The sequence below is a fragment of the Lolium perenne genome, chromosome 4, assembly GCF_019359855.2.
Source record: "Lolium perenne isolate Kyuss_39 chromosome 4, Kyuss_2.0, whole genome shotgun sequence".
Taxonomy (NCBI): Eukaryota; Viridiplantae; Streptophyta; class Magnoliopsida; order Poales; family Poaceae; genus Lolium; species Lolium perenne.
Window position 1 is genome coordinate 68,343,775 of NC_067247.2, and position 72,089 is coordinate 68,415,863.

At 41.7% G+C, this 72,089-nt stretch overlaps 3 protein-coding genes and 1 long non-coding RNA gene across 4 annotated transcripts; 1 reads left to right on the plus strand and 3 right to left on the minus strand.

Moving 5' to 3' along the window:
* Positions 1–18,183: 18,183 nt before the first annotated feature.
* Positions 18,184–20,107, minus strand: LOC127346863 (F-box/FBD/LRR-repeat protein At2g04230). The gene is made up of 3 exons (XM_051373113.1): positions 19,193–20,107; positions 18,961–19,089; positions 18,184–18,810 (listed from the first exon to the last, which is right to left on the minus strand). Exons 1-3 carry the CDS (start codon positions 20,105–20,107, stop codon positions 18,385–18,387), a joined length of 1,470 nt encoding a protein of 489 aa, XP_051229073.1. The 3' UTR covers positions 18,184–18,384.
* Positions 20,108–20,337: 230 nt separating this feature from the next.
* LOC127292869 (uncharacterized) lies at positions 20,338–59,534 on the plus strand. The gene is made up of 11 exons (XM_051322384.2): positions 20,338–20,364; positions 55,674–55,810; positions 56,128–56,292; positions 56,573–56,753; positions 56,949–57,005; positions 57,288–57,358; positions 57,536–57,611; positions 57,701–57,760; positions 57,852–57,955; positions 58,038–58,098; positions 59,000–59,534. The coding sequence occupies exons 2-11, from the start codon at positions 55,677–55,679 to the stop codon at positions 59,393–59,395; spliced, it is 1,305 nt and encodes a 434-aa protein (XP_051178344.1). The 5' UTR covers positions 20,338–20,364; positions 55,674–55,676; the 3' UTR covers positions 59,396–59,534.
* On the minus strand, positions 24,303–25,296 carry LOC127346864 (FBD-associated F-box protein At4g13985-like). The gene is made up of 2 exons (XM_071829004.1): positions 24,412–25,296; positions 24,303–24,370 (listed from the first exon to the last, which is right to left on the minus strand). The coding sequence occupies exons 1-2, from the start codon at positions 25,223–25,225 to the stop codon at positions 24,303–24,305; spliced, it is 882 nt and encodes a 293-aa protein (XP_071685105.1). The 5' UTR covers positions 25,226–25,296.
* LOC139830853 (uncharacterized) lies at positions 26,586–27,112 on the minus strand. The gene is made up of 3 exons (XR_011744349.1): positions 26,939–27,112; positions 26,766–26,838; positions 26,586–26,672 (listed from the first exon to the last, which is right to left on the minus strand). It is a non-coding gene; the product is annotated as an uncharacterized lncRNA (long non-coding RNA).
* Positions 59,535–72,089: the final 12,555 nt, after the last annotated feature.

Sequence of the window (72,089 nt, forward strand, 5' to 3'; positions counted from 1 at the left end):
CCCTTTTGCATTCGAGCATCTTCGATCTGCATAACATAGCGCACAAAAGATTATAATTTGCAGATAATGAAGGAGCTTAGCTAAAGACTTCTCAAATTATATAAATAAATCACTTACAGACAATAGCAACTGATGATAGATTTGTCGAGGGCCCGAAGATTGTATAACTGGAAAAGGTCGCAGAAGTCAACGCTCACAGAGTATTCTTGGAAGTAGTGCTCTTCCTTAACTCGCACCATGATAGTCTCGATCCCTCCCTTTGTGGCAACTTGGTACCACGTATGCAAGTTACGCATTCTTGTTGGTAGCTTCCTGAGATTCTCGACCAAATCTTTCCCTTGAACATATTTATATTGTACTTCAGCTGAGGGGTAATCGGTGTATTGTCGAGAACTTTGAACGGCTTTCTCGTCATACACCACGAGATGGGGGGCCGATTGAACGGGTTGTTGTCCGAGCTGGTAGACTTGGTGTATCCCTTTTAACTCCTTGACACCCGATTGAACGGGTTTTGTCGCCTCGATCATGCTGTCATACGACCTTTCAATAGAACGCCTATAGTCAGATGGCGGCGATGGTACAGGGTCATATAGATTCTCAGCAGTACGCACAACTTTCATCGGATCTAGTGTCTTCTCGAAAGGTATCTCTGGCACTTTCGGTGCAAAAATTTTTCACCTCGGCTTGAACGGCTGCCTGGTTTTCCTCGGGAGTTTTTTCCCAAGGTAACTTCTCAATAGGCGGCAGTGGTTTCTCCTTTCTAGCTTTCTTCCTAGGCGGCGTACCGTTCCGCTTAACGGGCGCTGTCTTACACAGAGGATCTCGAGGTGGTGGACTCACGCTGGGGTCCCTCTCAGGTAGGTCTGGACTTGGCTGCTCATGTGTCCTCTCATGTGTAGGAGTCGATGGCATTTGCTGCTCATGTGTAGGAGTCGGTGGCCTTTGTAAAAGGACGACGTACTTCTTCGGCCATAGGGCGAAACCGTGCTTGACATCGGCCAGTGTCCTCTCATCTTCACCTCTAGGAATATCAAGCTCAAATTTTTCAAAACCCGAAACAACTTCATCCACCCCGACACGAACACAACCAGGTGGAATGGGCATATGATGGTGCATTGCTCCATCTTCACTTGGGTACACATAGCCGACCGCCACCTTAACGGACGCGGTCCTGATTAACATATGTAGCTCGCAATCTGTCTTCTCCGTGACATAATCAACGGGGTAGCTTCCTCCACATCCGTCAAGATGCGAGGAACCGACACTGCTTCTTCGCTGAGATGGGGCAGCACCGGCTTGTGGATCCTGTAGAAACAGCGGCTGATCAGGTGCCCTCTGATTTTTCTCAAGCGCCTCCACCCTATTTAACAATTCTGTTAACATGTCGGCGTCCTTCTTCTTCTTCCGCGAACGGCTTCTATAAGTGTCAGCGGACTCCGGGAATGCTTCCTTCATGGTGAGACCTGGGCGAGCTCGTACCCGTCCAACGTGTTCAGGATTCCCCAGAGCGAGTGTAAGCTCGTCATTCTCTCTATCGGGAATGTACTCTCCCTTTCTGACCTTATCAATTGCATCTATAAGCTTCGGTACGATTGCCTCAATCTTTTCCTTCCATTTTCCCTTCGCAACGATCAACCCTGTATTTGGGTCCAACCCTGCCCCATGCGCGAACAACCAGAACTTGGACCGTTCGGGCCAGTCCCATGTCTGTGGAGTGATTCCTGCGTCCATCAGTTTATTCTCAAACGCTGTCCACTTCGGAATGGCAGTCTTGTAGCCACCTGACCCCAAATGATGCCAAAGTTTCTTCTTTGCAGCATTTTTCGTATTTGTCTCCGATCGGGACACAAAAGTAGACGATTGCTTATACTCCTTAAATGCGGGCCAGTGATCTTTTATCTTCACTAGAGTATCATCGAAAACTGGATCTTCATTCTTATATTTATCCCATAAATTTTTCTTCCAGGTCTGGAATTGTATGGCCATCTTCTTCCATGTCCATTCCCTGACTTTATTCTTCTGGCCTTCCGTCATGTCTTCCGGTAGGCTGAATCGTGTCAGTAGAGTGTCCCAAAGAAAAGTTTTCATCGTGTCGTTGACATAACTAGCTCCAGTCCCCGCTTTCTTCGGCTTATTCCACTCTTGAATGCTGATCGGTACATGGTCCCTAACAAGAACTCCGGCTTGATTTGTAAATTTGCGGCAGAACTCTTTGGGATGCTCCGGTTCACCATTAGCCTTAAATGCCGTGAGGGCTAACCTGCCCTCGCCCTTTAACACTCTCGTCGGGCCTCGTTTTGTTTTAATAGACTTGCTCGATGATGCGGAAGGCTAAAAGAAAAAATTATTCGTTAATAGGTGCAATACAAATAAATGAATGCACCTAGGGATCGATGAACACAGACTAATTGATACATAGATATACACCTCGCCGGAGTTTGTGATGGACACTTCATTGTCTTTTCTAACTTGTTCAGACTCAAGTCCCTCGCCGAAATCATTCAGAAAGTCTTGGTACTCGTTGTCATCTCCATCGTCGGGTTCCGGACCACGGGCACTCTCATAGATCAATTGCTGCACCGCTTCTTCCCCCTCCTCATCTCGGACGAAGGTGCCGTCCTCCATACCTCAATGTCACTGCAAAATGAAGAAAGCAATTAATAGCATAATCATGTGAAATACAAACACATATGCCCTCCTTTTGAAATGAATATGCCAAACAAAAACACAAGCATGCCCTTAAGAAATCTTGCAGTTCATTTGCAGAGACAAAATCAACTTCGAAATTCACTGCTCAAATAATGTAGAATGGATGCGTTTTGGCAATATATGAACATTATGGATAACAACGAACACAACACTGGCGAGCTAATCCCGAAGTCTTTGCGAGTTCACATGTAACTACGAACACACAAATGGCACCCAAGTTCAGAGTTGAGCTACATACTAGTTGACCTCACCGACGACCTGCGCCTCTTCCGTGCCAAGCTCTCCCCCGGACGCCTCCTCAACCTATCCCCTCCCCCACCGGCGCCTCCTCCAGCACGCGAGACCTCTCCCATTGACCCATTGACCCAAGGTAGTCATCCTACTCAATACCCATTGACCCATTAGTCTTCATGGAAACGAAACAAGAGGAGGGCCGCGTGACGCTGCAGGTGGCCCCTCAGAAAACTCATCGTCTCGCTGACAAGATTCTTGCAGAGGACGACGCGTCGCTCGTGGCCACGGGTTCGTGTTTATAGGCAACCAACACTGAAGCCAAATCTCTTACTATCTCTGCCATACGTGCTATGCTCTCTGCTGCGCCCAGTGCACACTCCACACCACCTCGCTAGCTTGCTACCTCACCATCGCACAGCCATGGCAGCACCACCCCTCGCGTCACACCTGCTCGCTGTCGTCGTGTTCCTTGCGTGCTCCGTCGCCGGCCACACGGTACACGGTGCTCCCGAGCCTGCTGCCACCACGGCGGACTGCCACGCGCTGCTGTCCTTCAGGTCGCTCATCATGGGCGACCCCTCACGGGCCCTGGCGTCCTGGACAAGCACCACCACCACCGCAACCAACATCTCGTCCGCGCCACCACCGTGCCAATGGCGGGGCGTGTCGTGCGACATGAGGGGGAGCCGCCACGGCCGCAGACACCGGCAAGGCGACGTCTGACGCCGTGCTCGCGCTCGCCTGGCGCTCCGCGCCTGCCACCGAGGCCTGCCACTGGGTCGACGTCGTGCTCGCGCTCGCCTGGCCATTCCGTCGAGCACCTTGTGTGCGGCGTCGACCGGTGGTGTGCGGCGGCGTGGCGCGACGGCGGCGGCCTCCAGCGGTACTCCTTCACGGCGGCGTGGCTCGTAGCGGCGGCGGCCACGGTCTCGCGCGGTGGCGGCGCATCGGCGGCGGCCAATGGCGCCGAGAAGGGAGGGAGGCGACGGGGCGGGGCCAAGACATACTGCAGAGGCGCGGCGTGGCGACGGCGTGGTGCGCGACGGCGTGGACGACGGCGACGGCGTGGCGCGGCAGCGGCGAAGGCGTGGCGCGGCGGCGCGAGCGTGGTGCGCGACGGCGGCAAAAGGCGTGGCGCGGCGGCGCGGTCTCGTGTGCGTGTCGACGATGTGTTGGTTTGGGGGATTTTCCTGCGCGGCTAAGTGTAATTGAGGCGAACCCCTTTGGTACCGGTTGGTACCACCAACCGTCTGAAAGACCTTTCGTACCGGTTGGTGGTACCAACCGGTACCAAAGGTTTTTTTTGTGTTGTTTTTTCTTTTCTTGTTTTCTTTTCTTTTGATGTTTCTTTTCTATTTCTTTTTCTATTATGTTTCTTCTTTCTTTTTCTGTTTTTTCTGTTCTTTTTTCTTTTCTTGTATGTTTCTTTTCTGTTTCTTTTCTTTTTCTTTCTCGTTTCTTTTCTTTTTCTATTTTTTATTTTCTATTTCTTATTCTTTGTTTCTTTTTCTTTTCTTTTCTTTTTTCCTTTATGTTCATTTTTCTATTTCTTATTCTTGTTTCTTTTTTTCTTTTTCTTTTTCTTTTCTGTTTCTTTTTCTTTTCTTTTTCTTTTCTATTTCTTATTTTCTATTTCTTTTTCTATTTCTTATTTTCTATTTCTATTTCTTATTTTCTTTTTCTGTTTCTTTTTCTTTCGTTTCTTTTTCTTTTCTGTTTCTTTTTCTTTTCTGTTTCTTTTTCTTTTCTATTTCTTATTTTCTATTTCTTTTTCTATTTCTTATTTTCTATTTCTATTTCTTATTTTCTGTTTCTTTTTCTTTTTCTTTTCTGTTTCTTTTTCTTTTTCCTTTATGTTCATTTTCGCGTGGGAAAATTTCCCGCCACGATGCCGCGCGTGGGAGAAAAAAGGCGGGAAAGAAAGGGCCGGAATAAATTTTTATTACGATTGAACTCGAATTAAAAGTACATAGCTTAACTGAAAATTAAAGATACAGCCAGATTCTACTGTTGGAGTCATTCAGTCATACTCGTGCCTAGCCCTGTAGTAGTCGCCACTGTAGTCGTCGTAGTCACCGTCATCATCGTCGCTGGCATCGGGGTCGCGGTACTCAAACATCGGCGGGTGAGCACGCGTGGGCTGGGACTGAGGGTAGCGCAGGCGGGGGCCACGGTAGGCCATGACGCCCTGGAGAGTCCGGTCGCGCCACCACAGCCGACGGCCGGCCTCGTTGAAGTTCGAAGGAGGCGGGCCGCCCTCCTCGTGCCTGGCAAGCGCCCTCTCACGCCGATTGATGAAGAAGCTTTCCCAAGTCGGGCTGTAGTCGGGATGCCATCGGGGATTCCTCCGCTGCTCGGCGTGAGCTCGAAGTAGTAGTGGTTCGTGATGGCCATCTCGCGCGCCACACCTAGAGGGACTGGAGGGACCGGTACGCCTCCGACGCTTAGCAACCAGCCGGTCGGGACGCGGTAGCCCGGCGGACAGGGGTAGTTCGAGGCGCAAAGCGCCTCCGCCTCCCGGGGGGTGAGAGATACGATGGAAGCCATGGGAGAGAATGATGAGGTTTGCAGATATGAGTCTAGATGTGATATGTAAATGGTGGCCAAGTCTACATATATATAGTGAAAAAATGGCGGGAAGACAGAGGCGGGAACCGGTGGAAAGCGCGGGAAGAAAATAGGCGGGAAGACAGAGGCAAACCTTTAGTACCGGTTGGTGGGTGCAACCGGTACTAAAGCTGTCGGCAGGATAAGGACGCCCTGCTCGATGAGATAAAGTATGTAGCGCACGACGCCCTGTCGGTGGGATAAGGACGCGTGGGAAACATTTAGTACCGGCTGGTGGGTGCAACCGGTACTAAAGCTGTCGGCAGGATAAGGACGCCCTGCTCGAACCGGTGCTAAAGATGGGGGCTAAATCGAGGGGAGGCTTATCTGGTGTTTGCCTTATCGGGGGGGGTTTCATCGGGGGGGCGGGGCGCTATATATAGCCCCTCCGGTGAGAGTAGAGAGAACAAAGAGAGAAGATGCAACGACCAAGAAGGAAAGAGCCTCTCCGGCGGAGTTTCTCGAAGATGTCTTAGATGGACGGCCATCTTAGACATCTTCGGAAGCTCCGCCCGAGTAACTCTTCCCGCAAGCAAGTTAGGAGTCCCGCTCGCAAGCTGCTAGTATACACCCAACAAACAGAAGCTCTAGGGAGCTGGTATATAACCCGACGATGGCGACCTCGAAGGAAACAGCCTCTCCGGCGGAGTTTCTCGAAGATGTCTTAGATGGACGGCCGTCTTAGACAACTTCGGAAGCTCCGCCCGAGTAACTCTTCCCGCAAGCAAGCTAGGAGTCCCGCTCGCAAGCTGCTAGTATACACCCAACAAACAGAAGCTCTAGGGAGCTGGTATATAACCCGACGAGTTATGATCCTCGGGGAGCTGGTAAAAGTGATTTCCATATTGAGATACACAAGTTATGATCCCTATATCTAGCTAGTCTTCCGAGTTTTCTTCGTCTGTTTCCCTTTCTTCTGACTGCGACGCAACCATGGACAATCTTCATTATTTAAGATGATGCTTGGGTCAATTTTTACCTTGAAGGGTGGAATATCATCAAACTTATTATAATCTTCTGACATGTCTGTCTTGTCCTCTACTCCCACGATGTTTCTTTTTCCTGAAAGAACTATGTGCCACTTTGGCTCAACGTATGATGTGTCCTCTTGCCTTTCTTTTCTTTTTTTCGGTTTGCTAGACATGTCCTTCACATAAAAAACCTGAGCCACCTCACTGGCTAGGACGAATGGTTCGGTGTCGTACCCTAGATTCTTGAGATCCACTGTAGTCATTCCGTACCGCGGGTCTACCTGTACTCCGTCTTTCAGGTTGAACCATTTGCACCGGAACAAAGGGACCTTGAAATTAGGTCCATAGTCAAGTTCCCATATCTCCTCTATGTACCCATAATATGTGACCTTGTTCCCATTGTCATCTTTTGCATCAAAGCGGACACCACTGTTTTGGTTGGTGCTCTTTTTGTCTTGGGCGAACGTGTAAAATGTGTTCCCATTAATCTCGTACCCTTGAAAAGTCGATATAGTCGAAGATGGTTGCTTGGCCAACAAGTACAGCTGCTCGTCATCAGTGACATTCATGAGACGTGTTTGCAACCAACCGCCGAAAGTCTTCATGTGTTCTCCAGCAATCCAATCTTCACGTTGCTCCGGGTATTTAGAGCATAAGATATCCTTGTGTTCCTCTTTGTACGGAGCCACCAAGATGGAATTATGTAGAACTGTGTAGTGTGCTTGAGTGAAAGAATGTCCGTCCATACACGTTCTTGATTTCTTTCCTAGCGTGCCTTTTCCACGCAGTCTCCCCTCATAGCGCGATTCAGGAACACCGATCGGCTTAAGGTCAGGAATAAAGTCAACACAAAACTCAATGACCTCCTCTGTTCCATAGCCCTTGGAGATGCTTCCTTCTGGCCTAGCACGGTTATGAACGTACTTCTTTAAGACTCCCATGAATCTCTCAAAGGGGAACATGTTGTGTAGAAATACAGGACCGAGAACGCCAATCTCTTCGACCAGGTGAACTAGGAAGTGTGTCATAATATTGAAGAAGGATGGTGGGAACACCAACTCGAAGCTGACTAGACATTGGACCACATCCTTCTGTAAATTTTGTAGAGTAAGTGGATTGATCACCTTCTGAGAAATTGCATTGAGGAACGCACATAGCTTCACAATGGGTACTCGAACATTTTCCTGAAGAAGCCCCCTCAATGCAACCGGAAGTAATTGTGTCATAATCACGTGGCAGTCATGAGACTTTAGGTTTTGAAACTTTTTCTCCGACATGTTTATTATTCCCTTTATATTCGACGAGAAGCCAGACGGGACCTTGATGCTACTCAGGACTTCAAAAAAGATCTCCTTCTCCTCTTTGGTAAGAGCGTAGCTGGCAGGACCTTGATACTTCTCTGGATTCAGGTTGTTTCCTTCGTGGATACTTTGCTGGTCCTGCCGTGCATCCGGTGTATCTTTTGTCTTCCCATACACGCCCAAGAAGTTTAGCAGGTTCACGCAAATATTTTTCGTCACGTGCATCACGTCGATTGCAGAGTGAACCTCTAAGAATTTCCAGTAGGGTAGCTCCCAAAATATCGACTTCTTCTTCCACATGGGTACGTGTCCGTCAACATCATGCGGAACAGATTGTCCGCCGGGACCCTTTCCAAAGACCACTTTTAAATCCTTGACCATATCATATATAACTTCCCCAGTAGGGCGGGTAGGCTTCGTTCGGTTATCTGCCTCACCTCCGAAATGCTTTCCTCTCTTTCTTACGCGATGTTGTTTTGGAAGAAATCGACGATGCCCCAGGTACACATTCTTGTTTCCCAAATAATTACTGTCAGTCTCACCTAAATAGTGTGTGCATGCATTGTATCCCTTGTTTGACTGCCCTGAAATGTTACCAAGAGCAGGCCAATCATTGATGGTTACAAATAACAACGCTCGTAGGTTAAATTCCTTTTGTTCGTGCTCATCCCACACAGGTACACCTTCGTCACGCCACAACTCTAAAAGTTCTTCAACCAATGGCCTCAGGTACACATCAATGTCGTTGCCGGGTTGCTTCGGGCCCTGGATGAGCACTGGCATCATAATGAACTTCCGCTTCATGCACAACCAAGGAGGAAGGTTATAGATACATAGAGTCACTGGCCAGGTGCTATGACTGGAGCTCTGCTCCCCGAAAGGATTAAAGCCATCTGTACTTAGACCAAATCTTAAGTTCCTTGCGTCATCTGAAAATGACTTGAACTCTCTGTCGATTTTTCTCCACTGCGACCCGTCAGCGGGGTGTCTCAGCATCACATCTTTCTTACGGTCCTCTTTGTGCCATCGCAACAACTTGGCATGCTCTTTGTTCTGGAACAAACGTTTCAACCGTGGTATTATAGGAGCATACCACATCACCTTCGCAGGAACCCTCTTCCTGGGGTGGACTCACCCTCAACATCGCCAGGGTCATCTCGCCTGATCTTATACCTCAATGCACTACATACCGGGCATGCATTCAAATTCTCGTACTCCCCGCGGTAGAGGATGCAGTCATTGATGCATGCATGTATCTTCTGCACCTCTAATCTTAGAGGGCAGACAACCTTCTTTGCTTCGTACGTGCTAGAGGGCAACACGTTCTCCCCTGGAAGCATCTTCTTTATTATTTTCAGCAATTTTTCAAATCCCTTGTCAGAAGTACCATTCTCTGCCTTCCACTGCAGCAATTCCAGCGTGCTACCCAGCTTTTTCTGACCATTTTCGCAATTTGGGTACAACAGTTTGTTGTGATCCTCTAACATTTTCTCCAACTTCAACCTCTCCTTTTCATTTCCGCAGTTCATCTTCGCATCAAGAATGGCCCGACCCAAATCGTCATCCGGATCATCAAAAATTGGCTCATCGAAAATGGGCTCTTCTTCAGCTTCGTCTTCCCCCATTCTACTATCACTGTGTTCAGTGAATAAGGGATAGTTGTCACTATCCCCTTCTTCTTCATTGTCTTCCAATATAACCCCTCTTTCTCCGTGCTTGGTCCAACAATTATAGCTGGGCATGAAACCGTTCTCTAGCAGGTGGACGTGAAGGGTCTTCGAGGTAGAGTAATCCTTCATATTCTTACAGGAACTACATGGACAATACATGAAACCATTCGACCGCCTGTTTGCCTCAGCCACGTTGAGAAAATAATGCATGCCATTAATGAACTCGGGATGGCACCGGTCACCGTACATCCATTGTCGACTCATCTGCATTTTATATGTATATCAAAAATCATTCAGTACACAACATCGTGGATATATGAGTGACCAACTTAATTAATATTCAAGTTCATCACATAAAACTAATTTTTTTTTATAAAAAAGAAGAGGCTCACCGAGGTTGTACGGTGCCGGCTAGGGGACGACGCTAGCGATCGACGGCGGTGAGGACGGGGATGATACTAATTAAAACCTACAAAATATACCATAATTTCAGCTCAAATTGCATATAAAAAAATAAAATCCCTAACTTAGGCATTTCATCGAACACCTTGCTAGCACTAGAAAAATAGTACGAGTTAAAACTACCAAAGAAATGTGCTAAATTAGGAACGCCGGAAGGAAGGATGATATTGCTAACCCTTGGATAGATGTATGCCCTTAATCATGTTAAAATGGTGGAGAAAAAATAGATATTTTTTGGAGTGTGAGAGGTGCAAATTTTGTAGAAATGTGAGAGAGGAGAAAATAAGAGCAGGGCCAGGCTGTGCGCGCGATGTGAATAATATAGGGGCACCCTTTCGTACCGGTTCGTGTTAGGAACCGGTACCAAAGGTCCAGCCCATACCGGTTCGTAACACGAACCGGTACGAAAGCCCCTCACGAACCGGTACAAATGCTCCTTGCCCGACTGGGCACACAAACCGGTATAAAACCCCCCTTTACTACCGGTTCGTAATAGAACCGGTACGAAAGCTCCAGACGGTTGCCCCTTTTTCTACTAGTGGTCGTGTGTGTTTTTCTGCTGTGCTTTGGTTGTGCATCGGTTGGTTCATTTATATATTGTTCAGAAAGGCCAGGGCACCTTAGAGGAGTTAGAGCCCTCGCTGTCATGGCGAGCCGGACTTGAGCGTAATGTTTCCACGAAGAAAGTTGTTTTCTCACATGGAGCCACGTACGCGATGTGTTGCCCGTTGCTGGCTAGGCCGTTTACACTCTAGCTGGAGTATTTAATTTTCACCCAGGTTTTTGTATGCTGCTAATTGGTCATCTGTTAATTCAATTTGCCCTCATGGGAAGGGAACAGAAGAACATTTCGTCCAGCTAGCTGTTTCGTCTAATTTGCCATGATGGGGTAGACAATTTGGGCGCTTCCCTGGAACGAGCTGTCTATATATCAACCTCACAATAGATCTTTGTGGAAATATAATGAACAAATATGCTCACACTTCAATCTTCGAACCGACCATCTCCAATTGCTATTTTGTGACTTAATATATACTTCGTCCGTCTCCATTTATGTGGCGCACACTTATCACGATACATGTTTAACCATTAGTTTGACCAAGGAAACATGGGTTATATGTCACAAATGTTATAACATCGGATTCATATTCGAATAAACTTTCTGGTTCTAAATTTTATGACACATGACTCATATATTATTGGTTAAGTTAGTGGTCGAACTTAAACCACGAGAAATGAGGTTCCATGTAAATATGGACGGAGCTTGTATTATTAATCATGTTTGTATTGACCTTGAATATTTCCTTTGTGATCTGCGTGGAAGAATTGATATCCTGCCATAGATCACATGATAAATCGGTACCAGCTCGTTCCATGTACCATTCGTTGCTTCTGTTGATGCGCAAGTGGAAGCCAGTTAGCGGAACTTACAAACATACAAACATGTTTTGGTACTAGTCAACGAACCGAGTCTCCTTTTGTGCTTCATCGGTTGATTTCTTATCATATTTCTATTTTCTCCATCATGTTTTAATGACCTGCTGTTGGTGGAGGCGAGGCGGGCCGGAGACAAAGGGTTTATTGATGACGATTGGGAGTAGGGGTGAAAAAGGTTTGAACAATTTTTGTCTAGTTTGGAGGGAAAATTGAAATGAAGTCAACTTATAATTGTACTAGAAGGATGCGTCTGTGTGTGTACTACGCCACGGGCACACAAACATTGTAGGAACAAGAACATTTTATGCTAGCTTAGATGGGTTTTGGTAGTTGAGAAGAAATTGAGTCGTGGTGTGATATGTCGGGGTTGACCGCGGGACACGGGACAATAGAATGAGGGGGATTAGGAGATATCCGTTGGATCTGCGTTTTTAGATTTGCATTTTCCTACGTGCTAAAGTTTAGAAGAGGAACATCAGAAGATGAGTGAACGGACGACTACCAACTCAATTTTTATAAGTAGAAAAGGTGAATGGAAACATTACAAGAAATCCGACATCCCCGGACGAGCTGACATTGTCATGGAATAGCCCCACAAATATGCATTTGTGATGTTTTTCCACCGTCACATGCATCTTCCTGGAATGTGTATCATATATTTGTCGTTGTGACTATGCACACAAAAAGTGTCACGGAATATGGACATCGATGACGGTTTATACATCAACCACCTATTGGTGTTTCCGTGACGGCGGATAACGTCACATATTAGGTGGGAGTAGTACATTGTATACCATTTCTGGTGACGATATAATGTCACTATTTGATGCCACACCAGGACTTGGTAAACCGTCCCACAATTAGAAGCATCACAATTATTTGTTTTGGATTAAAGTGGCGTCACTAGCAATAAATTTATTTTCAAATTCAAACTAAAACAAATTATCAAATCAGGTTCAATTGATAGTTACTACCTCCATTTCATAAAACAAGGCATATAAATTTTATCAAAAATCAACATTATATATTCACTCAGTTAACAATGAAATTGCATTATATACTCAGTCGACAACCAAATCACATTATATATTCACTTCACAGCAAAATGATCCTTAACATCACAAATGGCACTCACTAAGAGAGATGCCAGTCTGCGTAGAGCGAATGACGACGAGATATATTTCTCCTTTTTTTCCACTTCATATCTTCATGTTCCTTATGTATTTTGGGTCGTAGTTCATAATCCCCGGTAAACTAATTATCAGTTAATTGTAATGATGATGAGCAGTTGATGTACTACTTCACAACGCCATGGTATGCTCGACAGGCCCTGCGATGTACTACTGGAGTTGCCCAGGTGCTTGCAAAGTCTGGTACCATCAGACATGCTGAACTATCGGTATGCTGGACCATCAGACATACTGACGTAGCACTGCAGATATTTCTAGCATGCATAACTGAGATATGTTGAATACTAGACGTGACGTTGTGTGTGTGTGACCAGGTGCAAGACGCGCATGGCAGATCCATCCACACCCCGATCGGTCCTCTCATACCCGATCGGTTGCTCGATACTCTACTGTTAATGATCTCCTGCTTTTGTCAAACATGCCATATAGCAGACCAAAAATCGGTCTAGTCGACAGGGCGTGTGTTTGAGAACTGGCTCAGGTGCATTCACGCATGCTACATATCATGGACTCATGAGTGAATCATGCCTGGGTTTCTCTTGGATACGTCGACAAACGTGTCGTGTCAACTCCCTCCCATCAGAGGATCGATCGACATTCGACAGGCGAGACATGCTGGGAAAGCAGTATCGAACGAGATGTTACTCTACCTAGTAGGCACCTGACGAGAGAGTCGATGTCGTGGCCTTGTTGGTACCTGTCGCCGGCATGGTCGTCGACGCCGTTCCCATGCATGTCTCCGGCCGCCATTGGCCGCCCCGGTATGCCCTGTCATCTCTCATCGTCTCGCACAGTTCTACAGTCGACCCTTTGTAGCTCCATTCAGTCAATGTCCTCTACTTCATATCTCCTTCTTTTCGATAAAAAAACATATATTAATATCATGAAGATACCAATTACACATAGTTTATGCAACAACGCATTACCCTAGTGGCATTACGAATGTATACAACAAGAAAAAAGAATTACAATAAAAAAATTCCCGCTGCAGAGATCACCACCTTAACAACACCAGAAGTTCAGCTTCTCCAAAAGCGACGCCTCCAAAAGGGAACAGCGCATAGATGAAATCGTCGCTTGATCATAGATGTTCGAGCATCTCCAGCCGCATCCCCATAGCGTCCCCCAAACGATGCCGGATCGAGCGTTTGGGGCACATGTTTCCTTCGTGCCGCGTTTGGGGGACGTCGCTCCCCAGCCACGTCCCCCAAACAAAATTGCAGATATTTAAAATTTAAAGCAAATTCATTTAAACTTGCTATATATTACATATATATTACATAGATTCGAAAGAAATTTGATAAAATTTAAACTAAACCCTGATATAGTAGTACTTGCAGCGGCCAGAGGTGTCATAGTACTGGTGGAAGTTGTACATGTCGTCGGTGATGACCTCCTGCTTGACTCGCTCGTCGGGCTCATCGACAGGCTCGTCCTTCACCACGCCGCTTGGCCCAGCCTCGCCATCATCGGTGAGGTCCACGAGCGGCTTCCCGGTGTCGCGGATGGACATGGCGATCGCCGCCTCGAGGTCGCCACTCTAGGCGTCCTAGTCGTTCAGCGACGCCAAGAACGCCACTCGCAAGCTATGGCAGTCCTCGGGGTCGTCGATGTTGCTGCTCGTACTCCGCCAGCAGCGTCGCCTTCCCGGATGCCTCATCGTCCTGCTCCTCCTTCACCTCCGACTTCGGGATGAGGAGGGCGCCGCCGCCGTGCCTTTGCTGTTGTCGGCTGCCGCTGCCGCTGCCGCCGCGCCTCGGATTGACGGGCGGCGTCGCGAACTCCGGCTCCTCCTTCACCTCGCGCTTGGGGACGGTGTAGGGCGCGGCGCGGTGCGACGAGGACGGCGTCGATCGCGTCGGCCCTAACGAGGAAGAGTTGGAGGAGGACGAGTACATCCTCCTCGGCTGCCAGTGTGCTGCAGGTGATGGTGGCGGCGAGGACGGCGTCTCCAACCTTGGAGCGCCGTTCTGGATGCCGTCGACGATGTTCTCAAGGGTGCACCCCGGAACGCCCCAGAAGAGGACGTGCCCGTCCTTGTTCCAGCTATTCCGTCGGCCGACGAGGCCGGCGGTGCTGTTCATCTCGATGTCGTGATGCGCCTGGAAGTAGGCGACCCACCAGGCGTCATTGCCGGTGGCCGCCCAGGTTGGATCGGCCCGCTCCTCGGCGGTGAGGTGAGACCGCTAGGCCCTGATCGTGTCCCTCCAACGCTCCGTGCCCGGCGACAGCAGCGGGACGCCTATGCCGTTGACGGCCATCCTCCACCCGCCGCCGCTTGGCAGACGCATGTCCTACGGGACAGGATATCCCGCGTCGTACAGCGCCCACGCCTCCGCCACGGTGAGGCTGCCGCGGCCGAAGCCGTTCGCCGCGGTGATCTTGCGGGAGGACAACGACATTGGCTAGGGAGGAGGAGATCTGGGAGCGGTGAGAGGTTAGAGCTGCGAGAGATTTGGATGGGAAGGAAGCATGGGCGCTCTTAATGTACAACGGCTGCAGGCGAAGCGGCTGCGGGGTGTTGGACGCAATAAACACCGGCGCGGATGGCCACGCGGCCATGCACGACGAGACGCGTCCCTGCGTCACCTGGGAAAGCTGGGACGCCATTAACGTCGCTTGACCAAAGGTAGGCGACGGGGTTTTCGGATTCCGACCCACTGACACGTCGGGCCTGCCAATCCCCGCCTCACATTTCGTTATGCCCGAAGCGTCCCCTGTGTAGAGGGGATGGGCTCGGGCGCCGGACACCGTATTGGGCCGCGCCGGACAAAAAAAAGGCTTTGGGGCACATGGCTGGAAACGTTGTTTTGTCCGGCGCGCCCCAAATCCCTTTTGGGGGACGCTTTGGGGGACGCGGCTGGAGATGCTCGTAGATTTTCACCTTGGAGAAAAGTCATCGCTTCCAAAAGCAATGTCTTCAACAAGGTCATTGTTAGGCACAACCAATTAAGACCGGACCTTTGATTTCCACCCTAGATGGTACGATTTTAAACTTCTCCTGTGACGTCGCCCCCACCTCCACCGCCACTGTTCCAAAACACAATTCACCAACCCAATTCACCTTCGCCGCAAAGAGTCGAATCCTCATTGCCAGTCCCCAAATCTCGGCTTCCATGACATTCTCTGCCACACGACTTCGCCATGGGAGAGAAAGCATCCCCATGACGGTAATGGCCAACAGAGCTTCCCAGCGCTCCCTCTCAAACCAAACGGTCGGAAAAACATGGGTGCGCTCGACTGAATTCCATCTGATCCAGCAAACTCTAGGCATGAATCGCACAATAGAGTACACTGGCGGAGCCTTCCGAAACACGACACGCCCACCAGATCGACGGGGACCTTTTACATATGAGATCTCTCTCCCAGATCAATTAAAGATAATAATGTGGATTTGATAGATGATGACTTAATTTTTGGATGATGGATTTTTTTCTTCATAAAACAAGAATTTGAGGCTAGCTGCGGAGTCTCTTGTAAAACGAGAAATATATGGAAGGTACTTTAAATCAAAGAAAATGAGAGCATATTCCTGGGTTCTAAGAAACAAAATAGAAAAGGAAAACTTCCAGATACAAAAGTATGACCATTTGCGAAAATCTCAAAAAAAACAAGAATGGTCTATGTAGCTGGTGTACTAATATTCTCCAGTTTTCTTACCATTCTCTCTCAAAAAAAGTTTTCTTACCACTTAAACGATCACAATTTTGTACTCCAAATTTGGCAAGTGTTCATGGTTGATATGGTACAAATGTCAACTGAACCTGCTTTATTACTAGTAGATCTACTGGAATAATAGTTGCTAATAGCTCTTGTTGTTACAATGCCATGAGCAAATAATCAAACATCTCTCATCTCCAAGGGGTCTCCTCTCGTCCCCGTGCAGCCACGCCGGGCTGCACCGGGGGGCTCCCTGCCGTCCTCCAAGAGGTCCCCTTGTCCAGCCACCCCCTCCTCATGTCGCTGCTCGAGATGTCGTTGGGCGAAGCCTAGGCGGCATTAATTTTGTACGAATTTGGAAAGTGTTCAAAATTTGCTTCGAGCTATCCAACTAGCAGACTCTGAATCAATTAGCTCACACACCATAGTTACCTCCGCACTATCCTTCCTAACCATTCGCTTTCATGTCTAGATCCAGGGGTCCTCCCAAACCGTATAGAGCTACCATCTCCGACGCGCTTGATTAAGCCCTTGCTTAATGGTTCTCTCCCATAAAGGATGGCATTCCAAATATGCGAGGAATTTCTTTTTCCTCCTTGCTGCCATGAAATCCCTATCATGAAAATATTTTCCTTCCAAAACTTTAGCACACAGAGCAAGTCTGGTTTAGTGATCATTGTATATTAACTATTGCAGCAATAGTTGCTATAGCTCTTACTGTTACAATACCATGAGCACATATACAAACATCACCACTTAAGTTCAACGAAAATAATTTGCAAAAATGGAAACTACGAATTGATGTGGCATGTGAAAACCTGAATTTTCGTATATACACAAAATCTTTAATTTTCTTATGCAAGTCGCTGATTTCACCATGTACCATTGTCCATAGTCACGTGGCCTAAGCCCACCCACCTTTTAGCCATACCATAACACAAACTCCTACATCCTACTTTCCTTAATTGGGCATCTGATACTACATTAACAACCTTTTAGCCATACCATACTTGCAAAAATGGAGTATATTTTGTTTGATTGTAGTTTCTAAACAAGCATTCCGCCCGATAATAACCTTGATATATGATCATGGTTCATATTGGGAGATGCATGGAGTGAACTTTAAGGAAAATACACGAGTGTGGCGCAACTATGGTTGGGACAAGTACCAAAATAGACAAGTAATATGTCTATATGTTTATAAGTATGATGGCAAAGGCTGAGGGAAATAACTGATCAAAATGATCCTTTCTAAACTGCATATTAGCAATTGTGCGACTCTTAAGCCCAAAAAATACAGAGTATAATGAATAGTAAGACAAGCAAACATGTGTTTAGATGCATGAACCGCCAAAAGATTATTTTTTTTCTGCGAATAGGACACTGGCATTAAAAGAAACATAGAACAGTACAAAACAGCCCAAGAAAAACAAAAATTACAACGAGATCCTTGAGAAGCCCTTCATTTTCAACCTCTAGACCAGATTTAAGCATACAAAATTATAAAAATAGCGTAGCCGATGCTTTTGTTTCAAGCAGAGTCTAGACAGAATATGTCAAGAGTTGGGTCTTTGCTCACAAAATATCAAAAATTTCTGTGAACAAAATCCAGGCAACAAATAAAGCCACACCACGAGGAAAACAAGAACCATTTAATTTATGTAAACTTCCACTAACAAATAAAGCGTCGATCTGCGGTCTGGAGGCGACGTACGACTCCTGAAACTACTCCAGCGGCGGTGTTGTGGGTCGGTGGCGGCTACACAGCTACAAAATCTAGGCATAGATGGCCCTAGGCGGGCTATTTATTGGATCAAGTGTTGGTAATAGCTCTTGCTGTTACAATACCATTATACCAATGAGCAAATAAACAGATAACACCAAAGAAGTTCGTAGAAGAATAAGCATGGTACATTGCCTTCCTAGTGCAATATAACAAAAATTAAACTATAAAGTAAACCCTTTCTATTGCTCTACACAAAACCATCTTGTTTCTACAAGAGCGATAAGACCTTCCATTCCATTGTTGCATGAAGTAGATCACTTTGTAAAGACGGAGCATCAGAAAGGGGTGAGACAACTTTAGACTACATGTAAGATGGCATACCAAAATTATTATTTGAAGATGATACGAGGGTGCTTCTCAAAGGGTAACATAACCATACAAGAACGAGGCGTCGAACGGATCAGGCAATGACAGATCATGCGTACGCTTCTTGTAATCTTTCAAAGTACTCGAAGAAAAGCTTTTGAATTCCAACCGAGCGTTGTGAGAAGCTCTGTCTTCCAGGCGTAGCAGCTTGTTTTGGTTAGCCTTCCATTTGTCGTTACAGCGGATAACGGTTCCGAATTCCATTACCTCCAGCACTTTGGCATTTAGAATAAAGAATCTGGCAAAGTCGGCTTCTACACCCCAGCCATAGTAGACCTTGAGTGCCACTTTTTTCAGGTGGAGCTCAAGGCATTCAGCTGGACCATCCGGCGAGGCATACCTCCGCACGCTATTCATCTTGTTCCGTGGGGGTAGCTCGTTTCCATTAAAAGGATGTTCAAACCTCCGTGGTTCTAACTAGAGAAAGAAAGAAGAGATGGTCTGATTAAATGCAGCAGCAAAAACAAGTTTGCAACGTGATATAGTATAGTTGATTAGGGCCAATCCGATGCTCGTTTTGACATACTAAAATCATGCTAGGAATTAAGAGCAAATACGAGTACTCACAACGATATATAGGCTCTCGAGGCAGGGGAAGCATATGAGGAAGTCAAGAACCGCATCTAAATCGGGACCAACATAATCAAGGGCCAAAACCTTCACGGTGCGCATTGTGCTTGTTAATCCAATCATTTCCTACAAGAAAATAATATGGAACATATTAAGAACAATAGACAGCATATGTATGTGATGGGCATAAAACTTGAAATTATTAAGACCGCGAGCTGCGACTACGCACCTGAAAAACTGTTGTTCCAAGGTGTAGCTGTACCATGCCAAGCGAACCCAATACCTCCAGTCTGGGAGCCGAGATGACCCGGATGATGGTAGAGCCATTATCCGGATCCAGTGGCAGCAATCTTTCAAGACAAGGGGCGTCCTCGACAACCAGCTCGTTGACATTGACGGTGCTATTATCGCCTTGTGGTTTCTCCCAACGAGCAAGGAAGCCGATGCTCTTGAGGGTCGGGGAGCTGATGCGGAGGCAGCCGACGCCGACATTCTTCTCCAGCAGAAGGATCTCCAGCGCGGGGCAGCCGGTGAGCACGGCGCGGAAGGTCTCCTCGGTCATGGTGACCCTGCGCAGGGTGAGCTGCTGGAGGCACGGGAAGTCCACGGCCAGGTTGGGCGGGAGACGGCACCAGGAGAACTTGGCAACTCGAAGCGCGGGCGCGTGGCGGAACACGGATGGTGGCAACGTGATGCGGGTGTAATCGTAGCTGTACGTGAGCTCCAGCTTCTGGAGGTGGGAGAGGACTCGGGGGCAGAGCCATAGGTCGATCCTGCCGTCGCTGGCGTCGTCGTCGGTGTAGTGGAAGCGGCGGGGTAGAGGACGGATGCGGCTGAGCGAGATGCGGCGAGCGGGGCCGGTGTGCGCGGAGAGGATGCTGGAGATGACCTTCTCGGAGAAGCCGCAGCCGAAGTCCCCGACGTCGAGGTAGAGCGGCGCGGCGCGCCAGATGGGACGCCACCGGCGGGAGAGCGCCTGCGTGCGGCCGCCTTCCCTTGTGGGTAGGAGAGAGACGATGGTGCCTAGCAACTCGTCGGAGAGGTTACTGATGAAATCGGCGCGATCGCCGCTACTCGATCGCGATGGTTCGTCGCCATCGCCGTAGATTCGCTTCTTGGAAGCCATTGTCTCATTGTCTGCCATTGGAGTCCTGCTTGTACACGTACTAGCTGGTTTGGAAGAGCGAGAGGGCAGCCCAAGTCTATTATTGGCCGGGCTTAAATTTACGTGGCACTGCTGGCTGGGTCCCACGGGAGAGCCATAAACCCTGTATATATCTTCCGTCTCCCGTCAATTTCGTCTTCTACAGATTTCATTGATGCTTAGTAATTGCTAACGTAGATTTGATAGATGCTAAAGCCACTCCGAGCTCGCTCCGCTTCGGTCCCTGCTGATTGCCGGCACCGCGGTGGAGGCTCGCGCTTGCGTGGACGTACCGAAGCGGCCATGCTCCCGATTGACCGGACTCCCTGCCTACCACGCCTGGCGCTAGTTTCGAATCGCCTCCCTTGGTACTTGATGCGGCCGGGAAACGAAATCGCACACGCTGGCTGCCTTTTAATTCGCCCAACGAACCAAAAAAAAAAAACCATAGCCGAGAAGGAACGTTGGTAGTTCACGATAAACTGTGCCGAGGCTGTCACGGATGCTTTCCCATTACCATGCACAATATTATTTCGATGGTGCCATGCTCTCCAGAGAAGAAAAATAATCCTGCAGCGCTCATCACTTCGTGTGCTTCCCAGAATATGGAGCAGCCACTCTTTCCCTGTCGTATAGAAAACGTCTTCAGGCGGGAGCTCCCAAATTTCACGGACCTCCTCTCGAAGGGCTCTTGCCAATGTACACCGTACGAGAGCGTGATGATCATCCTCTACCTCCATTCCGCAAATGGTGCAGGTTGGATCCACAGTTGAGATACGTCGGTGTAGGCCGGAGCGAACCGCCAGCGTACCCGTTGCGGCCCTCCAAGCAAAGACCCGGAGATTTTGAGGAACATTTGCTTTCCAAACTAGATTCCATATGCCTCGATTACCCAAAGGTTCCTTCTCGGCTATCCATTCTAAGCGTCCCTCTCGAGAGATCACAGGACCTGAGGGCTCCCCTGAGTTATCAGGGTGGGTGGCACCTGGAGAGGGGGCTTTTAAAGCTAATGTCGATGCAGGTTGGGATGCAGCTTCTAAAAATGCAGGGCTAGGTATTGTAAGATCACTTAGGTTCTGTGTTATTCACGGAATGGAGATTTATTCCGTATTGTGAAAGTGCGGAAGAGGCGGAAATGCTAGCAAGTTTGGAGGGGCTAAAACATCTTGTACGCCTTCATCGCTGGCCGGCAACCCTGGAGTCAGATTGCCTACGTGTTGTCCAAGCAATGAATAACCCAGCTACTGAACCATCCTCTTACTGGGCTCTCTGTCAAGAAGGGCGTGAGCTTCTGCGAGTCTACAATGATATAAAAATCGCCAAAGTAGATAGAGTTAGCAATGGGGTGGCGCATGTGTTGGCGCATTTAGGTATATCAGGTTTTAGTGGTGTCCTGTGTGATGCAGCCCCTGCCTGTGCGCGGGAGTTGATCGTGGATGATTGTAAGCACATTGTGTAATTTTCAGGGCAGCAAGTTTCTTTCGCACTCTTTTCCTTACCAGGGTACCTAAGGGGACTGGAAGGTTTTTAATGAGGCGGCTTGCTGCTCTTATTTATATAGATCATCCTTCAAAAAAAAAACCCATAGGTTCTAAGAAAGACAAAATACATTATAAAAGTGTACACTTTCAAAAAAAAAACTCACTCCGTCCACAAAAAAATATCTCAACTTTGTTAAAATATGCATGTATTTAGGTGTCTTCTAGAGCATCTCTAGGAGATGATGTATTTACTCGTAAAAAAGCAAATGCACATCACCAAAACATGCTGATATAAAATAATATACATCACATCATGAAAAACTTCTACCTACAATTGATCATGTATTTTAGCTAAGGTGATGTGAAATACATCACATCTGCACAAAATCCTTCTTCTTCTTCTTCTTCGACACATCAAACTTCAAATTGAACAATTGAAATTGAAACTGAAATGAAAATATTAGTAATTTAATTCAAACACGTGTAGTTCATAATATAGATTGAATATATCCAAACACGGCATTAATGTGATAAAAGCCTATAAGTCGACAACCACTTGAACCCTAACCTTCGACACTACGATAGATAGTTCGATCCTAAAACTGAAAGATAGATAAACATCGAAGATGACAGCCACTTGAACCCTAAACTTCGACACTACGATAGATAGTTCGATCGTAAAACTCGAAAGATAGATAAACATCGATGGTGGAGGGGGAGTTTGATCGTAGCCATCGTCGTCGGAGCTGTTGAGGTTGTTCTAGAAGTCCAAGTCTAACTCAAAAGACGAGCCCAACGAGAGGTCGATGGTAGAAGGGACATCCACGGTCGCCTTGCCGCAGCATCTTCCTCCTCCACCTCCTCCTCCTCCTCCTTCTTCGCATTCTCTATCACCACTAAGTACTCGGTCACAAAATGAACGAGCTCGGGGTCGCCATTGCCTCCTTGTCAGCCCCATGCGCCGTAATCTGCAAGCAGGCACAACGATTCTTCTTCTCCTGCTCGCGAGTGACCATGCGCACCTGCGCGAGAGGAACTCAGCCTTCTGAAGTTCATCTCGATGCGGCCGATCGAACGTCCACACTCCAAATCGTACGCGCGCGCAGCGAGCTACAGTGATGAGAATGTCGGCGATGAAACGGCTAGTTTCCGATGCCGCACGCAAAGGAAACCCGTCGAAGACCTTGGGCGGCGGCATTCCCAAGGTGGGCCGGCAATGATTCGGCCAGGATTCCACGCGAAGAAGCAGGGAAACCGTGTGTCAGTCTTTGGCGGCGACGCGGCGCCGAATCGGCAGAGACTCCGCGTGACGAGGCGTGGGAACCAGGCCTTCAGCGGCGACCAATCGGACGAGAAGAGGTGTGGGAACAACAGAGTGGTCTTCGGCGGCGGCGTGCGGGTTCGGACGCGCGGTCGGGGAGGATGAAGAGGCGCAGGGAAGATTCAGTGTGGCGGCTAAGGGTACACACCCGCGCTGGCTAAAATATATATCAAATATAGTTTTCTTCCACCTTAACAATAGCAACATGTTACGGTTCTAAAAATAACAATACCCATGGAGAAGACATGGGTCATGGGTAGTGGGTACTAATGCCAGCTGAACGATGTCAAACGCAATATTACAACCAATGAGCAAATAAACAAACAACACCAATTAAGTTCAGAATACAGAAAGCATAGCAGATGGCGTTCACGTACAGTATTACAGAAATTAAACTATAAAGGAATCCCCTTCAACATGTTCTACACAACACCATCACGTACTCTGGCCATTCCTTGAGCTGCTTTGGCATTGTCCTTTTATATTTGATTTTAGGGAAGCCACACGACCTTCCATTGTTGCATCACTTTGTATAGACAGAACATCGAAAGGGGTGAGACAACTTTATAGACTACATAAGTAAGATTTTGTTGTACCAAAATTGTTGTTTCAAGATAGTGTAAGGTCATACTTCTCAAAGGCTAACATATCCGTCGAAGAAGGAGGCGCCAAATGGATCAGGCATTGAAAGATCATGTGTATGCTTCTTGTAGTCTTTGAAACTAGTCAAAGAAAACCTTTTAAATTCGAACCGAGCATTGTGAGATGCTCTGTCTTCCAATTGTAGGTGCATGTTTTGATTAGCCCTCCATTTGTCGTCGTACTCTTCAACAAGTCCAAATTCCATCCGCTCTAGCACTCTCGCATTCAGAACAAAGAACCGAGCAAAATCAACTTCTATACCCCTGCCATAGTAGACCTTGAGGGCTACCTTCTTTAGATGGAGCTCAAGGCATTCAGTTGGATCATCTAGCGAGGCGTACTTGCGCATATTTTTCATTTTCTTCAGTAGGGGTAACTCGTTTTCATGATACGGATCTTGAAACCTCAGCGGGTGTAACTAGAAAAAGAAATAAGAAACAATATAAATACAATAGCAAAAAAGTTGGCGACGTGATAGTAGTTGACAATCAAATGTTGGTTTGACTTTATAAGCATGCTAGCAAGAAACAGATACAAGTACTCACAACGATATACAGGCTCTCCAAGCAGGGGAAGCACTTGAGGAAGTCGAGAACCGTGTCCAAATCAGGACCGACATGATCGAGAGCCAAAACCTTCACGGTGTGTATCGTGGTTGTCAAGCTGATAGCAACCATTTGCTGCAAAACATAACATGTTAAGAACAATAGCATGCACATGATAATAATGCGGGCAAAGGTAAAACTTGAAATTAAAGACCTGAAAAACTGTTGCTCCAAGTTGAAGGTTTGCTATGCCGTAACTGAGCGAACCCAATATCTGCAGTTTGGGTGCGCTGATGATCCGGATGATCGCTGAACCTTTTTTCTGATTCAGTGGCAGCAGCCTGTCTAGGCGAGGTGCGTCCTCGACAACGATCTCGTTGACGTCGTCAATGTCATCATGGCATTGCTGTTTCTCCCAAGGAGAGAGGAAGCCGATGCTCCTGAGAGTCGGGGAACTCACGCGGAGGCGGCCGACGCCGACATTCATCTCCAGCATAAGGCTCTCCAACGCGGGGCAGCCGGCGAGCATGGCGCGGAAGGTCTCGTCCGTCAAGGTGACCCTGTACAGTGTGAGCTGCTGGAGGTGCGGGAGATCCGCGGCAAGGTTGGGCGGTAGGCGGCAGCAGCCGAACCTGGCGACGCGGAGCGCAGGCGCGAGGCGGAACACAGAGGGCGGCAGCGTGGTGCGGCAGTGGTCGTAGCTGTAGGCGAGGTCCAGCTCCTGCAGGCTGGAGAGGTCCCGGGAGCGGAGCCACCCGTCGACCCTGCCGTCGCCGGCGTCGTCGTAGACCTCGCGGCGGTTGGCGTAGTCATAGTTTGTGGGGAGGGGGTAGAGTTTGGTGAGCAGGATGCGGCGGGCGGGGCCGGCGTGGGCGGAGAGGATGGCTGAGAAGACCTTCTCGGGGAATCCGCGGCCGTCGTCCCCGACGTCGAGGTTGAGCGGCGCGGCGCGCCAGATGGGGCGCCACCGGCGGGAGAGCGCCTGCGTGCGGCCGCCTTGCCTTGTGGGGAGCAGGGAGACGATGGTTCCTAGCACATCGTCCGGGAGGTTGCTGATGAAATCGGCGTGATCGCCGGTCCCCGAGCCCAACAGTTCACCGCCACCGTCGCCGTCGATTCGCGTCGCCATGGGGGGAGGTGCTTTACACCGACCTGGTCGGTGCCGAGCGACGCGCCGACCACCCCCCGGCCGTTGTTGGGCCGGCCCACGATACCTGCTGGTTGTTTTCAGTTCGGTGACGAGTCACACAGTCAGGAGTTCGATTCTCCTTGACAGCGAAATTTTCGATTCGTATATTTTTTCAGTTCGGTGACGAGCTAGAAAGTCACAAGTTCGATTCTCCCCGCCTGAATTTTTTTCAGTTCGTGGTTCTTTTGTAAAAAAAATGTACGAAACAGTTATAGAAAACAGAAAAAGTATTTTTCGTTAAATTCGGGATTAAATAGAGTCCCATTTTCTAGCTCCCCCTGGCTTCTAAAAAATAGAGTAGATAACTCAGAAAGTACATGAGTATATTCAAAAAAAAAGAGAACATGTTGTGTACAAAAAAAGAAAAACAAACTGTAAAGATCAAAGTAAGAAGCATTATTAGATCAAAGGTAACTTGTAAAATTCAGCTATCACAGACATTAAAAAAGTTAGAGGTAATTGGAAAATCTGTCTACTTGAAATGCCAAGTATACATAAGACAATTAAGCTACATAAGACAAATATCTATGGAAAATATGTTTATTACAAGGGAAAATTGTCTCGTGATGTCAAAATTTGATCATCTGATATACATGAAAGATAACTCAAATGGTGATAACCTCTCGCAAAGAACATATCAGTGCTTGTAACCTGACAAAGATGATCATCTGCATGCTTCTCTGGAAAGCTACATTTAAAAAGGATATTAGGAAAAAGTTAGAAAATTCCTGATGGTAAATGTTTGACAAACCTGAAGCAAGTCTACTATGTAGTACGGAACATGAAAAACTGAAGCATTAACAAAACATTTATAATAGTCAGTTGAACTGGAGGGCGAATTACTAAATGTATGAAGCTTCTTAAGCTGGAAACAGTGCTATAGTTATCGGCATCAAACGATTGATAGAAAAAGAAAACATAGTGGGATCTCGAAACAGAGCTACACTTTTATTCTTAGAAGCAGCAAAACGGATGTAGGAAATGTGGACTATGCGTTGTATTCTATGGACTGAACGCTAAGCGATAGATCATGTGCACGATGTGTTCCAGAGAAAAGAAACATAGTTGGATCTAATGCATATGAGATACCAATTCAGACAGACAAAAAGTAACTTGAAGGGACTTACAATTTCAAAATACATCATCTGTCTCCTTAAATTAAATTGCTAACTTAATCAATGAAGAAGATATGGAGCCTGTGAAGAAGAATAAACACACTTTACATAAAAAATGAATTCTCGTGCTTATAGAAATTGATATATTACTAAAAAATAACTATACTTACATGCTTCGCAATGAATTCTCTTGCTATTGGGACCTGTTGCTCATTAAATTTGTTTATCACTAGCTGGCATGAGACTTTTTCACGGATTGCTTGCAAGTCAACCTTTTGTTGAAAACAAAAAAAAAAGAATTCCAGATTTACTATTGTTTTTTCAGAAACAAATAGTACAAATTTATATTGGACAGAATAACTTACATTTGAGAATTGTTGTACTTCAACTCCATTGTAGCATCTCATATATTGGATCACAAAAATTCCAGAATCATACCTGTGCTCAAAAAACGAAAAAAAAATGGCAATGCCATGATAAGCTTATGTATAAAATAAATATTAAAGTATTGAATAAAAACAGAAGGGATTGTATTCACCTAAATTTTTGCTTTGGCACATGAACATACTTAACACTAAAATCATGTATGTTGAACTTGAAGCAACCAGGGTAACATTTGACAAATAGTTGTTTGAAATTGAATATCACAGTGTTAACTACTGTGGAGAACTTTCCTACTGAGGAATCAGGATTTAACACATCAAACGATTTATCAATGAAGTTGGCGACAATAAGTATCCACTCTTTCCCCATTGGACATGGAATGTGTACCTACATATATTAGATGTGAAAAGAAAATTAATTAACATATTATTATGAATTGAAGGATGGTTTCTCTCAATATATATTGAGGGTGAAAAAGCAAGAATGATAAAGAGAAATATACCAGCCCTGCGTTTTCCAATCTATAGCCAACATAATCTAGTGAGAAAATCCTTTTATATTCTGGATTAGAACAATCCAGATTTGGGTCCATGAGTAATTTCTGTGCGAAGTCAAAAAGGAAAAATGAATGGAAATTAAATTGCAAAACACGCTGAGCTTCTGTTGATATCATCCAGTAAATAAAAAAGGAAAAAATGTCATGTGGATAATATGATTTGGTAAAAAGATTATACAAACCGTGACTTCTTTTATGACGACATGCATTAGAATATCTTTCTCACCAAATTTTCCTTCTTTTCTACGATGAATCTGCTCAGTCGAAGTTAACATGCCATAGCAATCCATTACACAGGGGTGAATCCAACCACCTGTGTTCATAGATAACGCCAACGTTCTCTGGTCTACCCATACACTTTTAATTTCAAAAATTCTTGGGCTGACAAAATAAAAGAATATGTTTGTAAAACAACTATTTTTTGTACGAAGAATACATGTAACTCAGCAAAAATGAAAATTAGTTTACACATGAAGTTATTCGAACACATACCTGTTTTCACATTTTGAGCTTGTAAGTTTTGTGTAAAATTCATGCTCATATGCAGTGGCGAAAATAACTTGTTGAGGAGTTTGTACATGTTGCATTTTCATTGAGCTGCTAGGAATGAAAGGAGTTTTTAACTTGATACTACTTTGGCCTCCTAATATTTCTTGCCCACACTGATCAAGAACCATGTGTAATAGAGGGTCAATTGCTTTCAGTTTTGATCCTGGCTGTACAGTAAAAACAGTATGTAAGAAGAGTTGAACAAATCTGCTATTCAAAATGGAAAATGTAAATTGTACAAATGCATAAACACATACCGAGGAATAGGTATGACCAGACATGTTTGCATTGTCTTCTTCAAATAGATTGAAACAAGGAAAATTTCCTTTGTTTTCATCAGTAATTGAAGGAATTTTTTTCCCAAGAAGCCTTTCATTTAGAGAAAAAACGTATTTATCATCTCGAGCTTTTTTCTGGCCAATAGATTGCAAGTTACTTTGGGGTGTGACATTACCTATTTATGTTTGTATTATTAGTTAGTAATGCATTTTTGAATATAAATGTATAAGAATATGTATGGTGTTGTATATAAAAAAGAAATTTGAAGTCAATTACTTCTTTGGTTATTATCTGAGAAATTGTTCTCTGGCCTCCAATCTTCGTTCTTCATATTAAGAAGATTATTCATGTTCTCATCATTTCCTACACACACAAAAAAAAAGGAAAAAAAGAGTTAAATACAGTGATGTAGCACTATAATAAAAATACTAAAATTTAGTTAACCATCCATGGAAAAATGAAAAAGCGATAACAAATCTACCTTGAAATTGTTTTTCTTCACTTGGCAAGTAGAACTGAAAATCCTCAAGAGACAACTTACAGTCCTGTTTGTAACTTGTCCTTTGATTTTTTATTTCAAAAGATAGCTCTGTATGTATATGTAGAAAAGTAGATGTGGGTTAAAAAAAAATATTGTGTGTACTTCAAAGTCACAATGAACTAAAAAATTAATTAGGAATAAGTACTAGGAAATAAACAATCAGACAACAGGGGACAAAAAATAGATAGTAATGCCTAACCTTCTTTAATTTGTTTAAGGAATTCAGAGAACTGTACAGATGTATCAGTTGCACTGATCTTTGATGTCATGCCTTTCGGATGAAGTAGTCTTGATTCGAACTCAGGATACAAATTTGGTAGATCGAATCCATCAAATGGTTCTCGAATTGAACACCCTTCACTGAACTTATCTAGAATTTGATTTAACTCAATTCTTGAATTGTAGTTGCCTTGGGGGACATGAACTTTATGAAAAAAGAACATATTCTGGAAGAATTGGTCCATTTCTTCTTCTGAAACCTTTTTCTTCTGTTGGTATACAACCATTTCTGACTTGTTTTCTTCAGTTGTTGCATTCTTATTTGTTTGAGCAGAGAAAAGCAATTCGTTCCCCAAAAAAGGCTCAACTTCTTGGTTAATACTTGAAGATGAAACAAGTTGAATGTCGTCTATATATCCGTTAACAATTGGAATGTAGTTTTGAACATTTTTTAGGAAGAAATTGGAAACCAGAGATTGGAGCCTCTTCTTGTCCTTTATTTTTGAAAAAATATGAATGCATAAGTTGTATGAGATATGATAGTATGAACATTACAAAGTAAACAAAAAAGGAAAATCAGTAGCAATTAAAAATCATATGAATTTAGAGCTAACCTGAAATAAAGCAATTCTTTGAAACTTAAGTTCCATGTAATCTTTTATTTCTGAAGGCATTTCAATTTGCTGCTTACTTCCTTTGAATGGTGTAGATGTTATATGCTTTTTCTGCAAATTAAAAAGGAAAACAGTTAATTTAAAAAACAGTAATAATAAAAATAGAAAAATCAATAATACTTCCATTTTACTTTTACAGATAGTGTTCAGTTAGGATGAAACCATGTTTATTTAGAACATTATTACTTTGCACACAAAAAAATCATATAGTTAGTACTTACAGCAAGTCTACCAAATCCTTTGCTATGTCCTTGTTGAGAATCAAGAGCAATGTATGAGTTTACGACATGTGTTGTCCACAGTGGTAACCTTGGTACACTGTTGCCCAAGTTGAACTCTGAAGTTATTAGAAACTCGAAGTATGAAATCTACAGATAAAAAATAAATGAACAAGAACTTAGATAGATATTGAATGGATAAGAAAATATAGTATAATTAACATAAATTAAGAATTCTATTTAATTTACCACTAGTAGTATCTTGCAACCTCCAGATTCCAACTCTATGTTTTGCTTCTTCCTGAACAGGTATTTCTTGATAGATAGTAACAGGCAATCAAGTGTGAAAGAACACCAGTCTAGGCTTGGGATTGAAGAAATATCCTTCAAGTTGTGATAATATGCAGGGTTTGGAACTCCAGATGCATTTGGATCAATGAAAGCAGTAAGTAGTAAGAGCATGAAAATCACAGTGAAAGAATCTTCATTCAAATCAGTTGACAGCAAAGAACATAAATGTTCTACTATTGGAGATTTTGTTTTCACAATGTTCATAATGAAATCTGAGCATTCTTTTGATTGGTTTCTGACTACAGCTTTTGGACCAGCAGGGAATCCTAGTATCATGTGTGCCGAATGAGAACATAATGTGAAAGTGAACCCATCATCAAGCGACAAAGTTCCTGATGTTGTATCAAACTGGGAGATCAGCCATTCAAAAATGACTTGAACATTGCTAAAGCATGAGAAAATCAGAATAGAACCAAACCCAAGCTTCCTGATGATAATTTTTTTCGATTCAGGTAATGTTGACAAAGCTTCAAGAAATGATCTTGTGTATTCTGAATTTTGCCGCTGAAAATATGTTGAAATACGAAATTATACTCTTGCAGAATTAAAGTATAGAAAGAATTAAAATGCGAAACAGAGAATGAGAATAAATAGTAAGCAAATACCTTATATTTCTTGTTACTATTCGTTGAGATATCAGTGCAAAGTATTTCTTGACCCTCCCTTTTTTTATTATTAGTTGTTTCCATCTACGAAAAATCAGATGACAGTGATTAACAAAAAATAGTTGTTTACAGAAATTACATGTCTACATGGAGGCTGCACACACAAGCTTTGTTTTGCTGCTCCTAACTATGATAATTAAAATATGAATACCGTTGTTGAGCTACAAAGATTTTAGAGAAAAAATTTGTAACTGAGAGAGAGCAAGACCTTGCAGTGCCGGTCACGTTGCCAGTAGAAGAAAACAGGTACTCCCGGCCTCACATGTGGACACGAATCGTCAAAAGATTGCTGATGGACAGCTGCAGCAGTAGCACTACTAGGAGCAGTGGAAGAGGAACCTGAAAAGTAACATTGAAGGCAAAATTCAGTTTTAAAAAATAGAAAACAACAGTTTGTAAAAAAATTCAGAATGGAAGTACCAGTATGTAAAAAATGAAATGATTGACAAACGAAGACATGTAATCAACCGTGTTGGCATTTACTGGTTAGAAAATCGGTTCTCTACTGTCATCGGAAACATTAGTCACCTAGACTATTCTTTTACTAGGTTGTCTGCTTCCGATCATTCCACATTGAGAAAACTATTTGTTTAATACAACCATAAAAGGATTACAATTGTAGAATAATACTTACTAGGTTGCAGCTGCAAAGAATCTATCTGTAGCCAAACTAAAAATCGATTGAGAAGAATTCTTCTACTATATGTCTTCTACTAGCCAAACTAAAGCCTACATTCCAACAACAATTTTTTTTTACCAAACTAAAGCCTACTACGTGCAAACAAATATTTTCACAAACTCAAAACTAGCAAAGGATTCTTCCAAGCGTACCTACAGCAGCAAAAAACTCTTTAGTACCAACTAAACCTAAGGAGAATTCTTCAAGCCTACCTGCTTGCAGCTCGTACAAAGAGTCACTATCACTGCAAAATAAGCATATTCTTATTTGCTTCTAGACAATGAGCTAGACGGCAGCTATGTGTCTGGTGTAACGAACTGCATTTCCATCTTCAGTCGATCACAAACATATGATTGACAAACGCAGAGTAAAGAATGAGAAATTTGGAGAGAGAAAAAGAATGTTTACATGGATTTCTACAAAAGATGTTTTTCTGGTGCACAGCAAAATTTAGATTTACCGAAAATAGGCAACAAACAAAGAAAATTGTTCTGAAACATGTTTGATCCGTTCATGAGAACATCCATCTGCCTACCTAAAAAAACCTTTGAAAAAATAAATTCATTCGGATGGTTAGAAAAATGTATGTACCGTATTCGAACCTGTCCGTGATTTTTCTGGTAGAGATGGAGTGGTCTTGAAGATCTATTGCTCTAGATCTGGCTACAAGGATGAATCGCCATTAGGTTTCGCTGCAGGAATTTTCCCTCTTGCTGAAGTGTGGTAAGATTCAGGAGAGAATTTCGGAGGGATAGGGAGACCGCTAGATGGGGATTTTTTCTGAGATGTAGGTCGAGTGGAGGAAGAAGGGAAAGCTGGTGTCCAGAAGTATCACTTATGGCCCCACATGGAAGTGTCTGGGTACCACTATATTCTGCATTTTCTAAGTACTTGCAGGGTCTAAAATGCAAAAGTATCAACATATACTTGTCACGCACGAACATATCCAAATTAAAAAGAAAAACAAAACCGATTGGAGGACGAGCGGAGGAAGAAATTGGACACGAATTTCCGCCGGAGATCTGGAGGGGGCAAACTGATCTACTACACCGGAACCACACAGGATCTTCTTCATCCTCCTGCTGTCGGACGTGCCCTGCTCTTTCTTAATCCGTCGATCTTCATGATTCGGGTTAGATTTCTCCCTGTGTTTAATCTTCTTCTATTTTTTAGCTTGTAGTGTTGATAGAAAACATGAGTATTGGAAAATCAAAAGGACGATTTCTCTGCCAAACATTAACCTACACCCCTAAAAATTATGTCCATCAACCTTTTTCTTTCCCCCTGTTGTCAAGCTGAAACCCACATGAATTTCCCACCGAAGTTACCTATTTCTGTTCTTTCTCTTTTGATCGAAACTCCTCAATCTCGCCAGCTTTGTGCCGACATGCTTTCTTTCTCTTCTGAGTTTTGCTTCCTTGGTGATGCTCTCTACATGTATGGCCTGTAATTTTGTGCCAAGGTGACATTCCGAAAATGCATATGATTGTCTGGTACTAAGTGGCTAATATGTCTTCCTGTACTGATTCCATGCTCTGAAAATACTGTTATAAATTGTTGCAGAAAATGCAAAATAGTCACTTAAATGGAAAAATCATGTCTCATATATTCACTAGACACAGAATTGATCTCATATGCTTGTTCCTTAGCCTATCCATAATACTTTGTATTTTTCTTGTATTAGTTTACTTGCTTCTTTTAAAATAAAAACCAGGTACATTACTGAATGGGTAATCATACATGCACAACACACCTTCATTATTACTGCAGTTATACGAATTCCTTTCTAGTTGCTGCAGACACCTTTGGATTCTCATGCTGCTTGCTTCCATGATATAGCTTGCAGGTGATGTGTAGAAAAAATTCTCCCCTAGTATTTCACCTGCAAGTGCAATTGCAAGTGCAAAAAAAGAGAATCAGACATAATCATTAAAAAAAATGCTACTTATTTGAGAAAGCGCATGTCTTAGCTGAATAATTATATTTTGCAGGTTATCCAATGGAAAATCAACCAGTGAACCTAGAAATAGTGGAAAATGTTGATAAAGTTCAAGCAGCTATAAGTAATTTCAGAGAGAATCAGCGAAGAGTTAATGAAGAGAAGCAAAGAGAAAACCTACCGAACAGGTGTAGTTGACATTTTAATTATAAAAGAATCATTTTCCATTGCTGTGTTTCTTTAGTCTGAAATAACAATACATATGGTACTTGTAAAAACAGGTTAAATCAGGTAAAACCAAATGTACTGCTCTTGCACGTGCTATATGTTCAAGCAAGGTTCTGGAGTCTCATATTGCCAAGGTAAAAAACAATTTATTAATTGTCATTTGAGTGATTTTCCTAGTTTGTTATATTTAAAGTATATTGAAAAATGTAGAATGCAAAGTCTGCCGTTACTTCTTCAAAGGAAAAGAAAGATCAAGCTATGGCTGAATTTGATCAGTATGTCTTGTATGAAGAAATGAGAAAACATACAGAGGTGTGTTAAAAGTATAATGCACTTTATAAATTACTTCTATTATTTTAGCAACCAATAAATCATTTTAACTAAAGTACTAAATGCTATATATTGAATTTTCTCAGGGTTTGTCTGAAGTAATTGGAAGGAACAAAAGTTCCAATCATAATAATGTCCAAGATATCATGAACTCTGTAGCAGTTGCATCAACTAGTTCAGAGGTAACTATGTATTTGGGATACTTTTTTATCTGTACTTTTAAGCATTTGTAGGTCATGCATTCTGTCTATTTTTTTATAAAATCATGCTTACTTGTTTTTAGGAAAACATATCTGTAAAAAAATTCAGTTCCTTTTTATGTGCAGTAGGAATCTTCATTACAAAAATCCAGTATATGTATGAAGTAGTATTCTATAAGCACTTATTTTTTGCCTAGCTAAATGTCCTATCTGTTCAATCTGTTTTAATTTACCATGTACTGGACAGAACTTCCTTTGTTTACATAAAAAAAATTTGAAGCTAGTAGTTCTAACTATTATCTATGTTTTAATTTTCCTAAATGTATTTCCTCATTTATTTAGTCTGTGTTCCAAGAAGCATCATTTTAACGTGTTTGCCATTCAACAAAAAGCAATTAAAGTTATGAATTTACCATGTACTGGATAGAACTTCCTTGGTTTAATTTTCCTAAATGTATTTCCTCATTTCTTTATTCTGCGTTCCAATTAGCATCATATTAACGTGTTAAACATTATTGGCAGATACCTGATTCTGAACATAGTGGGGAGAATGCTTGTAATGATAATTCAGTTGTCCAACATGAAGATATTGAAACTGATTTGGATAAGGTATTTATCTGTTTCTGATTTCATTCGTAAAAATACCTTGCCTGTTTTTATGACTTTCCTTGATGTTTTATGACTTTCCTGTTTTTATTTTTAGGTCTTGGAGATTTTGGAAGAAGATGTTGAAGGTGGTAGTGAAGATATGAGTGATTCAGAAGATGATGTAGTCAACCCTAAGGAAGAATATTTATTTCCAACTCCTGAAGAAATAAGTAATGCAAAACCACCAGAAGTTGGTATGGTTTTCCCCAGTTTGGAACATGCAGTAAAGTTTGTCAACATTTACGGGAAGGTAGCTGGGTTTGCTGTCATAAAAGGAAGGAATTATAAAGCGAGAAAGATTACCTTAGAGTGCAACAAGGGTAGGAAAGACCGAACAAAGAATATAACTGAAAGGAAAAGGAAAAGGAATGTTCTAGCAAAAACGAATTGTCGTATGCATGTTAGAGTAAAACAAGTGCATACCACTTGGCAAATCATTTCATGCTCACTTGAGCACAACCATGAATTAGCACCTTCTCCTTCCCTGACAAAGTTTTTCTTGAGTCACAGACACATGACTGAGGAAGAAATTTTGCTATCTAAATTACTGCAAGAGATCAGGTTGAAGCCTCAACGGATTATGACTATATTCAGAAGATTGAAAGGTAGCTTTGGAAACATAAACTTTGGGAAAAAGAAGATGGACAACCTGAAGCAAGCTGAAAGGAAGTTGAAACGGAATACAGATATTGCATGTGCTCTAAATTACGTTGAAAAGATTCAGCTCGCCAAACCTGGCTTTTGTTGCAAGATGGAAGTTGATGGTGAAGGCATGGTCAGATCTTTATTTTGGACAGATGCAAAATCGAGAATGGATTACAAGCTATATGGTGATTTAATCTGTTTTGATACAACCTACAGTACTAACAAGTACAACATGCCTTTCGCCCCCATTATTGGAATCAATGGAAATGCGAAGACAATTGTTTTTGGTTGGGCTCTTCTAAAGGATCAGTCTGCAGATACTTTTGAATGGCTATTTGAAAGTTTTGTTGAAGTCATGGAAGGAAAGAAACCAAAGCTTATCTTGACTGATCAAGATGCTGCCATCCAAGCTGCAATTAGTAGAGTGTTCTGGGTTGCTTTTCATAGGTTTTGCATCTGGCACATCCTACAGAATCTGAAACAAAACACAAGTGCATACATGGCAGAGAGAGAAGGTATGGAAGATACAATAGTGAGCCTAATAATGGATTCACTTCACATCTTGGAGTTTGAAACTGGTTGGAAAAAGATGCTTCAGACTTACAACTGTGGTGACCATGAGCATCTGAAGAGGATGTGGGGAAGCAGGGCGAAGTTTGTTCCAGCCTATTTTAGAGGAAGTTTCTGCCCTTTTACACGCTCTACAGGGAGAAGTGAGAGCTTTAACTCAAATTTTAAAGATTATGTGCTGCGAAAAGATACAATTGAGAATTTCTTGAAGCAATACGAGATTTTCCAAGAGAATGTTGTGGAAATTGAGAATGAAGACCGTTTCCACTCCACTCAACAGGATCCCACTTTTTGGTGCCATCAGCCCATTGAGCGCCATGCAGCAAAAATATACACAAGAGGGATTTACTCGAAGTTTGTGACCGAGCTTCTTAATTCTACTGCTTTCGGTGTTACTGAAATTGTGAAGGACAAGTTGTATGAGTTGAAGAAGCTATTCAATTACAAGAAACCTGAGTATAGGAGAGACATCTTCACTGTTTGCGTTGATAGACAGAATCAAACATATGAATGTGAGTGCGCAAAGTTTGAGAAAGATGGGATTCTATGTTGCCACATTCTGAGACTGTTCACACAGTTTGATGTTGTGGAGATTCCAACTGAGTACATATTACCAAGATGGACAATAAAATATAGGGAAGATGAACTGCTATTACAGAAGAAGCAAAGTGTTGATGTGCATGGAGCTGAAACATCTGCTAGTACTTTGAGATATGCGATGCTTCTCAATAGTGTCAACGATGTGTGCGCTGATTTAAGCAAGGATGCAAATAAGAGCAAACAATTTATTGAAGAGGTTCATAAACTTCACAAAAGGTTGATGGCGGAAGATAATGCAGAACAGCAAACTGATGGCAACTCTGTCATCCTCAAAGACCCTCCAGTAATAAGAAAAGGTTCAGCACAAGTGAAGACTCCTATGAAGGAAGGATTAGTCCCTGTTGTAAGTAATGTAGACATTTGGTTGAATGGTGATGGTACTATATCTGAACCTGTTGAGAAAATTAGTTCAAAAATGAAGTCTGCAAAGAAGCGTAAGCAACTTAAAGAAGGTGAAGCATCTGCTTTGAAAGATCCTCCAGTATCTACTTCAATCTCAGTAAACAAAGGAGATCGACTGAAGCCTCAATCAGAAAAGAACTCCAGGAAGAAAAAGAAAAAAGCACCAGGCATATAGTTCATTCAGTGGTAACCTTTCATGATCAAACATTGCTTTTTATTTTATTAAATGTTTTTAATATTTGAATGCTGCATCAAAAATCTCATATAGACAATTGAATGTGAAGAATTTGTGGTCCATCTTTTGCTCAACAGGTTCTATGACCAAAAACCATTCTTGTTTTTCTGAAACTTTATGCCTGATTATAAAAGGACTCATATAATCACATATAAAAATATGCCTGGTTGTTCTTGTCTTATTTTTTGCAAGCTATTTGGTTGGACATTTAATCCTTAATTTTTTGAATGCTTCATAAAAAATCTCATATAGTCCATTGAATGGGAAGAATCTGTGGTCCATCTTTTGCACAACAGGTTCTATGACCAAAAAACATTCATGTTTTTCTGAAACTATATGCCTGGTGATAAAATGGCTCATATAATCTCATATAATATGCCTTGTTGTTTTTGGCTTTTATTTTGGTAATCTATAGCATATACATTTACTCCCTAAAAAATATGCATATTAATTCTTACTGATGTCCCTAATCTGATGTACTAGCTTTAACAATTTTAACATATAATTTATGTTAAAAAACAGTAACCTTTCACTATGTAAATTCTATGGTTCATTTTGCCTTGCAGGGATCTATTCCAGCAAACCTCACCAACATTGGTTTTCTCTAGGAACAACCTCACTGATGGTCTACGAAAAGAAGCAACTCTTCAATCTTGCCCATCTCATCGGCTTATAATTTGTCACATAAACAGCTCTCTGGGGATCTGCCTCCTTTTAGTTTATTTGACACTATCTCCTTTGTATCAGTGTCTGACAAAATCCTGGCCTGTGCGGTGTTCAAGATCAACTTTTCTTGTCCTGGTGTGTTGCCAAAACCAAATGTATTTAATACAGGAAGAGCCTGTACCTGGGGAGCTAAATCACAGGGAAAACATACTGTGCATCTCGGCCCTTGTTGCAAATGATACTCTCTAGTTAGTCTTATGTCATTTTGTTTTTTGATACGATTTGTTCCATGTATAGTTGATCCTGTGCAACATCTGACTTCTTCTGCTTTTGCTAGCAGCTTATATCCAAATGTTTATCATGCTTCAGATCAAAAAAATGTTCATCCCAGTAGTTCATGCAGCTACCCATTTGTTTTCATTTTATGATAATTGAAAATGTTTTCTTTTAGTTCTACATTGGTTTTGTTGAAAAATCAACCATTCCCACCCATTTTATGTATCTGACTTACTAATTATTGCGGAGGCAGTATGCCACCTAAAATGTGCTGACTTAGAAACTTGTATATGGAATGTTCATCATTGGTTAGATTAATCATGAAATCTGCCACCTTATATGCATAATACATTCGCAGACTATGTCTTTTTTTTGGAACAAACAATTAATGTGTTTTTATCAAAAGAAAAAATAATAGTGGAACTCTTATTTTTTTAATTCCAATGTTTTGTAAAACATGAACGGTTTATTATCGTGAAGACGGTTTTGTACAGAGAACATAAAATTGACCAATCTAGTTCCTTTAAAAAAAAGAAACAAAAAATGAATAGTTCTGTTGCCATTGAAATTATTTAACATAAAATTCGAGCACGAACAGATTATTTTACATGAACGTTTTTTGTACCTTCAATATGAATCATGAATGGAAACTTGTGGTGTTTGGATTTTTCCAATGAACGGATTCTTATGGTGAACGAATTAATGACTAAAAATCATGAATGGAATCTTGTGGTGTTTGTATTTTTCCCGTGAACGGATTCTTATGGTGAACAATAATCTTGTCATGAAGGATTTTTCCCATGAACGGATTCTTATGGTGAACAATAATCTTGTCATGAAGGATTTTCCTTCTTGAACGGATTCTATATCATGAACGGATTCTTATCATGAACGGATTCTTATCATGTCCAAGAAAAAAAATCATCAATGAAATGTTGTGGTGTTTGGATTTTTCCCAAGAACGGATTCTTATGGTGAACAATATTAATCTTGTCATGGAGGAAAAAACCTTTTTGAATAGATTCTATATCATGAACGGATTATTATCATGAACGGATTGTCTAAAGAAAAAAAAACATGAATGGAATCTTGTGGTGTTTGGATTTTTCCCATGAACTAATTATTATGGTGAATGAATTTTTCCATGAACAATAATCTTGTCATGAAGGATTTTTCCTTCTTGAACAGATTCTATATCATGAACGGATTATTATCATGAACTGATTATTATCATGTCTAAGAAAAAAAAACATGAATGGAATCTTGTGGTGTTTGGATTTTTCCTGTGAACGAATTCTTATGGTGAACAATAATCTTGTCATGATGGATTTTCCTTCTTGAACAAATTCTATATCATGAACGGATTTCTTATCATCTCTAAGAAAAAAAATCATGAATGGAAACTTGTGGTGTTTGGATTTTTCCAATGAACGAATTCTTATGGTGAACGAATTAATGACTAAAAATCATGAATGGAATCTTGTGGTGTTATGTATTTTTTCCGTGAACGGATTCTTATGGTGAACAATAATCTTGTCATGAAGGATTTTCCTTCTTGAACGGATTCTATATCATGAACGGATTCTTATCATGAACGGATTCTTATCATGTCTAAGAAAAAAAATCATCAATGAAATGTTGTGGTGTTTGGATTTTTCCCATGAACGGTTTCTTATGGTCAACAATATTAATCTTGTCATGGAGGAAAAAACCTTTTTGAACAGATTCTATATCATGAACGGATTATTATCATGTTGGGAGTGTTTATACTCTTGAAGAAAAAGTTTGCATGACCGAATGAATAAAAATCATGAATGGAACCTTGTGGTGTTTGATTTTTCCCGTGAACGTATTCTTATGGTGAACAATAATCTTGTCATGAACGGATTATTATCATGAACGGATCCTTATCATGTCTAAGAAAAAATATCCTTCATGAATGGAATCTTGTGGTGTTTGTATTTTTCCCGTGAACGGATTCTTATGGTGAACAATAATCTTGTCATGAAGGAAAGTTCTATATCATGAACAGATTTCTTATCATCTCTAAGTAAAAAAATCATGAATGTAAACTTGTGGTGTTTGGATTTTTCCCATGAACGGATTCTTATGGTGAACGAATTAATGACTAAAAATCATGAATGGAATCTTGTGGTGTTTTGTATTTTTTCCGTGAACGGATTTTTATGGTGAACAATAATCTTGTCATGAAGGATTTTCCTTCTTGAATGGATTCTATATCATGAACGGATTCTTATCATGAACGGATTCTTATCATGTCTAAGAAAAAAAAATCATCAATGAAATGTTGTGGTGTTTGGATTTTTCCCATGAACGGTTTCTTATGGTGAACAATATTAATCTTGTCATGGAGGAAAAAAACCTTTTTGAACAGATTCTATATCATGAACGGATTATTATCATGAACGGATTGCCTAAAGAAAAAAAAACATGAATGGAATCTTGTGGTGTTTGGATTTTTCCCATGAACGAATTATTATGGTGAATGAATTTTTTCATGAACAATAATCTTGTCATGAAGGATTTTTCCTTCTTGAACAGATTCTATATCATGAACGGATTATTATCATGAACGGATTCTTATCATGTCTAAGAAAAAAAAACATGAATGGAATCTTGTGGTGTTTGGATATTTCCCGTGAACGGATTCTTATGGTGAACAATAATCTTGTCATGAAGGATTTTCCTTCTTGAACGGATTCTATATCATGAACGGATTTCTTATCATCTCTAAGAAAAAAAATCATGAATGGAAACTTGTGGTGTTTGGATTTTTCCAATGAACGGATTCTTATGGTGAACGAATTAATGACTAAAAATCATGAATGGAATCTTGTGGTGTTTTGTATTTTTCCCGAGAACGGATTCTTATGGTGAACAATAATCTTGTCATGAAGGATTTTCCTTCTTGAACGGACTCTATATCATGAACGGATTCTTATCATGAACGGATTCTTATCATGTCTAAGAAAAAAATCATCAATGAAATGTTGTGGTGTTTGGATTTTTCCCAAGAACGGATTCTTATGGTGAACAATAATCTTGTCATGGAGGAAAAAACCTTTTTGAATAGATTCTATATCATGTACGGATTATTATCATGAACGGATTGTCTAAAGAAAAAAAAAACATGAATGGAATCTTGTGGTGTTTGGATTTTTCCCATGAACGAATTATTATGGTGAATGAATTTTTCCATGAACAATAATCTTGTCATGAAGGATTTTTCCTTCTTGAACAGATTCTATATCATGAACGGATTATTATCATGAACGGATTCTTATCATGTCTAAGAAAAAAAAAACATGAATGGAATCTTGTGGTGTTTGGATATTTCCAGTGAACGGATTCTTATGGTGAACAATAATCTTGTCATGATGGATTTTCCTTCTTGAACAAATTCTATATCATGAACGGATTTCTTATCATCTCTAAGAAAAAAAATCATGAATGGAAACTTGTGGTGTTTGGATTTTTCCAATGAACGAATTCTTATGGTGAACGAATTAATGACTAAAAATCATGAATGGAATCTTGTGGTGTTTTGTATTTTTCCCGTGAATGGATTCTTATGGTGAACAATAATCTTGTCATGAAGGATTTTCCTTCTTGAACGGATTCTATATCATGAACGGATTCTTATCATGAACGGATTCTTATCATGTCTAAGAAAAAAAAATCATCAATGAAATGTTGTGGTGTTTGGATTTTTCCCATGAACGGTTTCTTATGGTCAACAATATTAATCTTGTCATGGAGGAAAAAACCTTTTTGAACAGATTCTATATCATGAACGGATTATTATCATGTTCGGAGTGTTTATACTCTTGAAGAAAAAGTTTGCATGACCGAATGAATAAAAATCATGAATGGAACCTTGTGGTGTTTGATTTTTCCCGTGAACGTATTCTTATGGTGAACAATAATCTTGTCATGAACGGATTATTATCATGAACGGATCCTTATCATGTCTAAGAAAAAATATCCTTCATGAATGGAATCTTGTGGTGTTTGTATTTTTCCCGTGAACGGATTCTTATGGTGAACAATAATCTTGTCATGAAGGAAAGTTCTATATCATGAACGGATTTCTTATCATCTCTAAGTAAAAAAATCATGAATGTAAACTTGTGGTGTTTGGATTTTTCCCATGAACGGATTCTTATGGTGAACGAATTAATGACTAAAAATCATGAATGGAATCTTGTGGTGTTTTGTATTTTTTCCGTGAACGGATTTTTATGGTGAACAATAATCTTGTCATGAAGGATTTTCCTTCTTGAATGGATTCTATATCATGAACGGATTCTTATCATGAACGGATTCTTATCATGTCTAAGAAAAAAAATCATCAATGAAATGTTGTGGTGTTTGGATTTTCCCATGAACGGTTTCTTATGGTGAACAATATTAATCTTGTCATGGAGGAAAAAAACCTTTTTGAACAGATTCTATATCATGAACGGATTATTATCATGAACAGATTGCCTAAAGAAAAAAAACATGAATGGAATCTTGTGGTGTTTGGATTTTTCCCATGAACGAATTATTATGGTGAATGAATTTTTTCATGAACAATAATCTTGTCATGAAGGATTTTTCCTTCTTGAACAGATTCTATATCATGAACGGATTCTTATCATGTCTAAGAAAAAAAAACATGAATGGAATCTTGTGGTGTTTGGATATTTCCCGTGAACGGATTCTTATGGTGAACAATAATCTTGTCATGAAGGATTTTCCTTCTTGAACGGATTCTATATCATGAACGGATTTCTTATCATCTCTAAGAAAAAAAATCATGAATGGAAACTTGTGGTGTTTGGATTTTTCCAATGAACGGATTCTTATGGTGAACGAATTAATGACTAAAAATCATGAATGGAATCTTGTGGTGTTTTGTATTTTTCCCGTGAACGGATTCTTATGGTGAACAATAATCTTGTCATGAAGGATTTTCCTTCTTGAACGGACTCTATATCATGAACGGATACTTATCATGAACGGATTCTTATCATGTCTAAGAAAAAAATCATCAATGAAATGTTGTGGTGTTTGGATTTTTCCCATGAACGGATTCTTATGGTGAACAATAATCTTGTCATGGAGGAAAAAACCTTTTTGAATAGATTCTATATCATGAACGGATTATTATCATGAACGGATTGTCTAAAGAAAAAAAAAACATGAATGGAATCTTGTGGTGTTTGGATTTTTCCCATGAACGAATTATTATGGTGAATGAATTTTTCCATGAACAATAATCTTGTCATGAAGGATTTTTCCTTCTTGAACAGATTCTATATCATGAAACGGATTATTATCATGAACGGATTCTTATCATGTCTAAGAAAAAAAAACATGAATGGAATCTTGTTGTATTTGGATATTTCCAGTGAACGGATTCTTATGGTTAACAATAATCTTGTCATGAAGGATTTTCCTTCTTGAACGGATTCTATATCATGAACGGATTCTTATCATGAACGGATTCTTATCATGTCTAAGAAAAAAAATCATCAATGAAATGTTGTGGTGTTTGTATTTTTCCCATGAACGGATTCTTATGGTGAACAATAATTTTGTCATGGAGGAAAAAAACCTTTTTGAACAGATTCTATATCATGAACGGATTATTATCATGAACGAATTCCTTATCATGTCTAAAGAAAAAAAAACATGAATGGAATCATGTGGTGTTTGGATTTTTCCCATGAACGAATTATTATGGTGAATGAATTTTTCGATGAACAATAATCTTGTCATGAAGGATTTTTCCTTCTTGAACGGATTCTATATCATGAACGGATTATTATCATGAACGGTTTCTTATCATGTCTAAGAAAAAAAATCATCAATGAAATGTTGTGGTGTTTGGATTTTTCCCATGAACGGATTCTTATGGTGAACAATAATCTTGTCATGAAGAAAAAAACCTTTTTGAACAGATTCTATATCATGAACGGATTATTATCATGAACGGATTTCTTATCATGTCTAAAAGAAAAAAAAACATGAATGGAATCTTGTGGTGTTTGGATTTTTCCCGTGAACGGATTCTTATGGTGAACAATAATCTTGTCATGAAGGATTTTTCTTTTTGAACAAGTTTTATATCATGAACGGATTTCTTATCATCTCTAAGGAAAAAATCATGAATGGAAACTTGTGGTGTTTGGATTTTTCCAATGAACGGATTATTATAGATAACGAATTTTTTCCATGAAATGGATATTTGAATGAACAAAAATCTTGTCATGAAGGATTTTCCTTCTTGGACAGATTCTATATCATGAACGGATTATTATCATGTTTAAAAAAAATGAATGGAATCTTGTCGTGTTTGGAATTTTCCCATGAACTGAATATTATGGTGAACGATTTTTTTTAATGAAACTGATTATTTCCATGTAAAAAAATCTTTTCATTCAAGGATTTTTCTTCTTGAACAGATTCTATATCATGAACGGAGTTTTATCATGAATGAATTCTTATCATGTCTAAGAAAAAACTTTACATGAATAAAACCATAAAAAACAAAAAAAAGATTCCTCCAAATGAACAGGAATGTTATCGTGAACAAAAAAAATCCTTGAGCAATAAATTAAGAATGAATGATTATCCGTGGTGAAGAGAGCGAGCCGAAGCAATAAATTAAGAATGAAGGATTTTTTCTTCTCGGACAATTATGAAGCATGTTTCCATTGAAAAAACCATGACAGTATTCATGTTGGGAGTGTTTATACTCTTGAAGAAAAAGTTTGCATGACCGAATGAATAAAAATCATGAATGGAACCTTGTGGTGTTTGATTTTTCCAATGAACGGATTCTTATGGTGAACAATAATCTTGTCATGAACGGATTATTATCATGAACGGATTCTTATCATGTCTAAGAAAAAAATCATCAATGAAATGTTTTGTGTTTTGATTTTTCCCATGAACGGATTCTTATGGTGAACAATAATCTTGTCATGAAGGATTTTCATTCTTGAACAAAATTCTATATCATGAACGGATTATTATCATGAATGGATTATTATCATGTCTAAGAAAAAAAATCATGAATGGAATTTTGTGGTGTTTGGATTTTTCCCGTGAACGGATTCTTATGGTGAACAATAATCTTGTCATGAATGATTTTACTTCTTGAACAGATTCTCTTTCATGAACGGATTATTATCATGAACGGATTATTATCATGTCTAAGAAAAAAAATCATCAATGAAAAAATGTTGTGGTGTTTGGATATTTCCCGTGAACGGATTCTTATGGTGAACAATAATCTTGTCATGAAGGATTTTCCTTCTTGAACAAATTCTATATCATGAACGGATTATTATCATGAACGGATCCTTATCATGTCTAAGAAAAAAATCATGAATGGAATCTTGTGGTGTTTGTATTTTTCCCGTGAACGGATTCTTATGGTGAACAATAATCTTGTCCTGTGGTGTTTGTATTTTTTTTTAGACATGATAAACCTAAATTTATGGAGAGGCGTCGGTGGTGATGATGGCGATGATCTCCTCCAATTCCCCGTCCTGGCGGAGTGCCAGAACGGAGTTTCTGGTCCCGAGATGGAGTTTCGCGATGGTGGCGGCGTACTGGAAACCAGGAATGGAACCTTGTGGTGTTTGATTTTTCCAATGAACGGATTCTTATGGTGAACAATAATCTTGTCATGAAGGATTTTCCTTCTTGAACCGATTCTATATCATGAACGGATTTCATATCATGTCTAAAGAAACAAAAAACATGAATGGAATCTTGTGGTGTTTGGATTTTTCCAATGAACGGATTCTTATGGTGAATGAATTTTTCCATGAACAATAATCTTGTCATGAAGGATTTTTCCTTCTTGAACAGATTCTATATCATGAACGGATTATTTTTCGGACACATTTGGCATGGGCTAGAAACTTGTTCCGAGATGTTTTTGCTGCTATTGATCCAGATTTGGATGCTCAAGTGGAATTTGGAACATTCCAAAAAGTGGGAGATCCAACTACAAAGGAAACAGGCAGTCTGATACACATTGTTATGGTATCTTTGACCTCTCTTTTTTGATTTGACATGGGAAACAAAAACAGCTCCCATCCTTTCTTTGACTTTTTTTCTTTCTTTATATGGGAAATTCTCCCAAATGACAAATGAATAGGTGTGGAAGTTATAATTGTAAATAAACCACGATCGAATCTATGGAAGCATTTGTTTATACGTTCCTTTTAGTTTCTACTTTAGGGATAATATTTTTCGCTATCTTCTTCCGAGAACCAACTTTTATGTTAAATTGGGAAAATAAGTTTAGTGATGACAATGGTTTTTTGTCATTAAGTGACCATAACAAAATGCATTTAAAATGTATTTTCTCATGGACAATTGATTATTTTGACATGAACGATTTACTACATCTAACATTTAAAGAATTGTTTTGCAAAAACATGGTAGAGAAAAAAATAAAACCATTAGAATGAATTCTTAACATGCTTTCCAATTTGGGATAAAACCATTTGAATGATGTCTGGACCACTAAAAATTACACTCCACATAAAAAAACATAACAGAGAATCAGTAAATGTCATCACTGGACATGGCCCCCTCGACATGACCACATAAAAATTCTCTACATAGGCAAATGTAGAGAATCAGTAATAAAACTGATTGTACACACAGTCGGATTGTTATTGTTTTGTTACAATCTGTAAAATTTGTCTATGCCAAAAAAGTTTCCAATGAAATGTCATCACTGGACATGGCCCCCTCGATAGATATTGCATAGACTTTCATTTGAAGACCATCCCCAGTAAACTGGCGCTGCCCCTGCATTCAACATTAAGAAAAAAAAAATCAGAAAAAAGTATTCCATTGTATCCAAACATACGATGCATAAAAAAAATAATGAAACCGTCTACTGTTGTGTTAAAAAAATAAGCAGTCCTTAAAACATGAACACTATCATATTACTGAACACTATCATGTTCTAAAAAAATAAAAACATGGCATCTATTTTAGTGTGGTCTGTTGTCATTGACAACCCAGCGTTATTGCTTAGTTAGCTTTGAATAAAGAAAATCTTATTGCTTAATCCCTATACAGAGTTTTGCTTACTTAGCTTGGAATAAAGAAAATCAACCTTCCATTTGTCTAATCCCTATACAGACTTTTAGCCCTCAATAAATTGTCTGAGTTGGGAGTTAAAATCTAACGTTTTCGAAAATTCTGTAGTGTTGATCAGTTTATGCTTCTCGGCCATAAATTTATAGGTATTATGCTGCTTCACTAATATTGTTTCGTTCAACCTCTTCATAGTTCATACACTTCAGTTCAATTGTATTTAATCCTTTTAAGGAATTACTTTGTATCCAAAACATACGATAATTGAAAAAAAGAATTCATGACAGAACTAACCGCTAACGCTTCCTTTTCCTGGTTTTCTCAAAGTGTTGATTAGCAACCTTGTTCTGAATACAATAAAACATGTCATATGCTTTCAGCATCCTAAAGTGTGGAACAATTTCCTACAAAAAAAATCAGAAAACAGATAAGTGTTAGTTCCAAAAATTCATATTTAAAAAATGTATTGTAGCAGAATAAAAATTGATAAAAAAGAAAAAAGAGATTAGAAATCATATAAATTAGAAAATAAAAAGAAATATTTTAAATAGTTCCCCAACACAGGACTACAGAAGAAGAAAACATGCTGGAAAAAAGCTCAAGTGCGAACACACACCCTGAAGTTTTGGAAAAAGCCGGTTTCGACAAAATCAAAAGCTCAGCCTATAAAAAGTGAAGCTAGTTGCATTATTGAGCTACTCATCCTTTGTGAGCAAAAAATTCTATCCAGATAAACTGATCTAAGAAAACTCGGCTACTGAACTGAGGGAGCAAAACAAGAATCATTGTTAATGGTGGGCCCTCAGAATTACAAATTGGTCAGGATGAAAGAAGAAAAAGATCATAGAAACATACTTTCAATTACAAATTTGCAGGAGCATAATTGAATTTAATTTGACATATGATCATAAAAAAGACCTCCGACTCCTACTGGGCCTATATTACGCAAGAAAATTCCAAGAAAATGGAGGAAATGATGCATTCAAAAAGTTTGCCTATATACTGGAAAAAAGGAAGACTAAATGCTTGTACGTATAAAAACAGATTGTGTCTAATTAGGAAATGTGTTGGCGAACTATATAAAATATTTCTTTTTTATTCTAATTTATATAGGCAAACTATATAAAAGGAAGTTTGCGTCATAAGTTTATGTTTAAAAACTATTCTACTAAATGACAAATTGATAGAATAGGTGAACTTGTACTTTGGTGAAAGATTTCATAAATTTTCCATGCCAATTTTCCGCATAGAGCATCGTGTAGATTCCGCTTTCATACCTACAATAAAAAGTAAATGAATCAGGAAACTTAAAACAAATCTGGATTTGGAAGAAAAACATTATGGATACATGTGTAAGGACCAGGGGAATATGTAAGAAGAAGAAAACTCACATCAGTGCACTACAGGTGTAATTTGGGGACTTTGGTTTCTTGAACTTTTCAATATCCTTCCCAATAATATTGAGTTCTTTACAAACTGTATTCAGATTACATGCCTACATATGTAAAAAGAATGAATAGTAAATGGATAGTTAAAAATGACTTGGGAAAAAAATTATACATGGAAAAACATTTTTTAAAAATGGGAGGAAAATGTACCATATTCCTCATCAATTCCTCTTGGTTTTGTTTTGCTGTTGAAGAAGTAGGATCAAAGAAATTTATTGTCTCATAAAGTGGATTAACAGCTACCAGAACCCATTTTTTGGAATCAACTCTTGGGAAGTGCAACTGCATCATAATAATAAAAAAGAGGATTCAATAAAAGAGAATAGGTGAAATAATGTTCATATGAAAAGGAACATGTTCAAAGTTTTGGAAAAAGTTTATTACGATGTCCATTGTTGAAATGTCAAATCCTAAATAATTGGTGACCCATCTGAATTCTCTGATAACGAAATCCTTGTCAAATCCACTTGGATCTTGCATCAACATGTCCTGTGTTTGAGTAAAATAAATGGGTAGGTAAATGACTGAATACATATCAGATAGATGAATGAATGAAAAATAGCCTGGAAAAAAAAGTTGGGTTAGTAGCTCACAGTGAATTGAGGAGCAAACATGAACTTTTTCAGATATGGTTTCGACAATGCATCATATCTAGATTCGTCGTTGTAGATTTGAGCATACACTGACATAGTATCTCCATTTACATCACCATTGGCTTTAAATGAGTTGAAGAAATTGGTATATGTTACAGAGTAACGACCAATCTCGACTACAATTGGACTGTCAGATAGAAAACAAAATATGAAAAAACCAGAAAAAGAGAAGTTACTAGATTAAAGAGTAGTGACTTCTTCAGAAAACAACATGTAAGGTACAGTAAAAAAGAGAAAAAATAAATGGTAAAAACATGTATAGATAGACTTACGAAGGATTTGCTTTCTTGAATCTGTTCCTTGTCAGATGATCATTATGGAAAGATAGAATGTAGGAATCTATAATTATATCTGACATGACCTTCTCAGGAGATGTTGCTTTCGCAGCTCTCTTTTTCCTATTCCTCTTGTCGAAACTGCTATGATCGGTTTCAGTTGGAGGGAATAAGTTCAGAAAGTTGTTTGCATTCCCTATTGGAAAAAAATAAGAAAACATCAGATAAATTATAAAAACTAAAAATGTATAGATAATGAAAAAAGAACAAAAATGGATGTCTTATATAAAAATTGGGAAACCATTCATATTTAGAAAAAGTTACCTGCAGATGGTTCCACTGCTCTGATCACAGGAGGTTGGTTGGAAGACATGGAAAATCCTACTCCATCTCCAAATTGATTACTTGCAATGCCTGTGTGTTAAATTATTATTAGCATGCTGATATGCATCCTCTGACCATATATAAAAATATAGAAAATATGAATACTTACTACATACCTAGGGTGGACAGTACTGGAGTATGTGACAAGGTTTCTGAAACAAATCCTTCAGCTATCTCTTCTACTGAATAGCTATCAGAAACAAATCCTTCAGCTATCTCTTCTACTGAATAGCTATCAGAAACTTGAGCGTAAGAGATAGCTATGTTGAGTAATCCATCACCAATATCATGAATTCCTCCAATGTTCCTTGCTGTGAGCCCATTGTTTGAAGACATCTCAAAAAGGTCATATACGGGGAGAAACACATCTTGTATCATTATTTTAACACAGTAAAGTCATATACAGGGAGAAACACATCTTGTATCATTATTTTAACACAGTAAGAAAGTTTCTACATTAATACATTTGAACACACACTTGCAAAAACATAAAAAAAAGACTTGTAAAAAAGAAAATTGATGTTCTTAACTCTTAAGATGAAAAGAATCAAATAAGCATTGGAGAAAAAGTACCAATGAAAAATCCGTAAGCATAACAATTCATACCTTCATTATAGTTCTCACCAAGTCCAATTATATCTTGTTCAACAACTCTGTCGAAACTCCTAATCTGAGCAGAATCGGAATCAGCAGAATACAACCAATCTTCACCCTCAATGGTGTGAGACCCAAGACTATCAACTTCAACTTGTGGATCAGAGATATAAATCTGGCATGAACAAAAAAGATAAGCAACAAACGAATTAGGATTTCATTTTTTTGCAATAAGTAAATTAGGAACCTGTTATTTAAAAAAAAGAAAGATACAAAAAAAAGAAATGAGGACATACTGGTGTGCTGAACTGTAGGATAACGTTGCATAGAAAACAAAAATTTTCCTACCGCGAACACGCAATCCAAGCCAAGATGCAATCTAGAAGACGGTAGCAACGAGGGGGTATCGAGTCTCACCCTTGAAGAGATTCCAAAGCCTACAAGAGGAGGCTCTTGTTGCTGCGGTAGACGATCACTTGCCGCTTGCAAAAGCGCGTAGAAGATCTTGATCACGATCGGTTCCGGCGCCACGAACGGGCAGCACCTCCGTACTCGGTCACACGTTCGGTTGTTGATGAAGACGACGTCCACCTCCCCGTTCCAGCGGGCAGCGGAAGTAGTAGCTCCTCTTGAATCCGACAACACGACGGCGTGGTGTCGGTGGCGGTGTAGAAGTCCGGCGGAGCTTCGCTAAGCTACGCGGGCAATATGGAGTGGAGGAGCAAAGCTAGGGTTTGGGAGGGGGTGGCCGGCCACTCAAGGGGGGCGGCCAGCTTATGGTCTTGGGGGTGGCCGGCCCCCTCCCTTGGCCCCTCATTATATAGGTGGATCCCAAGTGTTGGTGTCCAAGTCTTCGAATAAGACCCGAAACCAAAACCTTCCATAAGAGGTGAAACCTAGCCCAACTAGGACTCCCACCCAAAGGGTGGGATTTCCACCTCCCATGTGGGGGGGTGGCCGGCCCCCTATGGTGGAGTCCACTTGGGACTCCACCCCCACTAGGGCTGGCCGGCCATGGAGGTGGAGTCCCTTGTGGACTCCACCTTCCTTGGTGGTTTCTTCCGGACTTTTCTAGAACCTTCTAGAACCTTCCATAGAACCTTCCGCGACATTTTATTTCACATAAAATGACATCCTATATATGAATCTTATTCTCCGGACCATTCCGGAACTCCTCGTGATGTCCGGGATCTCATCCGGGACTCCGAACAAATATTCGAACTCCTTTCCATATTTCAAGTGCTACCATTTCAACATCCAACTTTAAGTGTGTCACCCTACGGTTCGAGAACTATGCGGACATGGTTGAGTACTCTCTCCGACCAATAACCAATAGCGGGATCTGGAGATCCATAATGGCTCCCACATATTCAACGATGACTTTAGTGATCGAATGAACCATTCACATATATTACCAATTCCCTTTGTCTCGCGATATTTTACTTGTCCGAGGTTTGATCTTCGGTATCACTCTATACCTTGTTCAACCTCGTCTCCTGACAAGTACTCTTTACTCGTACCGTGGTATGTGGTCTCTTATGAACTCATTCATATGCTTGCAAGACATTAGACGACATTCCACCGAGAGGGCCCAGAGTATATCTATCCGTCATCGGGATGGACAAATCCCACTGTTGATCCATATGCCTCAACTCATACTTTCCGGATACTTAATCCCACCTTTATAGCCACCCATTTACGCAGTGGTGTTTGGTGTAATCAAAGTACCTTTCCGGTATAAGTGATTTACATGATCTCATGGTCATAAGGACTAGGTAACTATGTATCGAAAGCTTATAGCAAATAACTTAATGACGAGATCTTATGCTACGCTTAATTGGGTGTGTCCATTACATCATTCACACAATGACATAACCTTGTTATTAATAACATCCAATGTTCATGATTATGAAACTAATCATCCATTAATCAACAAGCTAGTTCAAGAGGCATACTAGGGACTTCTTGTTTGTCTACATATCACACATGTACTAATGTTTCGGTTAATACAATTCTAGCATGATATATAAACATTTATCATAAACATAAAGATATAAATAATAACCACTTTATTATTGCCTCTAGGGCATATCTCCAACATGAACATTGTGTCCTGAACATTGTGAACAACGTCTTCATCAATAGGTTCTACAAGATCTGCTGTAATATCATCAACCACTGCAACAACTGAATCAGGTTCCACTTGAACTGGAATAATTGCTAAGGCATCATTATATGGAGTAAGAGAGATGTCCCGATGCTGTATAAAAATATGAACTTAGTTAACAAGAGATGTTGAAAAAAAAAGGATGGGAACAAGGAAAATTGATTGGAAAAAAAATGATTCAACAACCAAACACGTACCGGTAGGACTCCATATGATTTTTCTGAGTTCATGTTACGGTCTGATTTCACTACATGAAGAAAGTCTTCATTCCTTATATGTGACATTCTAGGCAGATGATAATCAAGTGGACCAACGTTGCCTTCGAAATCAAGGAAATCCATGTATACAATCTAGAAAAACGACAACAAAAAGAAGAGGAGACATAAGAAGATTATAGTAAGCTATTTACAAATATTATTGAAAAACAAAAGAGATTACATAAAGATACAGAATGCAAAAATAGCACTTACTGCAATCAAAGGTAAACAGCCACCGATCCATAATATCTTGTTGGAATTACTTTGGTCTTGGAGAACCTTTGCTTTCCAAGAATTCATCTCATTCCACAGATTGTTCAGGCAGAGGGAGGCAAAATCAAGATTATATACTTCTTTGATGTCACTGTCTCTCAGAGAGAAGAGATATTTGGGGTTCACAAAGTTGTATGTTGAAGGGCACAAAACTGTTGTGATGAATAAAAGCAAGAAGCTCCTAATGAAAACAACCTCATTGTTAGAACCAAGCAACACAGATTCCACGTTCAGCACAGATATTTTCTTCTTCCCTTGGACGTACTGATTACATATCTCATCAACCTCTCTGTTTATTTCAGGATCGGAGCTTTCCAACAGAAATTGCTTGGTCCCAGCTGGAAAACCGAAAACCTTGTCTACCATTTCCTTGTTGAAGTGAATAGATTTGTTCTCGTGCTGAAAGTACTTCGATCCATCATTAGAAGTTTTGCTAACAAGCCACTCAAGAAGATGCATAGGGATCATTAAGTGATCGGGGAGCATAGCCAGATTATCCAAATGATACTTGGAAATGTAGGATCTCTGGATTGGATTGAATTTCTTCACTATTTTGATGAATCTGAGTGTAGAAAACCTAGATTGTATGCTAGGCTTGCATGGTGGAACAATATCAAGAACATTGACTACAAAAGAAAAAACAGAAACAAAAGAAGCAACAAAATATTAGCTAAAAAGTATAGAAAAAGCTGGTATGGACAATCAGGAAAAAGAGTCCTGGAATTACCAAAAAAAATATAGTTGCATAAATATTCTACATGTATTAAAGAAATCATTAAAAAGCAAAGTGTAATTTTCTCTACTGTAGGAGTATATAAATATGAACCATGCATCGTAAATGACTTACTACTTGAGCGAACTGAATCTAAGGAATAATCCTAAAAACAGAAGAAATGCACATGTGATTTCGTATGAACCAAACTAAATAATCATGGGTTGGTTTCAAAAAAATCGAACACGTATTCAACACGAACAACATGAAAAAACAGTAAGAGGTGTGGACGACCTGTTAAAATTAACATGGAAATTGGAATTTAACAAGTTATGTGAGCCCACTAAAACATAGAAAAACTTCGAAAAACAGGAGCTGATATAGTCAACACAAAGTTCAAAAAAGCAGAAAAAAATGCCATAGACTGCAAGTATACCAAGAAACCAAAACTACCCCAAAGAAGTTGGTGTTCCAGGTCTATATATTTTTCAAGAGATGAACAAAAACTATACCATACCATTCCCAACCATAGCATTTCATACAAAAATGTAGTCCTGATTCTAGAAAGTCATTCCTAAAAGAAAACTGCATCATGCTATATATACCCCATAGCAAAATCAATCTTCAACTAGAACATAACTCTAGAACATGATAGACCTAACCATAGCAAAATTCAAAATCAACAGCAGATCAAACCTATACGGATACCACAGGTGATGCTAAGGAAACTACCACGTGCACTAGAAACGGATTTGCATGGGTGCAAGATCTCGGATGCTGGCTGGCCACGCAAAGAAGTCTAAGAAAAAACTAGAAAAAGTACACATCCAGTGAAGCCCCCCGCTAGATTCATAACTCTAGAACCCTAAAACAGCACTAAAACATGGCTAAGCATCACCAAAATAGAACTAACATACGAAACCAACCACTAAAATCAACGTGATTTAGGCGAAAACGATGAAATCGGCAAGGAATCGGGATCTAACCTTCCGCCGCCATCGATGGGGACGACGAATCAGACCAACGAAGAACTCTTAGACGCGCGCAGGGGAGTGGCGGAGGAAGAAACCCATGAGCGGCCGGAGAAAGAACCAGAGGAAGAAGATGGGGTGCGGAAGCGGAGGGCTGCGGAAGCGGAAGAACCAGGTCGGAGCGGCGAAGCAGGAGGAAGGAGGTAACCCTGGTCGGAACGACGAAGCAGAAATGCGAAGCGAGTCCTATCTAAATGGGCCGGCCCAAAAACAACGAGGGGGTGGTCGGTGTGTCGTATACACCGACCTGGTCGGTGTATAGGATTTTCCCGCCATGGGAGTCTGCTCCGAGTTGCTTTGGAACAGCAAAGAGGGCTTTTGCCCAAGTCTATTGGGCCGGGCTTAAATTTACGTGGGTCCCACGAGAAAGGCAGCCATAAACCCTAGTAATCCCCACTCCGAGCTCCGCCCGCCTACCACCTCGGGCGCTAGATTCGAACCCGACCCCAAACCCAAGCTCGCTCCGGTTCGGTCCCTGCAGCTTGCCGCCATGGAGGACACCGCGGTCGAGGAGGCGGAGGTGAGCGGCGCGGCCGAGTTCGCGCCGGCGCTCGTCGCCGCCCACCCGTTCGGCCACTCCGTCGCCGTCGCCGTCGGGCCCGATCTCCGGGTGTTCGATCTCCAGTAAGCAATTGTTCTCCTTGCCCCCTCTAATATAACTACGGTATTCTTAGATTTCGGTGGAGATTGGGCGGTGATTTGAGACGAGCCTAGCTGCTTACCTTGGGAGTACTGAATTACTGATAGTAGTTCCGTGCCTCGCAACTGTGAAAAAACGGCCACTGATTTTTAGATGTGTATGTGTAACTAAAACTTTGCTGTTGACTTCTTTTTCTCAAAGCCTAGGCGCTTAGCTCTGTACTGTATAATGCTTATACTATTTCTCAGAGTGAAGCTTTGTTTTAGTGCATTTTTCATGATGATTTGTTTTGTGCATCCAGAGGTGGTTGTGCAGTCTCACTGACGGATGATTCTGGCGGCCCTGCTCATTCGGATGCTATCAGAGCTATAACGTTTGGTGCTGGTGGTGACTTGTTCGCGTCTGCGGGCGATGACAAGCTTGTGAAGGTCTGGAAGACCCGTTCGTGGCGCTGCATCCGCACTATGTAAGTGCTGCATTTATTTTCTCACTGTCGCTAACACGACATGGACACCACACATTGCACCCTTTATTTTGCACGTATTCAGTCTTGAAGTCATGTTCTGATATATGGTCTATGTTTGTATGAGTACCCACTCTTTATCTTTGATTAGCAGACTTTAAGCAAGCAATGAGCTTAGTGTTATATAAAGTGCAAATGTATATTATTGTGTTGTTTGTTGTTAATACTATTAATTTTAACGTGCATCTATATGATTTCATTTGCAATGTGTTTACTTCTGCAGAACTTCTGAAAAGAGGGTCAGTGCAGTTGCTTTTAGCAACGATGGCCTCTATGTTGCCTTTGCCGATAAATTTGGTGTAATTTGGTTAGTTACTCTGGGGGAAGATGATGAAGGGCAGGTGTCAGCTGATAGCAAACCTGTGTCAATTTTCGGTCACTACTGCAGTATTATTACTAGCATGGTATGAAAAATTGTTTACCCTAGATCACATCTGATTTATTTGTGGCTCCTATATTTTATTCTATTAATTATTAAACTGTTGGCATATCAACTGTCAAGAAAATGAAAAAAAAATGCAGTCTTTCACCGTGTCATGCTTCAGTGTTGTTTTTCAGTTCATGATCTGCTTACTTTTATCATTTATTTGGGAACGTAGAAATTCTCACCAGATGGACGGTTCATTGCCACTGCTGACCGGGACTTCAAAATCCGAGTATGTAACTTCTGTATTTTGCAGTAATTGTCTTGGTGGTTATAGCTCTCTGAGTTATTCATCTCATGGTTTTAAAGGCGCCAAGGCGTCCTAAGGCGAAGGGGGGCGCTCCGACGCTTAGGCGACGCCTAGGCGGACGCTTTGGACGCCTAGGCGCCTAAGGCGGGCGTTTTTCTAAGGCGGAGGGGGAGCGCTTGGACGCTTAGGCGTCCCTAAGGCGACGCCTAGGCGACGCCTTTAAAACCATGATTCATCTTACTCATGTAATTAATTATTTTGTAGGTTACGTCGTTCCCAAAAAACCCCATGAAAGGGGCTACCGAAATACAGAGCTTTTGCCTTGGACATACAGAGTATGTTCAGTTCATAGTGTCATATTTTTCTTTATTTTTTACGCCACTTCTTGCAATACCTACATGACTTTGAATTTTATATATCATGACCCCGGTTGATACTTGTTATAGCTTCATAGCTAAAAGTCACAACATAGTTGTTGATGTATTTGATAATTGAGGTGACTACTCATGCAGATTCGTTTCTTGCATTGCCTTCACACGCATTTCAGGAGGGTCGTGCTTTCTATTATCTGGAGGCGGTGATTCAACGGTGTGTAGATATTTATTTGGAATCTGACATGTTATTTCAATAAGCTTACTCAAATCCTCTTATGATGTTGGTTTCTTTATCTATTAAAGGTTAGGTTATGGGACCACATAAATGGCTGCCTCCTCGATACATATGACGTCAGAGACAATGTAAAAGCTGAAAGATTTGTCTCAAGCTTTATCTCAGTTCACAAAATTTGAAGTTCTTCTTTACTTAATTAGTTCTTAAAACTACTTGAAGGTGGGAGAACTCTCCGAGCCAAATGAATCCGAAGACAGCAATCTAGCCATTGGGAACATATGTCTGACAAATAATAACTCAATGGTTGCTGTAGCTATTCAAAGGTAAGCTTGAGTGATGGCATTTTTTCAACAAGTAATAAAGTTTATTTTCTTAGTAACACGGAGCTCTTCTGAAACCCCGCAGTTTGAATGGGCTGATGCTCTTAGCATGTGATCTTGTAGCAAAGAAGTTGTCTTTTCTAAAGGTAAATTTCTTTGGCAGCCATTTTTCATGTTCTTTAGGGCAACTGATTTGGATACAAAAGAATTAACAGAATCTTGTTTTAAAATGAGATTTCTCATACCATTTATTCTGCTGATAGTCTGATGCCGATCAATGTCTCCATGTTGATTTCTGGAAGGATTAGTGCCCACACTATTCACTTGCTAGGCCTTGGTTCCAGAATGGTTTTCATGCTAGTTCTAGGAAGCTAGCAGCGATAGTCGTAATATGTGTTTCCTTTATCTAATATTAATAAACCTTAGGAGCACGAGATACGCAAATAGAGATGTAGTTTTGCCTTTCTCCGTGTTGCTTGCCAGTGAATATTCAGGTGAATCCCTTAAACATACCGCCTCCTAATAATCTTGTAAAACAGTTTTATCTAAAAAGAGGCAGGTGATATGCTAATCGAAGAAAGCAAATCAAATCCAAAGGTAACCACGTTTTGGCTGGTGGTTGTGCATGACTATTGGCTAGTTCCTTTGCTGCACCTGACCATGAGACTGTGTGTTGCAGTCCTTTTACATAACAAATATTTGGAGCAGTTCTAGTAGACCTGCTAATTGGTAACTAGTCAGAGATACCGAAAGATTTTATACTTAAATAAGACGCCTTATGTCATCTTCATTCATCCTCGATCTGCTAATTGGTAATCTGGTTGTGTGGACCCTTGATGCTTGACAAGATCTTGACATATCATTGCTGGGTAGAGTGGGTGTGTTGTAGCATGTTGATGCATTAGTGAAATGCTCATCGTCGAAAAAACGAAATAAAGTGTCATGTTGCCTTGCAGCCTAATAATCTCTTATTGGTGGAATTGTTCAGAAGTTATTTAGTTATTTATTGCAATGTTGGCGAAACTTGAGCCTCTTGTTCGCTCGCAGGTGATTCGAACGGAGAAGAGCTACATTCCTACTAGCTTAGCTTCCAGATGCTGGGAGGGTCTTCTGTGGACTGTTATGGGTGCATCAAATATGCCTAACCAGTCTGCATCCCAGCTATTGACCCGTGTAAGAATCATCCCCCTGATCCAGAAAGATGTAGAAGCCTCGGCTGGTCATGACTTTGCGGCCCTTGACGACGCTGAAGTACCGCATGGCGAGAAACTTCTCTTGGCGCTGCAAGGCAGCCTCGACTCGTCAAAGCAAGAGGAGGTGCTGGCCGCGGTACTCGCCGCTCTGAAGGTCTCGATGCACAAGATGCTGGTGAAGAAGAACTACTCGGAGGAGCGCAGGGAGCAGAGGAAGAGGGGCAGGAACGACAAGAAGATCAAGAACTAGCTTTTGTTGGGCCTGAAACAGTACCAAATTACACAGGTCCTCGTTGTTGTGTTGTAGCATGAGAAACTGAGCGCGAGAAAGAAATGTATTGACAAGTTGTAAGAGTAGACCAGATTCAGCAAAATTTTCTTGTGACAAATTGTGCCGGGTGCTTAAGCTAACCGCTTCAGTCGAAATGCCGCGATGATGATAGATGTAATTTGGAGTATGTAGTTAGATGCGAATTAAATGCTATTGACCGAAGAATAATAATGATTTTCTGTCAGATAATCACGTGAATTGCAAACTTATCATACAAGTGGATTCAATCTACACCAAAGTCGCCGGTCCAAGACAATCAACTACACGCATCGCGATCATGTACTAATTAACAAAAGAGGCGAGTTCGTTTTCGGAACGCATCGAATTGCTGCGGCTCTTAATTAACTCTGATTGCTTCGCCGTCGTGATCTCGAGCCCTCGACTCGACTGAAGGCGTGGCTGGGAGGGCACGAGGAGAATCCGGCCTGCGCGTTGTCTCTTTGCCGTGACACGACCGCCGATATGACGGCGGCGGGGACAAGGCTCTTCTCTGTTCCTTTGCCCGGCGATGCAAAACAAAAGTTTCCGTGCAATCATCACCTTTCATCTCGGCGTGTACGAACCAGAGAGCGAGCGGCTGCCGCACATGTCGTGTCTTGCGTTCGAAGGGAGAATATTTCCTGGCTCCCCTCGTAGGTTTGTCGCCTACGCCTCGTCTGACATTCAAATGGCGGCGATTTACACAAGAATAACCCAAAAGTGAAAGAAAAGCACAGAATGACCCTCCGGCGAAACTATTTCACCAATCTAACCATTTTGTGTGGCGCCCCTCCCACGGGCGCCACACATGCCTATGTGGCTCCCCTCCTGCCGGCGCCACTGTCCCAGCCGACGTGGCCCCCTCGCCGCTGAGCTGGTGCGCCCATCCGACGTGGCAGCATGTGTGGCGCCCCTCCCAACGGCGCCACACATGCACTTGTAATTGCCCAAAACATACTGTGAGACAAATCCTTTGGGCCTTAGCCGTTTTGCGAGGCTCGATGTGTGGCGCCGATGCCACGGGCGCCACACTAGCCTGTGTGGCGCCGATGCCACGGGCGCCACACATAGAGGCTCGCGAAAACGGCTAAGGACTTATCGTCCGGAGCCCCTGGATGTTTTCGACCTAATAGTTCATATAAGTTGGCATGTGTGGCGCCGATGCCACGGGCGCCACACTAGCATTTGTGGCGCCAGTGGGAAGGGCGCCACACATTGACTTGTGTTAAAAACATGAAAAATCCTACCAAACTCCAACAGTTACGAGTACAACATTGGACACAACAAGTAGCAATTTCATGACATACACATATAACACTTCATAGGTCACATTGTAGCACGTAGATTCAAACAACAAGTAGCATTACAGACCATGGTTCGAAATGACATAGGGTTCACAAATCGATACTTATGAATATAGAGTTCACAACAACACGTAGCACATCCTAGTAGCGTCCTCGACGTGCCGTCCTCGCGGGCTGCTTCCGGACGGCCATCCTCTTCGTCCGCTGCCGTGGCTGTTGTTGTTGCTGCTCCTGCTGCTCCTGCTCCTCCTCCTGCTCCTCCTGCTCCTCCTCCTCCTCCTCATCTGAAGAGAACGGCTCGTCGTTCCTCATCCTCGACAAAGCTGATCTCCGCGGCGGCCCGTCATCCTCCTCAGTGACAACCTTCTTTCCTCGGTTGACATAATCTTCCGGAGTATACCGGTTTGGAGCCTTGCCCCTTGGCTTGAACTGGTAAGCTGACCGTGGGGCTTGCTTGGAGGTATGCTTTGGAAGTATGCCTTGACTCAGAATTAGGTCGTCCTCAGGAATCTTCACAAACATGAACACATGAGATTACAAAAGTTGAAATTAGTAAGAACATGTTTGACAGCAACAAAATAGTCCATACCTCCCGCTCTTCTGAAGAGGAAGATGTAGTGATTTCGCCTTCCCGGCAACCTAGCAAGCTGGCTAACCGCCGCATCTTTCGTGCAGTGTTCTGCGTCATGCCGTTAATGGTTACAAAGCCACCACATCATAGTACCGTACATTCAAAGTTGGTGATCATACCTTAATGAAATACCGCAACGGTCCGACAGGCTTTTCATCTCTCCCGCTCTGCTCCCACATAACCTCGCACTCCTCAGCTGTTTTTTGGATCTCCTCCCGCTGTGACAAACATAGCATACACAATTGAAGCGAGCACATGGCAATCTAGATGATGTACTAGTTAGTGAGAGAATCCATTACCACGAAGTTCAGCTCGGAAGCAATAGAAGTCGATCTCCCTCTGCGAGCAAAGGTGTCGTGCTGGCTTTGCCCAACCTCATCGAACTGGATGGGGTCGTCCAAGATCTCCTCAGGATACACGTGCTTAACTAACTCGATACGCGTGTTCTCATGGAACCACTCGAGGTAGTTGTTGAAAGCGGCGAAGTCGTGAGGCACAATCTGCTCAGGGCCAGCATTCCGTGCCGCTTCCAAACAGTGTTGGAACGCTGCGATGTGGCCGCTATGATGGACTGGCCAATTTGTGATCTTCCTCTGCCGCTGCCTATCAAGCCTGCAAGAATCAACAAGTTAGTTTGTACCTCTTCTATCAAGAATCTTCCATCGCATGATTCCAGAAGTTTACCTATGAAGCGCCTTGTCCGTGTCTTGCCACAGTGGTGGGCACTCCTGATACAGCCCAAACTGTCTCATCACTCTTTGCGGCTGGTGGTGTTCAACAAGCCACATGCATATGAGTGGGCAGCGCATACGCCAGAACCGCGCCTCCTCCGTGCACTTGTGGTTGAGGTCAGCCATCCCCGCGCCAATACGGTAGTAGCTACCATATGGCTCCCATTCCACCTGCAGCATACAAATATTTAGAACATGCCAGTAGAATCAATCAAAACTAGGATTGCAACTCCGCAGTGATCGGTTACCTGCTCAGCGGTAAGAGTGTCCAACTCCGCAGTGTACTGCCTGTACATAACCATTGGATCGCTCGTCATCTCTGAGACATTGTCCCAAAGGTATGCCCAAGTGGGCTCCCGATCAGGAAAGTGAGGGTGATGAGGCCATGGCCTCTCGGTGAGTGTCCTAGGCGGCCCAACTGATAGGCGGTCCCAGCTCCATACGGAAAGTAGGAGCATGCATCCACCAATACCGCCGCTCCCAGACCTGCGACAAGCTTCGTCCAACTGCGCACATAATACATTTGGTTAGTACTTTGTCTAGCACACTACTATAGGAAAATAGTACATAGAGCAAATCATCACCTGCCGGTAGAGGTAGGCAAGTGCCGCTGTTCCCCAACTCCACCGGTTATCCAACACCGTAAGCGCCTTCAGCCAACACCAATGGGCCAGCTCCCCCCCCCCCCACTGTCAGGAAAGAGAGTCCTCGAAATCATGTACCATAAGTACACGCGGGCGTACGTCCCCCGAGTGTCCTCGTCGGCCTCTTCCGGGCATTCTCCAAAGTTAGTCCTGATCCATTCGAAAGACGCGCCGGCGGGAGCTCTCTTCTTTGGTTCTGTTGGCAGCGGAGGAGCCCTGCCAATAAGGTCCTCCATCTGTCTCCGCCACCCATCAGAAGCTGTGTTCATACACAGTGGCTCGCCCTGAATAGGTAGTCCAAACATCATGGAAACATCAAGTGGAAGGTGTGAGTCTCCGGCCTCCACCGGTCGACAAGGGCGGTGAGTGCCGAGGGGTTCATGTGTGGCCCCCTGATGACCCACAAGTATAGGGGATCGCAACAGTCTTCGCGGGTAGTATAACCCAATTTATTGATTCGACACAAGGGGAGACAAAGAATACTTGGAGGCCTTAACAGCGGAGTTGTCAATTCAGCTGCACCTGGAAACAGACTTGCTCGCAAGAGTTTATCAGTAGTAACAGTTTTATAGCAGTAGCAGTAGTGAAATAACAGCAGCTGAGTAACAGAGACAGCAGTAGTGATTATAGTAAACAGCAGGATTAAAATACTGTAGGCACGGGGACGGATGACGGGCGTTGCATGGATAAGAGAAACTCATGTAACAATCATAGCAGGGCATTTGCAGATAATAATAAAACGGTGTCCAAGTACAAAGCAATCAATAGGCATGTGTTCCAATTATAGTCGTACGTGCTCGCAATGAGAAACTTGCACAACATCTTTTGTCCTACCAGCCGGTGGCAGCCGGGCCTCAAGGGAATCTACTGGATATTAAGGTACTCCTTTTAATAGAGTACCGGAGCAAAGCATTAACACTCCGTGAACACATGTGATCCTCACATCACTACCATCCCCTCCGGTTGTCCCGATTCTTGTCACTTCGGGGCCATTGGTTCCGGACAGCGACATGTGTATACAACTTGTAGGTAAGACCATAAACAATGAATATCATGATGAAATAATAACATATTCAGATCTGAGATCATGGCACTCGGGCCCGAGTGACAAGCATTAAGCATAACAAGTTGCAACAATATCATCAAAGTACCAATTACGGACACTAGGCACTATGCCCTAACAATCTTATGCTATTACATGACCAATCTCATCCAATCCCTACCATCCCCTTCGGCCTACAGCGGGGGAATTACTCACACATGGATGGGGGAAGCATGGCTGGTTGATGGAGAGGCGTCGGTGATGATGATGGCGATGATCTCTGATACGTCTCCGACGTATCGATAATTTCTTGTGTTCCATGCCACATTATTGATGTTATCTACATGTTTTATGCACACTTTATGTCATATTCGTGCATTTTCTGGAACTAACCTATTAACAAGATGCCGAAGTGCCAGTTCCTGTTTTCTGTTGTTTTTGGTTTCAGAAATCCTAGTAACGAAATATTCTCGGAATCGGACGAAATCAACGCCCAGGTTCCTATTTTGCCCGGAAGCATCCAGAACACACGAGAACCGCCAGAGAGGGGACACAGGCCCACCAAACCCTAGGCCGGCGCGGCCAGGGGGGGACCCGCGCCCCCCTATAGTGTGGGCCCCCCAGAAGTCCACCGACCTTGCCCTTCCGCCTATTTAAAGCCTCCGTCGCGAAAACCCTGATACGATCGACGAAACCCACAGAAACCTTCCAGAGCCGCCGCCATCGCGAAGCCAAGATCTGGGGGACAGGAGTCTCTGCTCCGGCACGCCGCCGGAACGGGGAAGTGCCCCCGGAAGGCTTCTCCATCGACACCACCGCCATCTTCATCACCGCTGCTGTCTCCCATGAGGAGGGAGTAGTTCTCCATCGAGGCTCGGGGCTGTACCGGTAGCTATGTGGTTCATCTCTCTCCTATGTACTTCAATACAATAATCTCATGAGCTGCCTTACATGATTGAGATTCATATGATGATGCTTGTAATCTAGATGTCGTTATGCTAGTCAAGTGAATTTTACTTATGTGATCTCCGGAGACTCCTTGTCCCACGTGTGTAAAGGTGACAGTGTGTGCACCGTGTGGGTCTCTTAGGCTATATTTCACAGAATACTTATTCACTGTTATGAATGGCATAGTGAAGTGCTTATTTATATCTCTTTATGATTGCAATATGTTTTGTATCACAATTTATCTATGTGCTACTCTAGCAATGTTATTAAAGTAGTTTTATTCCTCCTGCACGGTGTAATGGTGACAGTGTGTGCATCCGTGTTAGTACTTGGCGTAGGCTATGATTATGATCTCTTGTAGATTATGAAGTTAACTATTGCTATGATGGTATTGATGAGATCTATTCCTCCTTTCTTACCATGAAGGTGACAGTGTGCATGCTACGTTAGTACTTGGTTTAGTTGTATTGATCTATCTTACACTCTAAGGTTACTTAAATATGAACATTGAATTGTGGAGCTTGTTAACTCCGGTATTGAGGGTTCGTGTAATCCTACGCAATGTGTTCATCATCCAACAAGAGAGTGTAGAGTATGCATTTATCTATTCTGTTATGTGATCAAAGTTGAGAGTGTCCACTAGTGAAAGTCTAATCCCTAGGCCTTGTTCCTAAATACTGCTATCGCTGCTTGTTTACTGTTTTACTGCGTTACTACTGCTGCGTTACTACTGCTTGTTTACTGTCCTGGGCAAAGCACTTTTCTGGTTCCGTTGCTACTGCTTATTCATACCACCTGTATTTCACTATCTCTTCGCCGAACTAGTGCACCTATTAGGTGTGTTGGGGACACAAGAGACTTCTTGCTTTGTGGTTGCAGGGTTGCATGAGAGGGATATCTTTGACCTCTTCCTCCCTGAGTTCGATAAACCTTGGGTGATCCACTTAAGGGAAAACTTGCTGCTGTTCTACAAACCTCTGCTCTTGGAGGCCCAACACTGTCTACAGGAAAAGGAGGGGGCGTAGACATCAAGCTATTTTCTGGCGCCGTTGCCGGGGAGGAAAGGTAAAAGGTACTCACACTCCGGATCTCGGCTACTAAGCTATTTTCCGGCGCCGTAAGTACTCGAAGCTATTTCCTTTAGATCCTGCAATTGCATCTTTTTGTTTCTTGTTTACACTAGTTTGGCATAATGGACAAAAATGAGCTTCTTATTCTATTTCCTGATTTAAGACATGGATGGTTTGATCCGAAAATTAAAAAACCCATGGAACATATTAGCATGAACACATTGAATACCATTGTTGCTAATGATATGGAAAATTCTAAGCTTGGGGAAGCTGGTTTTGATGAGCATGATCTTTTTAGTCCCGCAAGCATTGAGGAGAAAATTTACTTTGATGATACTTTGCCTCCTATTTATGATGATTATAATGATAGTAGTCTTTTAGTACCACCTGTTATGGAGGATAAATTTGATTATGATTACAATATGCCTCCTATATTTAATGATGAGAATAATAATGATAGCTACTTTGTTGAATTTGCTCCCACTACAACTAATAAAATTGACTATGCTTATGTGGAGAGTAATAATTTTATGCATGAGACTCATGATAAGAATGCTTTATGTGATAGTTATATTGTTGAGTTTGCTCATGATGCTACTGAAAGTTATTATGAGAGAGGAAAATATGGTTGTAGAAATTTTCATGTTACTAAAATGCCTCTCTATGTGCTGAAATTTTTGAAACTACACTTGTTTTATCTCTCTATGCTTGTTGCATTATGCTTCTTGAACTTGTTTATTTACAAGATTCCTTTTCATAGGAAGCATGTTAGGCTTAAAGTTGTTTTTAATTTGCTTCTTGATGCTCTCTTTTGCTTCAAATACTATTTCTTGCGAGTGCATCATTAAAACTGCTGAGCCCATCTTAATGGCTATAAAGAAAGAACTTCTTGGGAGATAACCCATGTGTTATTTTGCTACAGTACTTTGTTTTATATTTGTGTCTTGGAAGTTGTTTACTACTGTAGCAACCTCTCCTTATCTTAGTTTTGTGTTTTGTTGTGCCAAGTGAAGCCTCTAATCGAAGGTTGATACTAGATTTGGATTTCTGCGCAGAAACAGATTTCTATCTGTCACGAATCTGGGCTGTTTTCTCTGTAGGTAACTCATAAAAATATGCCAATTTACGTGCGTGTTCCTCAGATATGTACGCAACTTTCATTAGTTTTGAGTTTTCTGATCTGAGCAACGGAAGTATTTATTAAAAATTCGTCTTTACGGACTGTTCTGTTTTGACAGATTCTGCCTTTTATTTCGCATTGCTTCTTTCGCTGTGTTGGGTGGATTTCTTTGTTCCATTACCTTCCAGTAGCTTTGAGCAATGTCCAGAAGTGTTAAGAATGATTGTGTCACCTCTGAACATGTGATTTTTTGATTATGTACTAACCGCTCTAATGAAGTTTATGAGAAGTTTGGTGTGAAGGAAGTTTTCAAGGGTCAAGAGAGGAGGATGATATACTATGATCAAGAAGAGTGAAAAGTCTAAGCTTGGGGATGCCCCGGTGGTTCACCCCTGCATATATCAAGAAGACTCAAGCGTCTAAGCTTGGGGATGCCCAAGGCATCCCCTTCTTCATCAACAAATTATCAGGTTCATTCTCTTGAAACTATATTTTTATTCGGTCACATCTTATGTGCTTTACTTGGAGCGTCTGTGTGCTTTTATTTTTATTTGTGTTTGAATAAATTGGATTACATCATGCTTGTGTGGGAGAGAGACACGCTCTGCTGGTTCGTATGAACACATGTGTTCTTAGCTTTTAATTTTCATGGCGAAGGTTGAAACTGCTTCGTTAAATTGTTATATGGTTGGAATTGGAAAATGATACATGTAGTAATTGCTATAATGTCTTGGATAATGTGATACTTGGCAATTGTTGTGCTCATGTTTAAGCTCTTGCATCATATGCTTTGCAACCATTAATGAAGAAATACATAGAGCATGCTAAAATTTGGTTTGCATATTTGGTCTCTCTAAGGTCTAGATAATTTCTAGTATTGAGTTTGAACAACAAGGAAGACGGTGTAGATTCTTATAATGTTTACAATATGTATTTTATGTGATTTTTGCTGCACCGGTTCATCCTTGTGTTTGTTTCAAATAACCTTGCTAGCCTAAACCTTGTATCGAGAGGGAATACTTCTCATGCATCCAAAATCCTTGAACCAACCACTATGCCATTTGTGTCCACCATACCTACCTACTACATGGTATTTTTCCGCCATTCCAAAGTAAATTGCTGGAGTGCTACCTTTAAATTTCCATTCTTCACCTTTACAATATATAGCTCATGGGACAAATAGCCTAAAAACTATTGTGGTATTGAATATGTACTTATGCACTTTATCTCTTATTAAGTTGCTCGTTGTGCGATAACCATGTTCACTGGGGACACCATCAACTATTCTTTGTTGAATTTCATGTGAGTTGCTATGCATGTTCGTCTTGTCTGAAGTAAGAGAGATCTACCACCTTATGGTTAAGCATGCATATTGTTAGAGAAGAACATTGGGCCGCTAACTAAAGCCATGATCCATGGTGGAAGTTTCAGTTTTGGACATATATCCTCAATCTCATATGAGAATAATAATTGTTGCCACATGCTTATGCATTAAATAGGACTCCATTATCTGTTGTCTATGTTGTCCTGGTATGGATGTCTAAGTTGAGAATAATCAATAGCGAGAAATCCGATGCGAGCTTTCTCCTTAGACCTTTGTACAGGCGGCATAGAGGTACCCCTTTGTGACACTTGGTTAAAACATGTGCATTGCGATGATCCCGGTAGTCCAAGCTAATTAGGACAAGGTGCGGGCACTATTAGTACACTATGCATGAGGCTTGCAACTTATAAGATATAATTTACATGATACATATGCTTTATTACTACCGTTGACAAAATTGTTTCATGTTTTCAAAATCAAAGCTCTAGCACAAATATAGCAATCGATGCTTTCCTCTATGGAGGACCATTCTTTTACTTTTATTGTTGAGTCAGTTCACCTATTTCTCTCCACCTCAAGAAGCAAACACTTGTGTGAACTGTGCATTGATTCCTACATACTTGCATATTGCACTTATTATATTACTCTATGTTGACAATATCCATGAGATATACATGTTATAAGTTGAAAGCAACCGTTGAAACTTAATCTTCCTTTGTGTTGCTTCAATACCTTTACTTTGATTTATTGCTTTATGAGTTAACTCTTATGCAAGACTTATTGATGCTTGTCTTTAAGTACTATTCATGAAAAGTCTTTGCTATATGATTCACTTGTTTACTCATGTCATGTACATTGTTTTGATCGCTGCATTCACTACATATGCTTTACAAATAGTATGATCAAGGTTATGATGGCATGTCACTCCAGAAATTATCTTTGTTATCGTTTTACCTGCTCGGGACGAGCAGAACTAAGCTTGGGGATGCTGATACGTCTCCGACGTATCGATAATTTCTTGTGTTCCATGCCACATTATTGATGTTATCTACATGTTTTATGCACACTTTATGTCATATTCGTGCATTTTCTGGAACTAACCTATTAACAAGATGCCGAAGTGCCAGTTCCTGTTTTCTGCTGTTTTTGGTTTCAGAAATCCTAGTAACGAAATATTCTCGGAATCGGACGAAATCAACGCCCAGGTTCCTATTTTGCCCGGAAGCATCCAGAACACACGAGAACCGCTAGAGAGGGGGCACAGGCCCACCAAACCCTAGGCCGGCACGGCCAGGGGGGACCCGCGCCCCCCTATAGTGTGGGCCCCCAGAAGTCCACCGACCTTGCCCTTCCGCCTATTTAAAGCCTCCGTCGCGAAAACCCTGATACGATCGACGAAACCCACAGAAACCTTCCAGAGCCGCCGCCATCGCGAAGCCAAGATCTGGGGGATAGGAGTCTCTGTTCCGGCACGCCGCCGGAATGGGGAAGTGCCCCCCGGAAGGCTTCTCCATCGACACCACCGCCATCTTCATCACCGCTGCTGTCTCCCATGAGGAGGGAGTAGTTCTCCATCGAGGCTTGGGGCTGTACCGGTAGCTATGTGGTTCATCTCTCTCCTATGTACTTCAATACAATAATCTCATGAGCTGCCTTACATGATTGAGATTCATATGATGATGCTTGTAATCTAGATGTCGTTATGCTAGTCAAGTGAATTTTACTTATGTGATCTCCGGAGACTCCTTGTCCCACGTGTGTAAAGGTGACAGTGTGTGCACCGTGTGGGTCTCTTAGGCTATATTTCACAGAATACTTATTCACTGTTATGAATGGCATAGTGAAGTGCTTATTTATATCTCTTTATGATTGCAATATGTTTTGTATCACAATTTATCTATGTGCTACTCTAGCAATGTTATTAAAGTAGTTTTATTCCTCCTGCACGGTGTAATGGTGACAGTGTGTGCATCCGTGTTAGTACTTGGCGTAGGCTATGATTATGATCTCTTGTAGATTATGAAGTTAACTATTGCTATGATGGTATTGATGAGATCTATTCCTCCTTTCTTAGCATGAAGGTGACAGTGTGCATGCTACGTTAGTACTTGGTTTAGTCGTATTGATCTATCTTACACTCTAAGGTTACTTAAATATGAACATTGAATTGTGGAGCTTGTTAACTCCGGCATTGAGGGTTCGTGTAATCCTACGCAATGTGTTCATCATCCAACAAGAGAGTGTAGAGTATGCATTTATCTATTCTGTTATGTGATCAAAGTTGAGAGTGTCCACTAGTGAAAGTCTAATCCCTAGGCCTTGTTCCTAAATACTGCTATCGCTGCTTGTTTACTGTTTTACTGCGTTACTACTGTTGCGTTACTACTGCTTGTTTACTGTCCTGGGCAAAGCACTTTTCTGGTGTCGTTGCTACTGCTTATTCATACCACCTGTATTTCACTATCTCTTCGCCGAACTAGTGCACCTATTAGGTGTGTTGGGGACACAAGAGACTTCTTGCTTTGTGGTTGCAGGGTTGCATGAGAGGGATATCTTTGACCTCTTCCTCCCTGAGTTCGATAAACCTTGGGTGATCCACTTAAGGGAAAACTTGCTGCTGTTCTACAAACCTCTGCTCTTGGAGGCCCAACACTATCTACAGGAAAAGGAGGGGGCGTAGACATCAATCTCCTCCAATTCCCCGTCCCGGCGGAGTGCCAGAACGGAGACTTCTGGCTCCCAAGACGGAGTTTCGTGATGTGGCGGCGTTCTGGAGGCTTTCTGGCGACTTCGACTTCTCCCCGTGCGTTTTTAGGTCGAAGGCAATATATAGTCCGAAGGAGGGCGTCGGAGGCCGGCCGAGGGGGCCACACCACAGGGCCGCGCGGGCCCCCCTGGGCCGCGCCGCCTTATGGTGTGGGGCCCTCGGGCCTCCACCTGACTTGTCCTTCTGGCTCCGTCGCATTGGGGAAAATAGGGTCTTCTCGCATAAATTCCGAGGATTTTCTGAAAGTTGGATTTCTGCAGAAAAACGAGACACTGTGAGCAGCTGCTGAAAACAGCGTTAGTTCGTGTTAGTTGCATCCAAAATACACAAATTAGAGGCAAAACAATAGCAAAAGTGTTCGGGAAAGTAGATACGTTTTGGACGTATCAACTCCCCCAAGCTTAGCTTATTGCTTGTCCTCAAGCAATTCAGTTAACAACTGAGCGATAAAAGAACTTTCACGAACACATTTGCTCATATGATGTATATATTCTCATGCTATGGATAACACTTAGGCAGTTCATAATGAGATGCATACAAATAAGATCATCTAACAGCTATGTCAATCATGGAGAGGTACCAACAATTAATAATAAGCATCATGAATCATGTCTATAAGCAGGATTGCAATGTTCATAAGAGAGTATGATAAAGTGGTATCTCGCTTGCCCGTATTTGATCGGCAAAACATAAATGCCTGTGCACCTCTCAAGTTCATAGAAATACTAGAAGTAGTGATTGTCAAAGATAAAAGCATCAAAGTTATACCACAATCAATCATATTTTGAGACAAGCATATTATACTAAGAATGACAGTTGTGCTCTCAAGATAGTGCTCAAAGAAAGAATGGAGACACAACATAAAAGTAAAAGATTGACCCTTCGCAGAGGGAAGCAGGGATTAACATGCGCTAGAGCTTTTCATTTTTAAAACAGGAGTAAAATTATTTTGAGAGGTGTTTGTTGTTGTCAACGAATGGTAATGGGTACACCAACTACCTCGCCAACCGGACTTCCAAGAGCGGCTCCCATGAATTATTTTTATGTTTATGT

Excerpts from the sequence above, each read along its gene's own strand:
- LOC127346863 (XM_051373113.1), bottom strand. The coding sequence starts at position 20,107 with ATGGCAGACAATGAGACAATGGCTTCCAAGAAGCGAATCTACGGCGAT. Across the intron at positions 19,090-19,192 it reads TTGGAACAACAGTTTTTCAG|GAAATGATTGGATTAACAAG; the intron begins GTGCGTAGTCGC and ends ATTTTCTTGTAG. Across the intron at positions 18,811-18,960 it reads TCGAGAGCCTATATATCGTT|TTAGAACCACGGAGGTTTGA; the intron begins GTGAGTACTCGT and ends TTCTTTCTCTAG.
- LOC127346864 (XM_071829004.1), bottom strand. The coding sequence starts at position 25,225 with ATGGCGACGCGAATCGACGGCGACGGTGGCGGTGAACTGTTGGGCTCG. Across the intron at positions 24,371-24,411 it reads GCCACTGAATCAGAAAAAAG|ATATTGGGTTCGCTCAGTTA; the intron begins GTTCAGCGATCA and ends CCCAAACTGCAG.
- LOC127292869 (XM_051322384.2), top strand. The coding sequence starts at position 55,677 with ATGGAGGACACCGCGGTCGAGGAGGCGGAGGTGAGCGGCGCGGCCGAG. Across the intron at positions 55,811-56,127 it reads CTCCGGGTGTTCGATCTCCA|AGGTGGTTGTGCAGTCTCAC; the intron begins GTAAGCAATTGT and ends TTGTGCATCCAG. Across the intron at positions 58,099-58,999 it reads AGAAGTTGTCTTTTCTAAAG|GTGATTCGAACGGAGAAGAG; the intron begins GTAAATTTCTTT and ends GTTCGCTCGCAG.